The sequence below is a fragment of the Erythrolamprus reginae genome, chromosome 3 (assembly GCF_031021105.1).
Source record: "Erythrolamprus reginae isolate rEryReg1 chromosome 3, rEryReg1.hap1, whole genome shotgun sequence".
Taxonomy (NCBI): Eukaryota; Metazoa; Chordata; class Lepidosauria; order Squamata; family Dipsadidae; genus Erythrolamprus; species Erythrolamprus reginae.
Window position 1 is genome coordinate 208,717,317 of NC_091952.1, and position 72,089 is coordinate 208,789,405.

Genomic DNA, 72,089 nt, shown 5'->3' on the forward strand with positions numbered 1-72,089 from the left:
TACATAATGACTGCAAGTGAACTCCACCCTAGATCCTTCTTCCTTGCATCAGCTGGGTGCTTCCCAACAGATTTCATAGCACTCAAGCAAATCCAAACCCATCTCATCTTCCTGTAAAAACAACTAACAAACTGAAAAACCAAGAGTTAATACAAACTACAATGACAAGAAAATGACAACATGTGAGTTTTGATGTAAGGCAAATGATACAATTATACACTTGCTTCATGGTGTCTGACATAAATAAATATTGCATCTTTTCTATTATTATAAATGCGTCCTCATTTTATCTCTCTTGTCCCCCCTGGATAACAGTAATTTATTTATTTATTTTATTTATTTATTTTGTCCAATACATAATACACATTGAAGAGAATAGATATGTAATAATATAAGAAAAGAAAAGAATAGAAGAAAAGATATAAAAGTATAGGTGAACATATTTGAAAGGAAGAAAAGATAAATGAGATAAGGAGAGACAATTGGACAGGGGACGGAAGGCACACTGGTGCACTTATGCACGCCCCTTACTGATCTCTAAGGAACCTGGAGAGGTCAATCGTGGATAGTCTAAGGGGAAAATGTTGGGGGTTAGGGGTTGACACTACTGAGTCAGGTAATGAGTTCCACGCTTCGACAACTCGGTTGCTAAAGTCATATTTTTTACAGTCAAGTTTGGAGCGGTTAAAATTAAGTTTGAATCTGTTGAGTGCTCTTGTGTTGTTGCGATTGAAGCTGAAGTAGTCATTGACAGGTAGAACGTTGCAGCATATGATCTTGTGGGCAATACTTAGATCGTGTTTTAGGCATCTTAGTTCTAAGCTTTATAGACCTAGGATTGATAGTCTGCTTTCGTAGGGTATTCTGTTTCGAGTGGAGGAGTGAAGGCTCTTCTGGTGAAGTATCTTTGGACATTTTCAAGGGTGTTGATGTCCGAGATGTGGTATGGGTTCCAGACAGATGAACTGTATTCAAGGATGGGTCTGACAAAAGTTTTCTAGGCTCTGGTGAGTAGTGTGAGATTGCCAGAGCAGAAGCTGCATAGGATCAGGTTAACAACTCTAGAAGCCTTTTTGGCTATATTGTTGCAGTGGGCTTTGGCACTTAGATCATTTGATATTAGTATTCCAAGGTCTTTTACTGAGTGGGGGTTGGCTGTGAGATTTTGTTTATTCAGTTTATATATGAGGTTCGGATTCTTTTTGCTGATGTGGAGGGTAGAACATTTGCTGGTTGATATATGAAGTTGCCATGTGTTAGACCAATGTGAGACAAAGTCGAGGTCTTTTTGGAGAGTAGATGTGTTGTCCGTGGTGTTGAAAAGTTTTACAAATTCTTCACCAAATTGGCAAATAAATATCAAAGTGGGCTACTGCAAGAATGAATCCTGTCTCCTCAACTTTTTTAAAAATAATAATAATAATAATAATAATAATAATAATAATAATAATAACAACATGAATAAAAAGATAGAAGGAATGCCTGTTAGATTTTATGCAGTAATTCTTCACCAAATTGCAAATAGATATCAAAGTGGGCTACTGCAAGAATGAATCTTGTCTCCTCAACTTTTAACTTTTTTAAAAAAATTAATAACATGTATGAAAAGCCATTTGGAATGGCTGCCAAATTTTATGCAGGTGACATAAAATTGGGTCAGAGGGTTAATACTATATACATTTGATCAGTCATCAGGAGATTGGCCTTGATGGCCTTTCACTTCCTGAATTTATTATGTTATCCAATTTTTACTTCCTGAAAAAGACACTAAGATATTGTAATTCACATTTTTTTCACATGCCACCACTCTGCATTTGCAGCTCAAAAAAAACCCCTAGGATTTTTTAATGCAAAAATGGGCTGAAATCCTGGAAAAATGGACTGCTGTTTCTTCTTCTTGACTGACTAGAAAGACATCTTCTTAAAATATAATGAATTTGTGGAGAGGGGCATGGCCAAGCACCATGGTGACATAGAGTTTCCTGTGCTCTGCGTGAGAATAGAAATAGATGGTTGGAGAAATTATTGCTGTGGGGGATCTTTGTGGAGATTTGAACAGCTGTTGGCCTTGGATCTTGAAAAAGCAAAACAAAATTGTCATCTTATCTGTTGGAGTTGTGAACTTAGAATGAACTTCTATTTACTTGATAGTAATAATCATAATACATTTTCCCCCAAACATTCATCAATTCTAGGCTGGGGAAGAGTACTATGGCTCAACGGCCCCAGGAGTGTGGCAAAACCATGTTTTTAAGGCCTTTCGGAAGGGCAGTGCGGATCTCCAGGTGAAACTGATTCCAATGAGCCAGAGCCACCAAAGAAAAGGCTCTCCCCTGTGGCCCTGCCAGTCGGCATTGCCTGGCCAATGGGACCTGGAGAAGGCCATCTTTGTGGGTTCTGATTGGCCACTGAGAAGTGTGAGGCAGAAGACAGTCCCATAAATAATCTGGTCCTAGGCCATGTAGGGCTTTATAGGTGATAACCAACACCTTGAATTGCATCTGGAGACCAAGAGGAAGCCGGTGCAGATCACACAGAGATGGAGTTACATAGGTGTACCTCGGTAGACTCACAACTGCTCACGCGGCTGCATTCTGGATCAACTCTAGTCTCCAAACACTCTTCAAGGGTATCCCCATGTAGAGCGAATTGCAGTAGTCGACACATGAGGTGACAAGGGCATGAGTGACTGTGACGAGAGAATCCCTATCTAAATAGGGCAGCAACTGGCACACAAGAAAAATTTGTGTCAAAGTCCCCCTGGCCACAGCTGAGAGATGTTGTTCTCATTTCAGCTCCAGATCTAGGAGGATTCCCAAGTTGCGGACCTACTCTGAAGGGGTTAAAATCCACCCACAGAATTATGGACAGATGAAATAGTCCTTGGGAGGCAAAACCCACAGCCACTCAGTCTTATCAGAGTTGAATTTGAGTCTCTTGACTCCTATCCAGAGCCTAACAGCCTCCAGGCACCAGCAAATCACATCCACTGCTTCACTGAATCGACATGGGATGGAAATGTACAGCTGAGTATCATCAGTGTACTATTGAAAACTCACCCCATGCCATCAGATAATCTCACCCAGTGGTTTCATATAGGGAGAAAGGGAAACAGAAGGGGGGAGAAGACCGACCCCTGAGGCACCCCACAAAGGAGGGGCCCAGGAGTGGACCTCTGTCCCCCTAGCAACACTGACTGCGATTGACTAGAGAGTTAGGGGAACCACTGGAATACAGTTCCTCTCACTCCCAACCCCTCCAGTCGGTGCAGAAGGATACCATGGTCTTAGGGTATTGCACTATTGTTGTTAAGCAACAGCATATGTATATTGATTTCTATTGAAGGTATATGTGATGGATGTTGTCTACGTTTTTGATGTGGAAGAAAAAGATAATAAAAACTTTTACATGTACTGGAAAAAAAATAATGAATTTGCACAGTTCTGAAATTCTGAATACATGACTCTTATTTAGCCAACACACTATGTAGCTGTGTTGAGCTAGCTAGGTTCAAATTGGCCACATAATAAGTAGAAATCTCCTTAACTACAAATAACACCAAATGAGGCTTAAATGTCACTCACTCATCCTGTCTTTCCTCTGAAGCCCATTTGCACTGATAGATGACTGCTTTGGAGATAATGGAACAAGAAATAGATGTCAGCTTGTATACTGATTTTTTTCTGAGGTGTTCATGCAGAGGTGAATCAAACACTCCTGTTTAATCATTTATGTGAGAATTTGCTACCTGACTCAAGGTCACAGAGTATAGGTATGTGCTGTTAGCAAGAGTTCCAGTAAACTGCAAGAACTCAAAGAATAATATAATAAATTAATAATAAAACATTAGAACATATTCCACAAGGGAATTACTATATATAGACCCTGGCTGTTGCAAAGCAATGATGGAAACACACAATCAATTAGGATTGAGGCAAAACATCATGCAGTATATGTGAATGTGATACAAGGCTTTGTTTTGCAACATTAGCAAAACAATTGGCATAATTAACACAACCATTCCCTCCTGCAACAACGTGTACAATCACCTAAGAAATGTCTGAAGCAATGACTATAAAAAACTTTTTAGTGAGCCTTTGATTGCTGTTCTTATTTTAAACTGAGCTAGATAACAGCATTACTGTAATTACCTGACATCAGAGGTGGGCTGCTGCCTGGTTGGGGGGGAGGGAAGAACATGTATTGGGGTTGCAAAAATGGAGCTCCACCCCAGAGCACCCAATTTGCACTGAAAGATGTTGAAACAAAATGCAGGGCGTCCTGCATAAGCCACACCCACAGTGTGGTAGTAAAAATTTTGGTAACCCTTCACTGCCTGATAGTATATCAGATCTCTAGTTCCTACCGTTCTTGATATGGTTTTGAGAGCATCTGCAAAAGTTTAAGCCTTCTGCTTAGAAATGAACAATTCTGTCACATGTTGATCAATGACAGTAAATTAGTTTGAATTTGTTTATGAAATATATACTCAGTCCTTACAGTGTACCTGGAGCTCAATTCCATTAAGATCAGGGTAAATGATTTTCAAGTTAATTTATCACACATTGGATATCACTCTGATCTGAAGCTCTATTTTCAGTGGTAGAAGTGACAGAAGTTTGACTGGAGACATGTATAGACAAAATAATGTATTTGGTAAGACATCTAGTTTTCATATACCTCTGACAAAATATTCTATTTTCTGTGATGACCTTGTGGTGTACTTTAAACTTTATTTTCTGCTCTTTCTAATGGAAGAAATGGTACTGAGACAGGTACAAGCATTGCAAAATGTCAAGTATTTAATCAGATCATTAGAAATTGCCACAGGAATAAAAAAAGGATGCTGTTGACATGAATTTCCACTCTCATCACTTTTCTCTAGAAATGTCCTTACAATTTCACACTTTTATAAGAACAACAAATCAATTATAGGAGCCAATAAAACTCGGAAGAGAATGCATCTCAAATTTAGTAATACCAAGGACTGTTTAATGTTTGAGCACTGAATTTCTCTCAACATCAATATCCAACCAATGAAGCAGAAATAATAATCCATTATGGGGAATAACATCTTGATACCTTGAGCCTAGACTCCTATGCATACTTGCCACAAAATAAATGTCAGTAAAAATAATAAAAATTCTGATAAATATATTCAAGGTTATGTTATAACTGAATGGATATCAGTTTCCCCATACTAAGATACAGCAGTTAGGATTATGCTTTTTACCTAGTTCATAACATACGTTCATTCACCATGAGCTTTTGATAGATTTTTTTAAATTTAGCATGCAATGTTAAGCCAACAAATAATTGTTTGCTGAACAAATCATACTTAAATAACCATGGTTTATTGCAATGTATGAACCCAATATTGGTTCTCCTTGGTGTGGTTTCACTGAAACCATGTTTAGCCATGACCCGCTGATTTTAACTGAACTTTGTTAAGCATGAATAGGTTAGTTACATCCAATCCACTGATGCAATTAAAAAAAAGACAATTGCATTAGTTAGTTCAATAGTTAGTCTATTAGTTGTACTCTGTCCAAAAATGGAACTGCCTTCTCTAATATGGATGGGTGGATGGGGTAGAATTCCTGCGTCCTCCTCTGGTTGGACAGTCAGTTCAGTCAATTGGTATAAATACTTTTTATCCTCTAACTCTAAAGAAAACAATTAGCATTCTTAAATGCTGCTTAATTTCATAATAGGCTAGAACAGACAAACTTCAATTATACACAGGGAGAACAAAAATAATGTTGTTAACGAGAAAACCATATTCTGAGACTACAGTCAAGTCTGTCCTAGATAGCATTGTACTATTCCTAAAACAACAAGTTCATAGAACAACCTTACCTCAGAGATCTGGCAGATCCTGATCCTCTTAGCTATCTGGAAGGCTGTTGAGAGCGGGCTTGCCTCCCATGTGCTGATACAAAAATGGCGGTGTTGCTTCCTTTGGAGGGGAATGGTTTTGACATAAGATTTTGATTTTGTTGTTGTTGATGGGTTTGGGATTTTATCATTGTTGGGAGCCACCAGATGGGCAGCCATGTAAGACTTTTAAACCAGAGTGTTCCATGGCTGCAGTGTGACATATATCATAAGGATAGGTCCTTCTGAAGATGCCCCAATTACCAGAAGTTTAGCTTTCAGGGACACAGGAAATTGCTTTTGCGGCTGTGGCAGGGGCCGGTCAGGTGCTGCCTCTCCCCGGCTGAGGCAGCTTCCCTCCGAGCGCCCTTCACTGAGTGAAGGTGGGAGATTTGGGTGGGGGCTGATGGAGCTGAGCTCTCTCCTGCTAGATGATCAGGGTCAGCTGAGGCAGCTTCTCTCCGAGAGGCGGCTCCTAACCGGCTCCTGCCACAGCTGCTCACCCGAGCCCAGCCCACCACCCAACAACATGGTGCTGGTGCGTACAACAGCTCTGCCCCTTCAGGGTCTGTTCGCCCACCTCCTCATATTCAGCAGTGACGGTTCCTTGAAGGGAAGCTGCCGGAGCTGCCTCAGCAGTTGCCACGGCTGCCGCCACCTCCCGTCCCGCCTCGGCAACATTCGATGTATAAAACACATCCAATTTTTAAAGCATCTTATACACTGAGAAATACAGTAGTTTTGACTTCACACCTATCATTTTTTGCTGTGTTGTCTACATAGTTTGAAAATATATCTTACATTGTTTTTTCTGTTAACTGTATTTTATGTAGAAAAACTCTAGATCATATTCTTTCCTCCTCATTTTGTGCATGGTATTGCTTTCTTCTTTCCTTCTCCTTTTACAATGATTATTGATCGCTGCTAGAAAAGCTGTTATTCCCATTGAAGTGTTTGTAACGGCCTTCTTTTTGCATTTAAACAAAATACTTCTCTTGTGGTTGTGGTTGTTTTTTTAATCTGATTAGCACTGGTCTATATTTTGGCAAGAGATATTCCGGCACTCATTATTTTAAGTTGTATTCCTGCATTTCTCTTACCCTTTTGCCCCCTTTCTCATTAAATTATTAAAGTGTACTTGTTTAAAACCTATAGGTGCTGAACAACCCACTGTTGTTGTTTTTCATCAGACCTTGTTTGAAATGAGACTGTTATTTTACAAGACCTTTAACTTTTTTTAACAAAAAAAAGATAGGAGGTAGGAGTGGCTTGCTGGACATGCAAATAGTTTGACGATCATATGACTTAACCAAGGATTTTCCAAGAACCTCAAAACAATACCCGTATCAATGGGCTCAAAATAAGCAGGTCATCGAATTCACCCACATCCTAGAAGTGAGCAGCTATAGAACAGTTAAATGACAGACACACCTCACTTAGAATTTTGAAAGCACAATTTGAGCATTGTCATAAAGGTGCCTTCATGATTAAAATGGCCACTCACAAAATAATCAATTACTCAATGGCAACAACCTAAAGTGTTCCTTGCTACTTTCACAGCCAAAGTGAATATCCCAAAATGTTCCATTCCACATAACAGCCTTAACCCTCCTTCCTGCTGACTACCAAAAAAAATGAAGGTTTCTGGCAAATCATTAGGTTTCAAGCATTATTCATTTATTTTCTAGACTAGGGTTCCCCAAACTTGGCAACTTTAAGACTTGTGAATTTCAACTCCCAGAATTCTCTAGCCAGCTATGAAGACCTCTTTTCTACAGAATACTATAGCCATTCGGAAAGGAGGAGGGAGGCAGAAACCTAGATTACATAGAATTAATTCCAGATCTTATCTCCATATACTTTTCCTAGACACTTTTGTTTGTAGCAGAATCACCGGCTTTGGAGTTTTTAAATGCTTCCGGGAAGAACATCTTTCAGTGCAAATTGGGTGCTCTGGGGTGGAGCTCCATTTTTGCTACCCCACTGTGTTCTCCCCCATCCGGGCAGCAGCCTACCTCGGATACAGTCTATAGTTCTATATTCTTGATAGGAGAATATAATAAAGAGATGGAAGTGTCTATTGATTTGATATTGAAAACCCAAAACTTTATTTTTTTGTGTAAAACGGTGGTTTAGTTTAATAATGTATTGATCATGCAAAGAATATACATTTAGAATACATCTCGCAGTATAAACAGTTCCTATGATACTTAACATAATCCCTGATTCAACATAAACATAATTTTACCCATAGGGCAAAATAGTGGCTACCATTTTATGTATGTGCAAAATGGCATTTGACCTTTTTCAATAGATAAAAATATCAGCTTGAGCAAAGCTCTTGCAGAACCCACATTTTGTTTGCTTACCTATCTAGATATCACCTATATGACTTTGACCAATCACTAAAATCTAAATGCCCAGTGTGATTTGTCTTGGGAATTATCTAGAAATCCCAGAGCTGTAATATAGACTTTATTTGCATATACGTCTCATTCTAGCCCTTGTGTTGAAAGCAACATTATAGCTCAGGATTATTAAGGAATCAGTTGCATCTGGTTAAGACAAACTGGTTTTTATTCTTCCTTTATGGAGGGAAGAGTACTGTGCCTCAATAACTACAAGGAAGAAGTGTGGTAATACACCATTTAAAGTGCATTGCCCAAACAGTGAATGTTACATCCTTTAAGTGATACCTCTCATTTGTATAACATAACAGCTTTACATTCTCATAAAATCTGATATTTTCAAAACAAACTTCAAACTCTACAATGGGAAGGAGTGAGTGAAAGGAACACAGACTTTGGCAGGCTTTTAAATAGAAGTAGAAAATAAGTGGTTTGTTGATGGTGTGGTGAGTTGTATTTATCTTTCATACAGGAATAGTCTGTCCAGCATGTATTGTTTACCTGCATTGTTTAAGAAGTGTCCATTATATTTATTGGAAGCAAGGCATTGTTTGAGACAGCTGCCTGACTAGCAGTTTTTATTTTCTCCCAGTTTTTGGTTTTCTATATACAAAGGAGTATATAGTAACACGACAGTCATAACAATCTTTGGTTATACTATTTTCTAAGACTTTTTTTTCATTAAAAGCTATATGGAAATATAAAATGAGTACGTTTGGAGAAACAGATGCTATGAATGAAATGGAAATGGAATTCTTAAGGCATGCGCGAGTGTCCAAACAAAAAATGACAAATTCAAAAATGAATGATTCATCTTCGAAAAAGTGGATTGTATGAAAAGTGAGGGCCCATATGAAAGATGTAGATTGAGATAGTTTGGTTATATAAAGAGACTACATTAGCATTAAAAGCAGGGATGGGCTACTAGGTGGAACAGAGGGAACACCCATTCCGTTGACGGAAATGGAGCACATAGGCTCACTCTATTGCTGTCCGGTGAGCACACATGGTGCACACGCACCGGCACGATTCCAGTAAAAACTATCGGGTTTTTTGCTTCTGCACATGTGTGGAAGAAAAGAAACCAGCAATTTTTCCTGCAAGAAAGAGATTTTGGCTATTGCACATGTGCAGCAGCTGAATCTCGCTACCGTGCCTAGAGCAGCAGCTGCGGCTGGCAGCAAAAGCGGCCTGCCCCAGCCATAGTTCCCTCTAAGCTGAGCAGTGAGCAATCGCTCACTTAAAAATAATCAACTCAGAGTTTTCCAAACCTGCCCAGAAGCCGAGAGGGAAAGAGTGAGAGGGAAGGAGAGAGAGAGGAAGAGAGGAAGAGAGGAAGAGAGGAAGAGAGAGAGGAACAGATAGAAAAAAGAGAGGAAGGAAAAGAGAAAGAAAAAGAATGGGAGTAAGGAAGAGAGAAAGAAAATCAAAATCTAGTTTGAAACTAGCTCAACTATTTAAGTGGCATTTTGATATTGATAGAGTTGCCCCATTATGAGCTCACTGTTATAGACACACAGTACAGTATTTTATTTTGAAATTCTCTGAGGCAAAACAGGGTGGGTTTTTTATTTGTTGGTTTGTTGGTTTGTTGGTTTATTTATTTATTTATTTATTTATTTATTTATTTATTATTTCTGTGCCGCCCAGTCCCGAAGGGACTGCCGCTCAGACACTATACTTTTCCGCCCCCCCCCCCAAAAAAAAAATTAGAGGGAACACTGGCCCCAGCTCTGGCCTCCTCTTTTATCTCTCAGACCGCAGTTGAGATGCCTGTGGTGCAGGAGAGCACAGAATAGGCTGCATGGCCAGAATTGAAGCCACCCAGCCTGCTCCCTGTGCCATGGCCTCTGCAGGAGGTGATCTAGGTAAGCAGGGGTGAGGTGCGTGGCGGGTGGAGTGAGGGCAAGCGGCTTGGCGAGGACTGGCATCTCTTACTTTTTTTGCTGGTTGTGAGTGACCGGCAACTCTTGTTTCCAATTTCCGGTGAGTTTTTTGCTTCTGCGCATGCGTGGAAGCAAAATAACCCCAGAAATTGTGCACCGGGCATGGGCATGCACCGGCAACACGTGCAGGGGCGTGCTCCTGGCACATTCCGGTAGGGCTGAGATGGGTAGGGCTTCAGTAGAGCTGCCTGCCCCTAATTAAAAAGATGAAATGAGAACTAAGAGGATGATAAAGACCAAGAAATTTATTTTTGGATGCAAACAAAGTTATCCAAAGAAATGAGATAAGCAATGAATGAACATGGCTGAACCCAGGACAAAAACAAGGCATTTATATTTGTACAAGTAGATTCATAGCTTCATAGAAGGTCTATGCTCACCTCTTTCCCTTGGAGGTATTAAAATAAAAACTCACCATTGTGTTCTTATGCAATACAGTGAACCCTCGAGTTTCGCGTCCTCAAGTATCGCGAAAGGGCTATTTCGCGAGTTTTCAACCCGGAAGTAAACTCCACCATCTGCGCATGCGTGCCCTTCCACGCATGCGTAGATGGTGGAGTTTCCCCGCCGGGCAGAGGCTTCCCTGGGTCTTCCCCCTTCCCCCAGAGGCTTCCCTGGGACACCTCAGCTCCGCTCCCCAGCTGGGAAGCGGCCCCAGCAACAGCGTGGGCGGGCGGGCGGTGCCCGTGTGCTTGGGGACATCCCAGTTCCGCTCCCCAGCTGGGAAGCGGATCTAGGGAGTCCCCACCGAGCGCGCGTTGCTGGGGAAAGCGCGCGCGCTTGGGGACATCCCAGCTCCGCTCCCCAGCTGGGAAGCGGATCTAGGGAGTCCCCACCGCGCGCGCGTTGCTGGGGAAAGCGCGCGCGCTTGGGGACATCCTAGCTCCGCTCCCCAGCTGGGAAGCGGATCTAGGGAGTCCCCACCGCGCGCGCGTTGCTGGGGAAAGCGCGCGCGCTTGGGGACATCCCAGCTCCGCTCCCCAGCTGGGAAGCGGATCTAGGGAGTCCCCACCGCGCGCGCGTTGCTGGGGAAAGCGCGCGCGCTTGGGGACATCCCAGCTCCGCTCCCCAGCTGGGAAGCGGAGCCGGCAACAGCGTGGGCGGGCGGGCAGCGCGCGCGAGCTTCGGGACACCCCAACTCCACTTCCCAGCTGGGAAGCGGAGCCGGCAACAGCGTGGGCGGGCGGGCGGCACGCGCGAGCTTGGGGACACCCTACCTCTGCTTCCCAGCTGGGAAGCGGAGCCGGCAACAGCGTGGGCGGGCGGGCGGCGCGCGCGAGCTTCGGGACACCCCAACTCCGCTTCCCAGCTGGGAAGCGGAGCCGGCAACAGCGTGGGCGGGCGGGCGGCGCGCGCGAGCTTCGGGACACCCCAACTCCGCTTCCCAGCTGGGAAGCGGAGCTAGGGTGTCCCCAAGCGTGCGCGCACCCCAGGCGCGAGCAACGGGGTGGGCGGGCGAAGGGCGGGCGGCAGTGGAAGTAAAAACACCATCTGCGCACGCGCAGATGGTGTTTTTACTTCTGCACCGCTACTTCGCGAAAAATCGATCATCGCTTGGGGTCCTGGAACGGAACCCTCGCGATGATCGAGGGTTCACTGTATATCCAGAAATGATGTTGGAAGTAAAGAAAATAGATAGCTAGAAATATGCTTTGTTTATGAATTGTATAGTTGGTCCTCATATGTATGTGTGCACACACACTTATACATGTGGACACACACACACACACGCAAGCACCCAGGTGTGCATGCACGCGCGAGTACACACACACACACACAAGTTAAAATGAAATGCAAGAAGTTGTTATTCTTTGGAGAATAGGTGACAAAAATTGAATTAAAATAGACAATGTAGAATGGTGATTATAGATTACAGATACCCTGGGTACACTTTAATATCTGCCAAAGATAAAGTCCAATAAACTATGATAATAATACAGAATGCTTGAAAAGTTTTATTTTATTTTAGTTTTATTTCATTTTTTTTTAAAAGTCTGGATGATATACAGTATCTTCAAAAAAAATCCAAAACAAAATCAAGAAAGTCCAGTTGCCTTCCCTAAAAGCACTTTTACAACAATCGTGACCTGGATGATTGGGAATCTCTACAGATTCTACAGTCTTGCTTCTGATATATCAAGATATGTTACCTTTTTAAATCCAGCTTGGAGGATTTTTTAAAAAATCACTTCTCTTAAAAATAAATATATTTCCTAGAAGGAAATGAACCATTGCATGTCAGTTCCCACCATCCTCATTATCGTCTGGAGTTTGCTCAAATACATGTCCATTGCATTTGATGCCACTAACCATCTCATCCTCTGCTGTCCACTTCTTTTCTTTTAATCTTTCCAAACATCAAGGTCTTTTCCAATGAATCCTCCTTTCTCTTCACATTTGGTAGCCAAAGTATTTGAGCTTCATCTTTGTGTCCTTCCAAAGGACATTCAGTGTTGATTTCCTTTAGGATTGACTGATTTGATCTCCATACAGTCCTCTCTTCTCTTCTGCTGGCCAAAGTATTTGAGCTTCACCTTCAACATCTGTCCTTCCAAAGAACACTCCAAGCTGATTTCCTGTAGGACTGACTGATTTGATCTCCTTGTATCCTAGTTTCACCCTAATGCATTTGAGGTTAAATTCTCCAAGGCACACGGCATATTTCAAAATGGATATTCTATTAACATACTTGACCCAGACGATGTATTAGTTTTTTGTATAGAAGAAATATTTGATATTTGCTCACCAATGGACAGATATGAGTTAAAAATATTTTTCCTGAGGTGAGAATTAACCTATTTTGAAGATAACTGATGGAACTGTTATTGCTGCAGGACTGGCTTCAGCTTAAGATAACAATTTTGTTTCATTACTTGTACGCAGCATTTTAAGCTGGAAATAAATTAAGGTACTTCTAAGAGTATGGCAAGTGAACATGGTGGAGATGGTACAAAACTGTGTCTGCCTGTTGTAATCACCAGCTTCGGGAAGGCAACTGAGCAATTCTAGGCATTGTTTATACTGTAATTGTTAGAGAGAAGAGCTTCCAGTACAGTAATACCTCGTCTTACAAACCCCTCGTCATACAAACTTTTCGAGATACAAACCCAGGGTTTAATATTTTTTTGCCTCTTCTTACAAACTATTTTCACCTTACAAACCCACCGCCGCCGCTGGGATGCCCCGCCTCCAGACTTCCGTTGCCAGCGAAGCACCCATTTTTGTGCTGCTGGGATTCTCCTGAGGCTCCCCTCCATGGGGAACCCCGTCTCCGGACTTCCGTGTTTTTGTGATGCTGCAGGAGAATCCCAGCAGTGCAAAAACGGGCGCTTCGCTGGCAACGGAAGTTCAGAGATGGGGTTTCCCAGCAAGGGAAGCCTCAGTGAAATTGCAGCATCGCAAAAACACAGAGGTCCGGAGGTGGGGTTTCCCATGGAAGGGAGCTTCAGGGGAATCCCAGCAGTGCAAAAAAGGGCGCTTCGGCTGGCAAAAGCGGTGAATTTTGGGCTTGCACGCATTAATCGCTTTTCCATTGATTCCTATGGGAAACATTGTTTCATCTTACAAACTTTTCACCTTAAGAACCGCATCCCGGAACCAATTAAGTTTGTAAGACAAGGTATCATTGTATTTGGTAACTGAATCAAGCGGAGACTATGAAGGATAAGATGGTTAATATACTGGGAAGAGAGAAAGAATTTAGTGCAAGAATTAGAAATAATTGGGAACACAAAGAGTACAGGAGATAATAAATACTGTATAAGAAGGTTTTACATTTTCTCTTCCTTGTGAAACAAAGCCGATTAAACAGTAGAACATTCAATAGTAAATATAATAAAAGTCTGAAGAGAAATTACACCTGATGCCTCACTACCAGTAAAATTTATATGGACTTCCATTATTCTTTTATGAGCAAAAGAGAACCCTGTCAAAAAGTTGAATGTTTATGAAAAAAGCAAACTTTTAGGTTTGTAGACCTTTCTATTATGTGCTGCAAGCAGGAGATTTATCTTAGAAACATAGAAACATAGAAGACTGACGGCAGAAAAAGACCTCATGGTCCATCTAGTCTGCCCTTATACTATTTCCTGTATTTTATCTTACAATGGATATATGTTTATCCCAGGCATGTTTAAATTCAGTTATTGTGGATTTACCAACCACGTCTGCTGGAAGTTTGTTCCAAGGATCTACTACTCTTTCAGTGAAATAATATTTTCTCACGTTGCTTTTGATCTTTCCCCCAACTAACTTCAGATTTTGTCCCCTTGTTCTTGTGTTCACTTTCCTATTAAAAACACTTCCCTCCTGAACCTTATTTAACCCTTTAACATATTTAAATGTTTCGATCATGTCCCCCCTTTTCCTTCTGTCCTCCAGACTATACAGATTGAGTTCATTAAGTCTTTCCTGATACATTTTATGCTTAAGACCTTCCACCATTCTTGTAGCTTGCCTTTGGACCCGTTCAATTTGTCAATATCTTTTTGTAGGTGAGGTCTCCAGAACTGAACACAGTATTCCAAATGTGGTCTCACATAAATCTTCCTTCTCAGTAGCCACATCATGGTGCTCGATTCACTGTCATCGATTCTCTGCCCTGTTTTTAATGTCTCTTGCTGCCGAACGACCATCTCAAAGGACAATGGGACACTTTGCAGAGAAGCTGCCCTGTTCTAATTGTCTGCTAGATGGTTGTAATGGTCTGTCGAAAATGACTGACTCATCCATCTTAAGAGTGTTTAGGGACATAAGAAAAAAGTGCATTGCCTGCATTTTTTTTAAAAGCTTCACAGACTTTTTCTTTTGGCTTTTATATTTTTCAGGCTTTAGTAAAGCATCACTGACAGAAAAATAATGAAGTCAACTTTATCCCAACTTGTGTTTATTAAAACAAGTTGCTTTTCATTATCTTACATGGATCACACTCAATAATGTTTGGCTTAATCATTATAATTATAGGGTATCTTGGGAATTAAATTGTGGTTATCCTTGAAATACATTTAATAAAATAGCAGGTTTCAGGAGTTTAAAAAACTCTAAGGAAGACACTGGAATCATTGAAACTATGGGGGAATATTATTTTTTCTTGTTATTTAATGAGAAAGAGTTTCTTGCTTGATTATTACAGAATTATATTTTCATTTCATAGTAATTAAACTTGCTTCAAGGATAAATAAGCTCTCAAGTACATAAGAAGCTACAGTGGGTTAATTAGGATTTCACTCAAATCTCACATTTTCCATTCATGACAAGTAGTAGAAAGTAATCAGCCTTAGGGAAAATTTTGCTATGGTTTCACATTTACACTAAGGTGTATTTTGGTTCTTGCATTAAGGATGGATACAGGATTTTAATTTTGAAATTAAAAAAATATTTAGCCATTCTTCTCTAGTATTTAGATTTCTTTTCTAATGCTTGCTTGTAGCCACAAAGAGTCAATCAGCTTATTAAATAAGCATGTATGACCTTCAGAATATTAAAGTTCATGTACACCTTTATGGTTTTTCATGTTTTATAGCTACCTCTAGGAGACTGTTAATGGTATATGCTTAATGAAAAACATATTCACAAGTGCTCTTACGTTGCCAAAATGAAAAACCTATTCAAAAATGTTCTTGTGCTGTCAAATCTAATTCATGCAGCAGTATAAATTGTTCATGTTTCCTCACATGGAGATAGTCTCATGAATATATGTACAAAATTGTAAATTTCTGTGTCTCGCCAACCATACATAGGACCACCTTATATAGGAGGACATGTCTATTTTCTTTCTATTTTCTTTTTCTTGTATGTTCATTTTACTTCAAGATCTACTGTTTTGCAGCAGAGGCAGAATAATAACGCAGACACAGAGCCGGATTTAAAACTGGGTCATTTTTATTAATTAAATTAAAATTAATTTAATTCAACCTAACATGGACCTGCAGAGGTCAACTGAAATACTTCCGAGGCGGAAATGATGTAATAAAAACTTCCGGGGCAACTTAGGGCATAGCTCCATGCTGATCCAGGTGAAGGGGCCGCGCCCTCACCTGGATCCCAGCCATGCCATGCATGTGGGAGGTCTCACCGTCCAATCCCTGAAAGGGAATTGAAATGGGCGAGACCCAGAGGCAGGTTCTCCCCAATTGATCAGGCCGATTTAAAAGGCACCATGAGCCCTTGGAGAGAATCTGCCAATCATCCCCAAAGATGCCCAACGGAGAACACACAGTTGCTAAACACCTCCTAATTTCCGCCCCTAACCTGCCAACCCAATGACCAGAGGTGAGCCAATTATAACTAATCGGGGAGCGAAGCACCCTCTAACCATCTGTCCCGCACCGCAGTGTGGAATAGGTGACAAAACAGTCGCAGCAAATTCCTATTCGGCCCCCTAAGGGCGACCCCCGTAGCACACTGAAAGATAGGGAGGGCGGGCGGGTGTTCGCCTGCTTGTTGTCTGGGGCGAAAAGGAAGCCCCGAGCTTGCGCAGCCCTTTATATAGGGCTGGCAGGATCCGCCCCGGCAACATCATCGGCAAGAGCCGATGACCAGGCATGGCTGGGATCTTGTGACATCTCGCGAGATACTGTCCATTCAAAATGGCAGCCTGGGCCGAGGGCCGCGTTTCCCTGGCCCTGCCGCAAATCCTGGCTGGTGGTAAGTCGCCGGCTGGGCATTCTCATTCAGAATTTCTCATTAGCTTTTCATTCACAAAATATCTCGGATTTCTATCATAAAGAATGAAGTAGCTCATGCTTTTTAATATTTGTGTTCATTCTTTTTCATATTTATGTTCTTAAACATGTATTTAAAAAAACCAACCAAAAAATTATCAAGCAGATACTCTTTAAACAGTCATAGAAGGGTCTGTCTTCTTGGAGCTCCATGTGGCTCATTTATCCCAGTTTACCATTTTCATCATTCTCTGCTTGTTCCATTTTTATGCCACCCAACTCCCTAGGGACTCTGTATATATGTCTGTATAAATATTATTAAATAATATTATTATTAAAAATATTTTAAAAATAATTAAATATTATTATTATTTATAGCATTATTATGAATTATGGCAGAGATGGTACTGATGAGTTTGGACATATTTTGGCCTGTATATGCAGAGGACAATTGAAATCCATTGTTATCCTCTGTATCTTCACATTATCAAGAACTTACTTGATACCATACCAAGAAGACCAGAAAAAAATGGCCAGAGAAGATAATTTATATGATTGTGAATCTACATTAACAGAATCTTGCAAGTCTGAAGGTACAAGTCTCCTGCTGTCACTACTTGATAACTTAGGGAAGGTCATTTCCAAACCTCTCCCTCCACCCTCCATGCAGCTATAGGCAATATCTTTTTGTCTAGTCTTCCATAGTCATTCTCACATACTGATATACCCTCGTATTTAATCTAGAGACTACCTTAAAGACAACATGTGAGTATACTACATCAACTTGGAAGTATATGCAGCATAGTGATATACACTCAGGAAGCTTTGAATGTATAGCTAAAAGTTGTTGAGTACCAGAATTGTCTACTGAATTGTAGATGAGATGTTGAATTTGTTTTTATAAGTCATTTCAGCTATCTAACACCTCTGCAGGGGCCTGGGAGATTAACGGCCAAACATGCCTAATAATGCAATCCACATGACTTATATATGTGTGCCTGATATCAGGAACAAGTACAAAAAGTTGGAGAATGTGTTATGAGATTTTGATGAATATTCTACCATTTTTATATCATTGTAGGTTGTAAACATTTATGTTCCTTTCACCGATTTTATTTTTCAGTGATTTCAGATTAATTAGACTCAACAACCATTACACTATTTGTAGCTATTTTTTTTAAAAAAAGAATGTAATCATGTACATTATAGCACATTCCAAACATATTATAAATCTTTAATGTAAAACAAAACAACAATGCAGAAATGGATGGATTTGTCAATTCATCTCTTTGCATCTGTTCTGTAAATGGTGGCCTGGCATTCATGAATAGAAGTTAAATCACTTTTCTTTGAAGAACTTAAATGTTGCTTTATAACAGATTGCTACTTCAAGCTGAGCTTTATATCCTCCATTCTTTTGTTGTCTTTTTTTCCCCTGAAAAGGAACTTGCAGGGGGAATAAAGCACAGGTTTTTGTTTACAGTGGCTGCCATTAATCAATCAAGCTACTTATGAAAAGAGCTTAGTTCCTGCTGTTTGCTCTCTCCCCCTTCAAAAAAGCATCACCTCTGGAAGGTAATTACATTCTCCAGACACATATAATATTAGAAACAAAAGCTGCAGTTTATAACACAGTTCAATTGCAGCCAATGCTTCCACTGAGCTGCAAAGCAAGACTAGGGAATTGAAAATTATTGTTGCCTATTCAAAACAGGTTTTATTAGAATACAGCCTCTCTTCTTTGTTCTTAACTTTCCCTTATTTGGACTTTTAGAGGACATTTTCCAATTCCCAGAGAGATTTTTGATTTTAAAAATGTTATATTAAAGCTTATGAGATAGATATTGGTATTGGTTTTCCAATGTGGCATTTTAAGTATCAAAATACTTAATACAAAATAGCAAAAACTAGCAAGGAAAATTAAGTGATATTAGTGCTAGGGTGTCTGATTTTTTTAAACCTGTTTAAATTGTCGAATTGAAACACATCTGAAACTGTTATAGTTTTTTGCTTTGATACAGAAAGACCTTTAATTTATTTTACTATCTAATTTTGTCCAATGTTTCTCATTTTTCTTGGAGCTGGAAAACAATGAAATGCAGGAATGTAATTATATCTTCCGAATTGGATCACTGAATATTTTAATGTTCAATATACAGTGGTACCTCTACTTAAGAACGCCTCTACTTAAGAACACTTCTAGATAAGAACAGGTGTTCAAGATTTTTTTTGCCTCTACTTAAGAACCATTTTCTACTTAAGAACCCGAGCCCAGAAAAATTTCCCAGGAAATTTGAAAGTGGCATGAAGGCCAGGCCAGTTTCCTGCCATTCCTCCTTTAATCCTGGCCAACTCAGGCTTTTCTGGGCTGCCAGATGAGCCTTTTGATGGTGCTTAAGGAGGCTTTGGCAGCCCAGAGCCAACGGAGGGAGGTGTGTGCTTCTCCTCGCCTCCTCAGTGCCCCTCTTTTTTTTAAGCCTTAAAGTTTTGAATTTGTTTGATTCCCCTCACCTCACTATTCCTTCTGCAGTGACTCTCCTCCTCCTCCTCCTCTTCTTCCTCCTCCTCCTGCCAACCAAATTCAGAGCTTTTATTTCTTTCCTAATGGGTTTGCACACATTATTTGCTTTTACATTGATTCCTATAGAAAAATTTTTTTCTACTTAAGAACCTGGTCACAGAACGAATTAAGTTCTTAAGTAGAGGCACCACTGTACTGTGCAACTATTTGATTGTAGTGTTAGTTTGTCTTCTATAAAACTCACATTCATCTGCATAACATTTCAAGCTAGGAATTATTCATTCATTCATCTAATTCATAGGCAATCATGATCAGGAGCAATTCTCATTGTTTTACAATATAATTAAAATTTGAATGCCAATAAAGATTCAAACAATACTGTTATCAATAAAATCTGACACAATAAAACTATGGCTCAACAGGAACTCCAAACCACAGGTAGAAAGAAAATTTGAGGGAAAGAAAATAGTGAAGGGAGCACTTTTCCCAAGAAGGTTATAAAAATGAAGAATGTACAGTGAATAATAAATGAAAACAGGAGAAGAGGAACAGATAAATCCATGAAAGAAGATTGAACTGAAAGGAAGCAAAATAACAAATTATCAATCTGAATTAAGAGGAAATCTACAAGAAAAAAGAGAGAATAAGGAAAAGAAAAATAACAGGACAGAATACAAATAGAAAGGGGAAGTGAGAGCAGTAAACTTTGCTCAATTTTAATATTAAGACTATAATGTTATGTTATTTAGCAAAATATCAGAAGCTTTATTATATAATAAATGCTTTGATGCAAGTAACAATGAATTCTTCCTTTCCAATGGTCTATTTAACTTTGAATGAAAAAGTCAGATTTATGAGAGTCGGGTTGGTGTAACAGTTAAAGCCTCAGGCTGGAAACAATGAAATCATGAATTCTACCATTAGTACCATCTTATGCACAAGCTTTGAATGACAAAGTCAGATATTTTAATGCTTATAACATTGATACCCTAAATTGTAACTAATAGTGATAGAATATCTTCTTTTTAATTTTATTTCTACTACTCTACTATGTTATCAAAATAACAGAATGTCAACAATTTGTAATGACATAACATAAAAGTAAAAATTATATCATATAGATATCAATGTACTGAAATTACATAATGGTCAGGATTTATGAGAGTCAGTATGGTCTAGTAGTTAAAACCTCAGGCTAGAAACTATGAAATCATGAATTCAATCATTAGTACTATCTTATATATAATGCAAGCTGAGTAACCATGAGCTAGTGACTTTCCTTTTGTTCTAGGAAGGAAGAATGGTCAAAAACATTTGCCAAAAATCTGCAGGGGCTTGTCCAAGCAGTCTATGAGAATTTAATATGACCAAATGGTGAAAAAATTACCATCACCATTATCATCATCATCACCACCACCATCATCATCATCATGATTGACAGCCATCCTTTGCATTTGGAAATGTGGGTAGAATTGCTGAAGAAGATTTGAGTTTTGAGTAGACCTTTTGCAGATGACTTTCAATATTTATTCATTTCTCTCTGGGTACCTTCCTTGTCCAGCCCTTTCAGAAATAAAGCATAAAGCAAAGCAACTGACTGTCCTTCCATTCAATGCCACATCAATGCCACATATTGTGCAGTGCACAACAGGCATACTGTGTTTCAACAGTCCTGCCTGGACTGAATTTGTCTCTTGATTCCCCAAACATTTTTCCATATAATGGGGAAAAATTATACAATGGCATGAATATAAAAACCTGTGGTCAACTCATTTAAAGTTCACCACAGGTTTTTATCATTCTGTCAGAAATATATTAGAAAGGTGAGTTCAGCTAGGAAGTAATTCAAAAATGTTATGGTTTAACTAATGATATCAGAGCTGGTGGATTACAGAAAACTCGAATATTCTTTTTCAAATCAACCTCTTCTATGCAGTGAACTCTGAATACAGTGTTCCCTCGATTTTCGCGGGTTCAAACTTCGCGGATAGCCTATACCACGGTTTTTCAAAAAATATTACTTAAAAAATATTTCACAGTTTTTTTCCTATACCACATTTTTTTCCACCCAATGACGTCATATGTCATCGCCAAACTAATAATTTTTGCAAATAAATAACAAAAAAAAAATTATTGTTAATAAATAATTATGTTTATAAATATCAGGATCACTAAGTGTCTTATTCAATGGTGAGTACCAGTAATAATGGTGAGTAAATGGTTGTTAAGGGAATGGGAAATGGTAATTTAGGAGTTCAAAGTGTTAAGGGAAGGCTTGTGATACGGTCCATAGCCAAAAATGGTGTATTTACTTCCGCATCTCTACTTCGCGGAAATTCGACTTTCGCGGGCGGTCTCGGAACGCATCCCCAGCAGAAATTGAGGGAACACTGTATATTCTGAAATCTATTACCTTATTCAAACTGATAATATGTACCTAGGTTTGTTTGTTTGTTTATGTCAAGTATGTATTGGTAGTATACAAAGGTATAACAATGTTTATATACATGAAACTAGTGAGAGAGAAACATTAGGACAGGGTATGGAAGATACGCTGGTGCACATATGCACGTCCATTACTGACCTCTTAGGAATCAGGTGAGGTCAACAGTTGATAGTCTAAGGGTAAAGTTTTAGGGGTTAGGTGATAGTACTATACAGTCAGGTAGTGAGTTCCATGCATTAACTACTTGGTTACTAGTCATATTTCCTAGAGTTGAGTTTGGAGCGGTGTACTTTAAGTTTGTATCTGTTGTGTCCTTGTGTATTGTTATAATAATAATAATAATAATAATAATAATTATTATTATTATTATTATTAATTAGATTTGTATGCCGCCCCTCTCCAAAGACTGTTATGGTTTTTATATATAATGTAAGGTAATTATATTGAACTTTGTTAATTGGGAACTCTGTGTAATTGTTGCCATAGCTCGTTTTCTCTGATGTTAATTTTTCTACTTGGATATTTGGCTTTATTATTATTTTTTTAATTCATTTAAACTCATTCAGAAAGCCATTGAACATCTGATTATTCTCCTAGGTCTTGGAGACAGATGATTCTGTGGCTGCTCTTGTTTTTGTTTTGTTTTGTCTTATTGATTGGGTAAAAGCCAATTATAATTGTCGTTTCCTAGGAATTTTTGGAAGAATGAGTCCAATGGTGAGGTTTAAATTATTCCTTACTCTACCTCTTACTTCTGTACTCATTGTAGTGGCAGTCTTGCTTAGTATAGTTACCCTGATTATGAATGCTAAATTTTCTTGGGCCTTTATGCCAGAATATCTGGAATTAAAACAAGAAGAACCACATATTACTTCCAATGAACCTACAAATGAATTATGGTGAAATGCTGGAAATAAATATTACGACTTCTAAACTGGATTTCTTAGGCTAAAACTTCTAACTGGGATAATCCAGAATTGTCGCATTTGCAAGTACCTAGCAATGGAATCTCATGATCAATAGGAGCTTAACTTGATCCATAGTTTGATCTGCAACCCCATTTGGAAACAGCCTTTGCACTATTAGCCATCATTCCTTATGAATTTTATCTTATTTTTCAGTACCAAAATAATAGTTCCTTTCTAGCCTAGTCAACTGTGTTTCCCTGAATCCAAATCAGAAAGAGAATTAGTACTTAAAACAATTCTTTTCACTCTTGTTCTGATTTATAACATACAAGAATCGTTGCAAGAAATATTGGATGTCTTTCTTCCCTTCCCTTTATTCTGTTTGAGAACAATAAATGACAGCAGAATATAAAGGTATGCTATTTGGATTTTCTGATTAAATAGAAAAGAATAGAAGGAACCATAGAAAAAATTATGTTTGATAATAGGTGACATCATCATTGTCATATCAACAAAATGCTACTACTAGCCTTCCTATTAAAAATTGTTCATTTGATTTTATGTTGTTTACAGTTCCTGTAAAGAAGGAGTGTGACAAAGCTGGCAGGGGTGGTAGCTATGCATTTAATTTCATCTCTAAAATGTACCAAAAATGAGTAAGTTGTAGGACATCCTATGAAAGCCTAAACGGAGATACAATATACAGTAAGTCTTCCATTTCCACCAGAAATCTTTCATTCTTTACAAAGTATAAGTCCCTTTTGCACTTGTTTCAAGCAACATACAATGCTATTAGAATTAAAATAGCTCTTTTTTGCTGTTTTATTAAATTAAAAATAGTTTTGAATGATACAATGAATAAAACAAATGCCTATTTAACAGTATATTCTGCAAAATGAATATAAGTAACACTAAAGAGACAGGGGCTGGCAGTGGATAATTGAGTTACATTGTGTTAGAAAAGGAAAATATTTGCTTGGAAATCTGCAAACAATTTCAAATGATATGATATCCAGAGAGTGCAATACTTGAAGATAAAAATTCAGAAAGAGATTAATCTTCAGATGTAAAATACATAACATGGCTCAGAATTGAGCCTATCAATGGTTTTACATAAAACCCACTTAATTATTTTTTTCTGCAACATTCAGAATTCGTTTAAGTCACTGAAAACTTTGATTAGTAATAGACGCATTAAAATTGAATCATCTCCATTTTAGTTAATTCAGAGCCTTCTATTCTTGGTATCTCAGACTATGAATTATGCTTGCCTATTTTTTTTAAATAAAATTCAGCCATTATCAATGAATTTTTATAATCTTCACTCTGCTTTTTAATCAGAAGGTACTTGGAGTAGTGAGACTAGTGGTCTCAAACACAACCAAAGAAAAAGTTGAGCCATCATTTCTTGGGCTTTCTGGGCATCTATAATTCTTCTTTATGGTAGTAGATAGTATAGACCATAAGAATTTTTATTAATGTAAATAACTCATAAAGGTATTTTTTTAAAAAAGAATTATTAAAACTCATTGTAAAGGTGCTGAAGATGTCTAGATTCTTGAAATCCACTACAATGTTGAATCTGATCTGTAATATGATGCAGATAAATTTGATTACTGTAATAACTTTTCTAATTGCCATTGCTACAAAAAGTCAGAATTAATAGGAAATAACACCCAAAATTACTAGCTCTCTGGTACATTTGAACTTGGAGCTCCACCTGATTATTCAAAATAATGAGTTAATGTTTGCATGTCATACTCTAAATTGCATATTGGAATACACTGATTTATCTTTCAAATTAAATGGTTTAAACAGTTCATCTGAAATAAGAGCTTGATAATCACTTTCACAAAATAAAATTTTGTCCTTTGATACAAGTAACATATAAAGAAGGCAGTAGAATTTTAGTTTACCCAGTGAGTCATTTTGGGAATGTTATAAATTACTAATTTATTTTCATAGCTCTTTCAATAAACTAAAAACTGAATACCTACAGCTAAACTATGAATCTTGACAATTAATTAAAACTAATCCTCATAGGAAATAAAAACCACCTGGAGGCCAGTGACACTTAACCTCAATTAAACAAACATACTATTAAATCAAAGAAGCAAAATACATATAAAGATTGCAAATATACCAGATAAGATTCTCGTATTGAATCTGTCACTATCTTTCTGGGCAGAAAGAAAATCATTTGTGTGATGAACAGAAGTAAAACAATTTTATTCAAGGAAACTTACTGCTTACTACTGAAATCTTCAGGATTTTTGTGAAGGATGTGGCCTATTGTATAAACTCTTAATGCTCATTCCAAGTTTATTGATGCAGCATTGGGTACTTTCCATAGTTCTCATCCTGAGAATAAATTCCTATGTTAACTTCATTAAGATTATAAACTATTTATGCTAAGTGTTCACTTGATTAAGCAATGAAATATGAGAAATGCATATTCATACTTCATACTATACTTGCCACATGAATCTATTTTCTATTGTTAACGACTTTAGGATATATTTGCCTGACAGTACAGTCATAAAGTTAGGAATCTGGCTCTTTGTGGATACCTATTTTACAGGTGTTATTGAACTATAATATACAACATCACTTAACTATTGGCACTGAATTATCATTCAGCAACATCTTGAAAAGGAAAAGTTTAATTAGATTTGCCATTGTACCGTGCATATTATATGTTGTTAGCCACCCCAAGTCCTCGGTGAAGGGCAGCATACAAATCTAATAGATAGATAGATAGATAGATAGATAGATAGATAGATAGATAGATAGATAGATAGATAGATAGATAGATAGATAAGTAGGCAGGCAGGCAGGCAGGCAAGCAGGCAGGCAGGCAGGCAGGCAGACAGACAGACAGACAGACAGACAGACAGACAGACAGACAGACAGACAGACAGACAGACAGACAAAAAACAACAACAACAAACAACTTATTTCTTTCCATGTACCATAAGTGGGAAATTTCTGATGGGCTAGTTTCAGAGAAGGCAGCACAGTAAGAAGACGAAATAGCTGGAAAATTGGGTTTTGTGGAAGAGGGATAGAAAGGTTAATACACATGAGTGATGTAAGAAGTCCCCCTGTGATTCCTCCTCAAATTTCTCAAATAGCGTCAAAATTATATATACCATAAACCAGATATTGTGATACAAACTCCAGAATTGGGATCTAAGTTTGTCAAAAGCCACAACTGAGATTCTTGAAAATTCTGGGGATGAGAAAATCCAGCGGTCTTTTAAAAAATATTATTGTTTGCCTTTCATCTTCCTTCATTTAAAATGTTTGCATCTTCCAAACATTCTTAGTAATGCTATATCCAATTGCCAATTCACCTGAAGGAGTAGCTTAATGATGATAATACTCATCACCATTAAAGGAACTTTATGGTTGCAGTTTTATCTCTGCTGAGCTTGATACGGGTTGTATCTTGGTAATGTGCTTAGGTCTATATTGTTTTCAACCTTCTAACTTCAAATTTCCTCATTAAGTTCTATTCATAGGTATTAGAAAGCAAAATTGGCTAACTATTATAAATATAAATGTGTGCTGTCTGATTTTAATACAAACTGAGAGGTTAATCTCTACCAATTCTCCTGCATTTAAAATCTTCTCCTTTTTACTATGCCTTTAGCATATGTAATACATTTTAGAGTGAGGCAAGAGATGTTAATCCTTTGCAAAAGGTTTCACTTCTCCTCAGAGACTTTTCAAAAGGTGTGAGATACTTATATATGGATCTTAAAAAAGGAAATCATGAAGATGGTAAGATGGAAGAAACTGGATTCATTGTAAAATGTACATCTCTGGGTCCTTGGAGAAGGATGGCATACAAGTGTAATAAATAATAATAAAATAATAAATGTTTTCCATTAAGTCCAAATTTAAATGCATGTAAAATGTGCAAGTAACAAAATAATTGATATTTTATTCTTTTCAAACAAGCCTCTGAATGATTTTGCACTCATTTGGGCTGTCCTGTTGTGGCCCTAATGGAAATTTGCATGGGAATATCTGCTTCCAGTATCTGGTCCTTGAATCTTAGCTTAATCAAAAATGCATTTCATGTAAAACAAGAAAACCTGCAGCTAAAGATTGCTTCCCTTTCCTCCACCTCCAGTTCAAACATTATGATAGATGAAATGTATTAGCTGCATTTTAACTTAACAACATTAATTTTGACAAATCAACAGTTTCACGGTACCACAGACCAGGTGTGTCATGTCAGGGAAACGACATTTGTTCTACTTAGCTCAGTTTCTTATTTTTAATCCTCTGAAAACAATGGATTTTAATGGATGTGCATAATGTTGTTTAGAAACAGAGTCATTAATATTCCCCCTGTCGTGCATGACAATGTGATTTTACACAGCAGCACTGTTAATTTATTGTTGACAATTCCATCTCATTATATTTTAATAATTCATCTATGATGCGCATAATAGGTGTTTAAATTTAAGGTTATTCAGGTATGTATTTACAGGAAAAAAAATATTCATGCCTTTAGTGATGTACATAATTAGTTGCAACATGATCGTATGCTTTTACACTGAAGTAAAGCACAGAACGACCTTGAGTTATCAAGGACACGCACAGAGGAACACATGGGATTCCAGCAAATATCCAGGGGATAGGGGTAATTATTCAGTCATACAATGTATAAAATGTATAAAATAGTGTTTACTTTTAAAAAAAGCACAGTCAAGTTAAACAGTCAATATCAGTCCAGTCAACAAAGCAGTGGAAGCGATGTGCCGGTGCCTGGAGGCTGTTGGGGCCTGGATGGGTGTCAACAAGCTCAAACTCAACCCAGACAAGATGGAGTGGCTGTGGCTCCATTCTCTCTGGGCAGCCCAGAACGAATGGAGTGTTTTACTTTCTCTGGGCGCTGCCTCAGAGTCCCTCTTTTTTTTTTTAAAGCCTTAAAGTTTTGGATTTTTTTTTATTGCCCTCACCCCACCTTCTTCCTTCAGCAGTGACTCTTCTCCTCCCCTTCTTCCTCCTCCCACCCAAATTCCGAGCTTTTATTTCTTTCCTAATGGGTTTGCATGCATTATTTGCTTTTACATTGATTCCTATTGGAAAAATTGCTTCTACTTAAGAACGTTTCTACTTAAGAACCTGGTCACAGAACAAATTAAGTTCTTAAGTAGAGATACCACTGTACTGAGAAGTATATTTAATCCTTTCTATACAAATTTTGTCTTCTTCTGTTTCATTTCCTCTGCTGAAATTTCTTGGTCCATAACGAAAAGAGAATTAAAATCAAGATTATAGTTCTATACTTGTCTGACAATCAGCCCCATTGAAAAATGACAATCTCAGCCAAGGATATGAAATGTCAAAGGAGAAAAAAAATGCCCAAATAAGCAGACAGGTATATATTTCTGTTTATCTGTCAGCAGATATATTGCTGCTTATCTGTCAGTAGAAGCAGGGCTAAGTAATATGTGGGTGGGAGAGTATAGAATTTGCTCAGATTAAATTTGCCTTTTCTGACTCTATCTGACTCCATTGTGAGGCACATTCTACTAACCGTGTGGCAAAATTGCCATTTCTCAAAAGTTTTCTTCTGTGAAAGAAGCTTCTGGGTTTTTTTTAACCTTTCATACAGAATATTATATTCAGTTTTGATCTCCACTATGCAAGAACGATGTTGAGGAATTGGAAAAAGTGTGTAGAAAAAAAGCAACAAAGACAGTGATGGGCTTGAAAGGTAAATCCTATGAAGAGTCTTCGGAGAGGGGCGGCATACAAATCTAATTAATAATAATAATAAATAAGAAGAAGAAGAATGACTAAAAGATGGTGCATTTCATTAAAAAAGAGAAGACTTTTGGTCACCACAATGCAAAAAAGATGTGGAAACTCTAGAAAGAGTGCAGAGAAGAACAACAAAGATGATTGGGGGACTGAAAGTTAAAACGTATGAAGAATAGTTTCAGGAATTGGGTCTGTCTAGTTTAATTAAAAGAAGGACCAGGGTGACATAATAGCAGTGTTCCAATATCTCAGGGGTTGCCACAAAGAGAGGGAATCAACATATTCTCCAATGCACCTGAAAGTAGAACAAGAAGCAATGGGTGGAAACTAATCAAAGAGAGAAACAACCTAGAACTAAGGAGAAATTTCCTGACAGCTAGAACAATTAATCAGTGAAACAACTTGCCATTAGAAGTTGTAAATGTTCAAACATGGAAGTTTTGAAGAAGACAATGAATAACCATTTGTCTGAAGTGGTGTAGTTTCCTGGCTAAGCAGACGGTTAGACTGGAAGATGTCCAAGATCCCTTCCAACTCTGTTATTCGGGTATTTTCTGAGCTAATGGATGATATGATAGCAGTATTCCAAAGTTTTGAAGAGATGTTACAGAAAAGAGGGTTATTCTTTGAAACAGCCAAGATAAGAAAAAAAAATTAAAGGATGAAAGTGTCCTGTCCTAGGCCATATCCATCCAAATACATAAGAGAGGTGATTGCAAAGATTATTGGTAATTCTACAATAAAAGTGCTTGAGTATCAAAGCAGAACACAAGCACAAACCTACCTGTCCACTTACACACCAAGAAATACGTCCCCAAAGTCAAGCACAAAACTGTGGCGAGGGGGGCATTTGCCCAGGTTCACCTGGTGCACCAGTTGCGGCCCTATCTGGACCGGGACTCACTGCTCACGGTCACTCATGTCCTCATCACCTCGAGGCTCGACTACTGTAACGCTCTTTACATGGGGCTACCTCTGAAAAGTGTTCGGAAACTTCAGGTCGTGCAGAATGCAGCTGCGAGAGCTATCATGGGCTTTCCCAAGTATGCCCATGTTTCACCAACACTTAGCAGTCTGCATTGGTTGCCGATCAGTTTCCGGTCACAGTTCAAAGTGTTGGTTATGACCTATAAAGCCCTTCATGGCATCGGATCAGAATATCTCCGGGACTGCCTTCCGCCGCACGAATCCCAGCAACCGGTTAGGTCCCACAGAGTTGGCCTTCTCCGGGTCCCGTCGACTAAACAATGTCATTTGGCGGGACCCAGGGTGGTGGCCCCAGCCCTCTGGATCCAACTCCCCCCCAGAGATCAGAATTGCCCCCACCTTCCTTGCCTTTCGTAAACTTCTCCAAACCCACTTCTGCCGTCAGGCATGGGGGAATTGAAATATCTTCCCCAGGCCTATATAATTTATGTATGGTGTGTTGTGTGCATGTTTTTTAAATTATGGGTTTTTAACTTCGTATTATTAGATTTGTATTGTACATTGTTTCTATCACTGCTGTGAGCCGCCCCGAGTCTACGGAGAGGGGCGGCATACAAATTTAATAAATAAATAAAATAAATAAATAAATAAAACAAAAAAGTCAAGCATTACAGAAGAGTCATTGCTCAAATGTCAAAGCCATGTAATTTCAAACTCAGGCATACAGAGTGTGGGTTAGCCAATTGTTTCCAATTAAGAGGCAACTAGAGCCTGTGCTAGTGAAGCTTCTCAGGGAGGGTGTTGCCCAGGGGTGAAATCCTCCCAGCTCGGATGCTGCCATTTGGGTAAAAAACGGTTGCATTGTCCAGAAAAAGAGAATCTATTGATTCAGGAAATATATGGCAGTTTTAAGCCTACTACAGTATATTAAATATCAGTGGCTAAATGCTTATGTTTTTATTATTAGTTAGGTAATGAAACAAGGTTTAAATCAATGAAGAATCAAAGACCAAAATTTTCCTTTATTCCTGGGCAAACCAAAGTAAATTCTATTTGGCAAAAACACAGTCCAATAAACAAAGCAATCTTCTAATAGAACTCTTGGCTTTATTCTGGGGCACACAAAGCACGTCAATAATAATAAAGTGCCTAGATATAACAGGAGTCAGTAAAAACATTAGAAGCTTTGTGGAAAGATCAATAGCATAATGGAAGACACAGTAGCTGGACAATGGTGATAGACTGGGAGAGGTTAATATCAAGAGAGGAATCTTTCAATGAAACTATCAACACTACTGTCATCTGTAATGCACTGATTCCTCTGTCAATAACACTGAACAATCCAGGACATGACTATCAAACATCAAAAATAACTGCCAGGCTAGTCCACCTCTTTTACAAGGACGATCTGAATCTATACGGAAAAACACCATCTGAAACAGAATAAATGCTCAATACTCTCCATATACAGTCAAGATATTGCAGTGATGTTTGGGTAGGATAAATGTACCACCATTACCATTAACAGGAGAAAATAGTGAATACCGAAGGAATCAAAATGCTTATGGGAATATTATCAAAAGACTGGGCGAATATGATCACTATAAATATATGTTCATCATTTATTGCCTAATTTACCTGTACTTTGCTAATGTTTATGTTTATACCAATACCTACTATCTTGTACATGTAGATAGATAGATAGATAGATAGATAGATAGATAGATAGATAGATAGATAGATAGATAGATAGAAACATAGAAACATAGAAACATAGAAACATAGAAACATAGAAACATAGAAGTCTGACGGCAGAAAAAGACCTCATGGTCCATCTAGTCTGCCCTTATACTATTTTCTGTATTTTATCTTAGGATGGATATATGTTTATCCCAGGCATGTTTAAATTCAGTTACTGTGGATTTATCTACCACATCTGCTGGAAGTTTGTTCCAAGGATCTACTACTCTTTCAGTAAAATAATATTTTCTCATGTTGCTTTTGATCTTTCCCCCAACTAACTTCAGATTGTGCCCCCTTGTTCTTGTGTTCACTTTCCTATTAAAAACACTTCCCTCCTGGACCTTATTTAACCCTTTAATATATTTAAATGTTTCGATCATGTCCCCCCTTTTCCTTCTGTCCTCCAGACTATACAGATTGAGTTCATTAAGTCTTTCCTGATACGTTTTATGCTTAAGACCTTCCACCATTCTTGTAGCCCGTCTTTGGACCCGTTCAATTTTGTCAATATCTTTTTGTAGGTGAGGTCTCCAGAACTGAACACAGTATTCCAAATGTGGTCTCACCATCATTCTATATAGTGGGATCATAATCTCCCTCTTCCTGCTTGTTATACCTCTAGCTATGCAGCCAAGCATCCTACTTGCTTTCCCTACCGCCTGACTGCACTGTTCACCCATTTTGAGACTGTTAGAAATCACTACCCCTAAATCCTTTTCTTTTGAAGTATTTGCCAACACTGAACTGCCAATACAATACTCAGATTGAGGATTCCTTTTCCCCAAGTGCATTATTTTACATTTGGAAACATTAAACTGCAGTTTCCATTGCTTAGACCATTTATCTAGTAAAGCTAAATCATTTACCATATTACAGACGCCTCCAGGAATATCAACCCTATTGCACACTTTAGAGTCATCGGCAAATAGGCAAACCTTCCCTACCAAACCTTCCCCTATGTCACTCACAAATATATTAAAAAGAATAGGACCCAGAACAGATCCTTGTGGCACACCGCTTGTAACCTGACTCTGCTCAGAATACTCGCCATTAACAATAACTCTCTGATGTCTACGCTTCAGCCAGCTGCAAATCCATTGAACTATCCAGGGATTAAGTCCAATCTTCACTAATTTATCTATCAGCTCTTTATGTGGAACCGTATCAAAGGCTTTGCTGAAGTCCAGGTAGGCAATATCCACGGCACCACCTTCATCCAACACCTTTGTGACATAGTCAAAGAACTCAATGAGATTAGTCTGACATGATTTGCCTTCAGTAAAGCCATGCTGATTTGGGTCTAATAAGTTATTGTTTTTTAGGTGCTGATTTATCCTCTTTTTGAGTAGAGTCTCCATCATTTTAACTACAACTGATGTCAAGCTAACTGGCCTGTAGTTACCAGCTTCTTCTCTACTGCCCTTCTTGTGAATAGGCACAACACTGGCCATTCTCCAATCCTCAGGAACTTCTCCTGTTAACAAGGATTGGTTAAACAAATCAGTCAGGGGGGTAGCAATGACAGATCTGAGTTCTTTAAGAACTCTGGGGTGGATGCCATCTGGACCCATTGCCTTATTTATCTTTAATCGTTCAAGTTCTTCTAAGACATCGGCTTCTAAGATCACTGGAGCTGAATCCGTACAGCTGGAAGCAATGCTATATCCCTCTATAGTATTATTTTGTAAGGTGTCTTTTGAGAAAACTGAACAGAAGTAGCTATTGAAATGGTCAGCGATCTCCTTATTCCCATTAATGCATGTATTATTCCCGGTACTAAGCTTCGTGATGCCGCAGTTTTTCTTCTTCTTATCATTAATATATCTGAAGAAGGTTTTATCCCCCTTCTTTACAGATTTGGCAATTTCTTCCTCTTTTGAGGCTTTAGCAGCATATATTATCTGTTTCGCCTCCTTCTGTCTCATTTTATATACCTCCCTATCAGCTATACTTCCAGACTCTTTATACCTCCTATAGGCAGCCTTTTTTTCATTGACTATAGCCCTTACATCATTGCTAAACCATAGCGGTTTCTTCTTCCTTTTACCTTTAGTTATTTGTCTTACATACAGTCCAGTGGCTTTTAAGATGGCCTTTTTTAATACAGTCCACTGGATGCTCGCTCCTGCCATTTTATCCCTCCCCTTTAATTCATTATCTAAATATTCTCCCATTGCATTAAAATTTGTTTTTCTGAAATCCAATACTTTGGTTGCATTATAGGATTGCTCACAATGAGTTTTTACATCAAACCACAAACATAGATGGTCACTGCAACCTAAATTTTCTCCCACCTTGACATCTGAAACCCAATTCCCATTCGTAAAAACTAAATCTAGAATATTCTCCCCTCTAGTTGGTGTCTTAACCAGCTGTGCCAGAGCTGCTCCTGTAAAGGCCTCTACTATATTCTTACTTTTGCATGTAAGGGCACTGGGGATATTCCAGTCAACATCAGGCATGTTGAAATCACCCATAACCACAATATCTCCCTTTACTGCCATTTGGGTAATTTCATCCACCATCTTGTTGTCATATTCCTCGGATTGCCCTGGAGGCCTATAGATCACCCCAATTCTAATGACAGAACCTTCTTTATTTTGCATGCAAATCCAGAGAGTCTCTAGATCTTGACACGTATTTTGAATTAGTGTTGTTTTTACACTTTCTTTAATATAAATGGCTACTCCACCTCCCCTTCTCTCTATTCTATCCTTCCTATACAGTGTATATCCTGGTATGGATATTTCCCATTCATTAGAATCCTTAAACCATGTCTCAGTTATGGCAACCAGGTCCAAATTATCTCTAGATATTATGGCCATTAATTCACAGAGCTTGTTGCTCAAGCTTCGAGCATTTGTGCACATTACCCGAAGAACATTATTTTCGTTATTAGTTTGCCCCTTATCATCAACAACTACATCTATATTATTTGCAGCTCCCTTTTCATAAGCTTCCAAAAACTGCTTTATCCTCATTGGTCGGGGACAGAAATCACCCACATCAGTTACATCTCTGTCCCCTTTACCTAGTTTAAATGCCTGTCCAAAAAAGTTCTGAATTCCTCACCGAGCACCTGGGTACCTCTGTATGATGGATGCAAACCATCCCTCTTAAACAACTCCCTATTAGACCACCTACTGACATCATGACTTACATAGCCAAAACCTTCAGCTTTACACCACTGCCTTAACCACACATTAAACTCTCTGATACACGTTGTTTTATCCTCTTGGCCACAAACCGGTAACACCTCTGAGAAAGTCACTGAATCAGTTATTTTACCCAGCTCCACACTTAGACATTGAAAATCTCTTTTTACTACATTAACATTTCTCTGGGACAAATCATTTGTGCCAAGATGCACCACCACATCAACGTTATTACCTTTACTCACAGCCTCAACAATGTTCGTAATCCGCCTCCTGTCCCTGCTGGCAGTGGCCCCTGGGAGACACCTCAGCACCTTAACCACATCCTTGCTCTGTCCCAAATCAACACCTCTAACGGTCGAATCACCCACAAGAAAATGTGTCCTCTTTTTATTTCTACTAACTGTACTTGATGGTTTGGTGACATTAACGACAACTTCCCCTTTGAACATCCCCTCATTCTCTGCCTGAGGGACCTTGCTAATATCTCCAACATCCTTACTATTTAAATCCGCAAGAACACTATAGGAATTCGATACAGAGAGACCAAAATTGCTATGTTTTTGCTCAACTGCACGCAATCTTCCTGAACCGACAGTTGTCCACACAGCCCTCCTCCTCGGGGGGCGCTGTGGAAGTGGAGGCTGGACACATGGCTGCATTACAGCACGTGGCTGGGACAATCTTTCCACTTCTGACTGCAAGCTACAAACTAAGGACTGCAATCTAGAGATCTCGCCATCTAACCTAGATGTCCTTATGCAAAGAGGGCAGTACCCCAAGTTCCACAAGGTACTACGGAAGACAACAGCCAAACAAATGTTACACTGCACCAAGCCAGTAGATAGATAGATAGATTAGATGGATAGATAGATAGATAGATGGATGGATGGATGGATGGATAGAAGATAGACAGACAGACAGACAGACAGATAGATAATCTATGCTAAAGTCAAGATGTAGGTTAGAGTGAATACATTGTGAGAGTGAAGAAGATGTTAAAGGCCAACTCACTAGAGGAAATGAAGGGGCAGAAATATTAGAAATTAATCACAGTAAAACAAAGTTAGTTTTATTTATAAAACTAATGGTCTAATGTGCTAATGGTTTCCACAAATGGAAATTTAAATAGCAATCATATTGAGCATTAAAAACCATTCAATACTTAAGAATTGTCTTTCCATTTCTAGTGCTTGGAAAAATCAAACAAAAGCTATTTCACTTATGCAGAATGCATTTCTAATGCTATCATTAGATTTGCCAACAATTGTGGAATTAATTGCATCTCCACTGCTCAGATTTGATTTATGGCAAAAGCGCTGAGTCTTACCTTACATGTGGAAATCTGTAGCTGTAAAGAAATAAAACACTTGGAGATAATTCTTTAAAACGATGCTCAGATCATATCAAACACAACATTGAGACCAGAGGTCAGATGTTTATCAACACATGAAGAACTATCCATCGAAAATTATTGTTGTTAGCAAATAATTCTTTATAAATCTCTTTAAATTATTGTTCAGTCATGATGGCTATAAAAACACATTGGATTTAAATGGGATGAGATCAATTTATTTCATCTTACAAGCATATTAGCTATATTTTTATAATTTTAATATTGTAATTTTACTTGTATGTTCTGTTGTAATTGGTATGGCATAAAATTAGCCATAGAAATGGAGATGAGCGCCACCCTAGATATTATATTTTATTTCCATAATGGTTACAGAAATTAACAGTAAAGCTCTGGACATGGAAATTGTGTTTTTGGATGTATATCAGGTGGTCAGAAGTTCAGTGGTTTGAATCCCTAGCCATAACAGAGTGAGCTCCTATTACTTGTCCCAGCTTCTGCCAACCTAGCAGACCACATAAAAATGCAAGTAGAAAAATTGGGACCACCTTTGGTATGAAGGTAACAGCATTGGCATTTAGGCATTTAGACATGCTGGCCACATGACCATGTCTTTGGACAGCACTGGCTCTTCAGCTCAGAAATGGAGATGAGCACCACCCCTAGAGCTGGAAATGATGTGCAGAGGAACCTTTACCTTTTAGAATAGAATGGGCTTTAGCCTTACCTGATATGCCCCTTCTTGTAGGGTGGAATTACCTTCCAAGGATGGGAAGACACTGCCCTTTAGCCAATCAGGACTGAGTCTGAAGTATAAAAGTATCCCTCTACTGCCAGTTGGGTGTCGGCAGCTCAGGAGGGCTCTCCTTGACAACAAAGGCCAGGCTCAGTGACAGGTGGGTGCAGTAGCCAATAGAAGTTGCTGATGACGTCAAGCAGTAGGACATATGATCAATGGCTTTTTCCCGCCAAGCCAGCCTGTTCACAATAGTCTCTTTCTCGCTACCAATTAGTAGTCAAAGGTGCTGATCCAGCTATCGGAGCGCATGCACCAGCCGGAAGGGGGGAACATTGGCCACTTAAGCACATAACCTCTTGTCGCAGTTTGTGAGTGATTAAAGTCCGTTAGAACCTTAACTCCGCGGAGTCGATGGATAAAAGCCTTTAGTCATTTGTTCAAACAAAATATATTTATTGTAGAAAGATAGAAATAAAACATGTCTCGAGGGACAACTCAAATATACGTCTTTACATAATGGAGGATAGAAGAGAAGAGAGAGAGGAATTGAAGAAGGAAGTGAGCTGGCAGAATATTACATCATAATAGGAGGTTCTTAATGAAGCACACGCAGTTAACTCTTTCATTACTGAATGTCTCTGAGAGGCTGTCAATATTCAGCGTGACACGTCTAAGGTATATGATTCAGTCTGCAGTTAATAATCAGGACCCTCTCCCTCTTATGTGTTAGCAATGGCCAGCCCAACAACTCAATTCTGGTGCCAATAATGAGGCCTGATCATGCTATCTCAACAGCTGGTTTTTGAACTTAAGGACAAGAGGCAGGCCTTTGGCTGGAGGCATTCTGGGTGAATGGGCTAGAGCCCATCGCACCCCTCTACCCACACTATGACAGATGTCACTTAGGGAGACAACTCACATGAAAACAGTTAGGAGCTGGATACATGACAGATGTGGGATTCCTCCAAGGATGGGAGAGCACTAGTCCTTTATGGCTAGGACCGAGTCAAAAGTGGGAGTGTGACAGTAGAAGGACGCTTTTATACTTCAGACTCTCTCCTGATTGGCTAAAGGGCAGGGTCTTCCCATCCTTGGAGACTAATTCCATCCACTGTGGAAAATAACAGAGCTGGAAGTGACATTAGAGGTCCTCTAGTCCAACCCCCTGCTTAGGCAGGAAACACTATAGCATTTCAGACAAATCCAATCTCTTCTTAAAAACAATTTACAATTTAAGGAGACACATATATAATGTGACTCTTTGCATAAAAGGGAGGGAGGGAGGGAAGAGAAGAGAGAGAGAGAATATTACAAGTGAATAGCTAACTAACCTCAACTTAGTGTTCTCGGGATTTATTAACTTTACTTTTTATATTTCCCAGCTAATGAAACAGTGCTGCTGAACATGATACACTCCAAAAGGAGCAATGTGTAATTTAATACTTTAGATGCTCAATTTTAGTGCACAATCCATAGACATATCCAGGAAATTGATAGCAATTTCAAAATGAGCATCTCAGGGGACTGCAAAGAACTATACATGTTAAATAATGTTATATTAGTTTCCAACACACTTTTAAGAAAAAAAAATCTCATCCAACTGAAATGTGATTGTATGTTGAGATTCTGTTTCATAATTACACTTTCCTACAGTCGCTATATTCACTTCAGGATTCTGCACTATCTATGATGAAAAATTATTTAATAACTGCTGACGTTACAGCAGCAAAATTAATTTGCTGTAACTGAAGTTCGAGACAACAAATAAATTACTTGAATACTTCTTACTTGAATTCCACACTATTTAACATAGAGTAACAACCAATTTCTACTGGAAAAATTCCCCCCAGGGATGACTTGGAGAAGGGAAAGGGGTGGAGGTTGACATTATCTAAATAGTAGGCACTGATGAGGAAAACCTCACCCTTTTATTAGATACATGTCAAATATTTAAGATTTGGTCATGCCTGCCACTAGAGTCCGGTGCAGACATGCCTTTGAATGTTTTCATACAGAAGAATTTAATATATTAATGAAAACAAAGACAACGTATTAAAGAAACAGAAGCAATCATCCAAAGAAGACAAAATTGTACAAAGGAGCATGTAGAAACAATTGCTGAAGGGGAAAAAAACAGGTTAAATGTTGCAAAAATCTCTACAAAAGAAATGGGAAGGTACTGAATCCAAAACATGAAACTCATCTTCTTCACATTAAACTATCTTGACTGATTTAATGTGAAGAAAATTCACCATCTTTTGGCATATATGTCTCTCAAAGCATCTAGAAGGATAGTCAAGCTTAGTGGACTTGTTGCATAATTATAGCTCTGGGAGGGCAAACTCAGGTAGTTTTCCAATCATCTTTGAATCATCATCTATATGTGCCAATTTCTTTCATGACATGTATTGCCAAATCTGTAAAGAAGGGGGATAAAACCTTCTTCAGATATATTAGTGATAGGAAGAAGAAAAACTGCAGCATCACAAAGCTTAGTACCGGGAATAATACATGCATTGATGGGAATAAGGAGATCGCTGACCATTTCAATAGCTACTTCTGTTCAGTTTTCTCAAAAGACACCTTACAAAATAATACTATAGAGGGATATAGCATTGCTTCCAGCTGTACGGATTCAGCTCCAGTGATCTTAGAAGCCGATGTCTTAGAAGAACTTGAACGATAAAAGATGGGTCCAGATGGCATCCACCCCAGAGTTCTTAAAGAACTCAAATCTGTCATTGCTACCCCCCTGACTGATTTGTTTAACCAATCCCTGTTAACAGGAGATGTTCCTGAGGATTGGAGAATGGCCAGTGTTGTGCCTATCCACAAGAATGGCAGTAGAGAAGAAGCTGGTAACTACAGGCCAGTTAGCTTGACATCAGTTATAGTTAAAATGATGGAGACTCTACTCAAAAAGAGGATAAATCAGCACCTAAAAAACAATAACTTATTGGACCCAAGTCAGCATGGCTTTACTGAAGGCAAATCATGTCAGACTAATCTCATTGATTTCTTTGACTATGTCACAAAGGTGTTGGATCAAGGTGGTGCCGTGGATATTGCCTATCTGGACTTCAGCAAAGCCTTTGATATGGTTCCATATAAAGAGCTGATAGATAAATTAGTGAAGATTGGACTTAATCCCTGGATAGTTCAGTGGATTTCAAGCTAGCTGAAGCATAGACATCAGAGAGTTATTGTTAATGGTGAGTATTCTGAGCAGAGACAGGTTACAAGCGGTGTGCCACAAGGGTCTGTTCTGGATCCTATTCTTTTTAATATGTTTGTGAGTGACATAGGGGAAGGTTTGGTAGGGAAGGTTTGCCTATTTGCCGATGACTCTAAAGTGTGCAATAGGGTTGATATTCCTGGAGGGGTCTGTAATATGGTAAATGATTTAGCTTTACTAGATAAATGGTCAAAGCAATGGAAACTGCAGTTTAATGTTTCCAAATGTAAAATAATGCACTTGGGGAAAAGGAATCCTCAATCTGAGTATTGCATTGGCAGTTCTGTATTAGCAAAAACTTCAGAAGAGAAGGATTTAGGGGTAGTGATTTCTGACAGTCTCAAAATGGGTGAGCAGTGTGGTCGGGCAGTAGGAAAAACAAGTAGGATGCTTGGCTGCATAGCTAGAGGTATAACAAGCAGGAAGAGGGAGATTGTGATCCCCTTATATAGAGCGCTGGTGAGACCACATTTGGAATACTGTGTTCAGTTCTGGAGACAAAAAGATATTGACAAAATTGAACGGGTCCAAAGACGGGCTACAAGAATGGTGGAAGGTCTTAAGCATAAAACGTATCAGGAAAGACTTAATGAACTCAATCTGTATAGTCTGGAGGACAGAAGGAAAAGGGGGGACATGATCGAAACATTTAAATATGTTAAAGGGTTAAATAAGGTTCAGGAGGGAAGTGTTTTTAATAGAAAAGTGAACACAAGAACAAGGGGACACAATCTGAAGTTAGTTGGGGGAAAGATCAAAAGCAACGTGAGGAAATATTATTTCACTGAAAGAGTAGTAGATCCTTGGAACAAACTTCCAGCAGACGTGGTTGGTAAATCCACAGTAACTGAATTTAAACATGCCTGGGATAAACATATATCCATCCTAAGATAAAACACAGGAAATAGTAGAAGGGCAGACTAGATGGACCCTGAGGTCTTTTTCTGCCGTCAGTCTTCTATGTTTCTATGTTTCTATGTATAAGATTATCAAGTTTTCACAGCAACTTGGAAACTATTAAATAATTACCTTGCCTTTCCACTTTTCCTCGGAAAGGGGCGGCATACAAATCTAATAAATTATTATTATTATTATTATTATTATTATTATTATTATTATTATTATCATCATCATTATCAAACCCCCCTTTTTTAGCGATATTTTGTCTGTTTTGTCTGGTCTTTTATCTTAAATAAAGCTAAACACTATCTCACCCAGAATTCACTTTGGGGATCATGGCGTGATAGAAAAGTTTTGATTCAAGTCAAAGTTTGAGTTTGGGTTTGGGTTTCAACCAAATCTGCAATATTACAACATTACAGCACTGATAATCGGAATTATTTTAAGAAAACAAGCAGTGTTATAGCTAGAATATTTGAACGTTGATAATATAGAATAAAGCAGTTTGACTGAGGATTTCACCCTACAAGAAATGATTATTTTAATTAGCTATTGCAAGTCATTAAATATTTACAGAAAATTCTCTTTTCCATTTTCCATTTTACTTTCATTTAGCATAAGCAATAAACTGAAGAGTTAATTGAGTTGTATGGCTTGTGGTGAGACTTTCCTCCAATTTTTCATTAAAAAATAATGGATAATTAAGTAAAATATAAATATATATATTGAGCTATCATAACCATGTGTTTATTAATGCATGGGTTTTGTTTCTTAAAATACTGTAGCTGTTCACTTTTATATAACTGAGCATATTATTTTCTTAAGACTCCAACTGCTAAAATAAAAACTAAGAGTGTTGTCTTTTTTCCCCCCAGAATCAATACAAATAATATCTGTAAAAAATTTGTGAGTGTAAATGTATTGTGACGAGTTCAGTGAAGGTGCAAGGGAGAGTTCAAAAAATCAAGATGGTGGCTTCAATCACATGATCAAGGGGCAACTAAATAGAGACAGGCTTCAGATATTTGTGTCAGGGGGTTTAACAAAATATAAACCAAAAATTATTTCCAATGCACTAATCATATGTCTAGCTAATATGTTAAATCTCTGATACTGACCTACTTTTTTGAACAAACAAAACAAAACAAACCATGTAATGAGGATGAGTAAAAAGATCAAATTGCACAAGTTCAGACCAAAGCTTAAACCAAGTATTCAGACACTATTAATTATGCATTTTCTTATGCATATCTAAATTGTATTCACAGCAAGAACTTTAGGTTTACTTTATTGTACTCAATACATCAATGCACAAATAACTCAAATATTTACCAGGATTAAATAGAAATTATATTTAACAAATAGAACTACACACACAGTTCTTGTATCTTTTAAGGAGGTATATACTAGTACATATGCTGGACTTTAACTGCTCTGACACGTTTGTTGTTAACGATTTTTTGCTGACAAGCTCTTCCTCAGAAGATGGAAGAAAGCACAAGAGAATCAGTCGTCCTTGACTTGATTGAAAATATAAAAGTATGCGTAATTGAGAAAAGTAGATGTAGCAGATGGATGAGAAGAAGTAGCATTTTTAGTTTCAAGAGAAAATAAACTTGAGCAAATTTGAATTAGTATTTAGGGATTCACAAGAGCGGCTTTTAGTAAATGTCTGAGCAATTGTGGAATACATTAATGGGAAAATAAATTGGAGGGGGATAGGAGTTGCAGGGGAGGCTAGAGAGAAGTTCTCTCAAGTAGGCTCCAGCACAATGCCAATAGCCAAGAAGACAGATCCAGATTGGATCCTGCAACATTACCTTGGGACACATACGGTATATTTGCCTTCATTCTTGGGGAAAGCAATTTTTACGGCGGGCCCCAGGGGAAGAGCCTTCTCTGTGGCGGCCCCAGCCCTCTGGAATCAACTCCCCCCGGAGATTAGAACTGCTCCCACCCTCGTCTTCCGTAAACTACTTAAGACCCATCTATACCGCCTGGCATGGGGGATTTGAGACACCTTTCCCCCAGGCTTATTATAATTTATGTTTGGTATGTATGTGTTGTTTGGTTTTTTAAATTGATAGGGTTTTTAGTTTTTTCTTAATATTAGATTTGTGCCTGTACAATATTGTTTTATCGCTTGTTGTGAGCCGCCCCGAGTCTTCGGAGAGGGGCGGCATACAAATCTAATAAATTATTATTATTATTATTACCAATAAGATATGAAAAACACAATTATAAACAATTCCAATGAGAGGAAAAAATCTAGGACAGCAGAAAACTTGGTTAAAACCTGAGAACAAGTAAAAGTTTTTTAAAGGAATACAATACCAAGGAAAAATGCGAACAATTAGCTTGGAACTCTAGAGTTGACATCACGAAAATTAAAGTTCAGCAAGAGATCAAATTGGCAAAGAATGTTAAAAATATCAGAAAGATGTTCAAAATAAAATATGTGTTCAAAATAAAAAGTAAAGGAAAAAACCAGGAACACACCTGGCTCAACAAAGTCAACAAAATACACAGTGACAGCAAATTAAGAAGTACCCAAACTGCTATTATGGCTCAATCCTCTTGAATAATATGATATGTATTCCACTCTCCATTATAGTGAAAGGGTGGAGGAACAAATAGACAGGAAATAATTATTTACTTTGAACATATTTGAATTCTATGCATGGTTCTTGAATGAGAAGTAGATTAAAATGATTTTGCTTATTTTCTACTTTCTCATAATCCCACAGTTCTATCCTTCATCACCTTTCTTGTTGTGGGGAATTATCCTAGCCCAGTGCATAGGATAGCAGCAGAAACAAGTGAAACATATAATTAATGAGTTCAATATCAGACAAATCCTCAATGCAGTGTCTTGAAATGTTTACTCCTGGCCATTAAAACAGTTTGTTAGCATAAATCTATATTGCACATATTTTGAACCTACCACATTATTTGTTTTCATAACCAATTTACATAGAATCATGAACACTATATTTCCAATAGCTTCTGCAAAAAGGGAATATATTTCATGAGGTAGTTTATGTCAGAAAATATCATAGTATCTCATTTTATGTGAGGAATTTCATCATGTTGATAAATCTAAGGATTGTCAATTTTAAGGAACCCATATTTATCGTAGAAAAATAATGCTAACTCTTTCAATCACTTTGTAACAACATAGGACCTAAGAAGGAAAGAAAAATGAAGGAAGTAAGGGAGGTTGAATCAGATTTCTCTCTCTCCCTGCTATAAAGTTTTTGATGACTTAATATTGTATAACCTACAAGGAAATCAATGATTTCTCCTATGAAACTTGGCCACAAAGCTATTTTCTATATCTATCATATCAATCACTTCTCTGTGTCTTTTTATGCTTTCGCCATTGATTGTTAACTGATTATAAGACAAGATGAGAATTTTCTATCATTTCATTACTATAGGATATTGCTCCTCTATGAAGGTCAGCATATCTCCTCTTAGATATTTTATTATGTAGAAGAGTAGGGAGTAACTTATTATTCCTCTCCTTTTTTAATCATCATGGTATACTGTTTGATTCCCACTTTTCTTGACTAAACATATAGATATTCAGCACCTTATTTCTGAAACATGCAGCCCAAACTTTTTGGGGGGAGGGAAGAGTCAAATGAATTTATTGTAGGTCTAACTCTGTTTTGTTCAAACCAAAGGGAATAATCTCTCCTTAATTCTGGATTAAATATTGAGTTTTTTGGTTTACAAACTCAAAAAAGGAAATCCATATTCTTTTTACCTTTTAAAATGCCAGTGGTAGACCAAAATGACTTTTGAAATTCTTCCACCAAATGTATAGAATACACTAGAATAGAATAGAATAGAATTTTATTGGCCGTGTGATTGGAAAAAAAGGAATTTGTCTTGGTGCATATGCTCTCAGCGTACATAAAAGAAAAGTTTATAGTAGTGGACAAATGGGGTCAGAGAAGATCACATGGCCACGCGGCAGACCTACTTGATTGATGCCCGTGCAGTCCAAGCTGCAGAGCTGTACTGTGTCAAGTGGGCCGTCACCCCAAGGGGACATGGCAGAGATAGGAGGTCATAGGACAAAGAAATCACTGCACAAATCCAATGACCCACCATGGGGGAAGCGGCTTTCCTACCCATGGAGGCAGGCTGGAACAAAAAGGCACATGTCCTAGACCAGTGATGGCGAACCTATGGCATGGGTGCCACAGGTGGCACACAGAGCCATATCTACTGGCACGTGAGCTGTTGCCTTAGTTCAGCTCCAATATGCATGAGTGTGCTGGCCAGCTGATTTTGGGCTTGCACAGAGGCTCTGGGAGGGTGTTTTTGGCTTCCAGAGATCCTCTGGGGGGATAGGGAGGGCATTTTTATCCTCCCCCAGCTCCAGAGATGCCTGGGGATGGCGAAACACAAGCCTACTGGGCCCACCAGAAGTTGGGAAATAGGCCATTTTCTGCCTCCAGAGGTGGGGGAAGTTGTTTTCGCCCTCCCCAGGAATTGAATTATGGGTGTGGGCACTCACGCATGTGCGATAGCGCAGGTCCATGCTCTTTCGCCACCGAAGGAAAAAAAGATTCGCCACCATTGTCCTAGACGAAGGACTGAGTCGAAAGAGGGGGAACCTAAGATAGAGGGTGATATTTATACCTTTTCAGACTCAGTCCTGTTTGGCTAGAGGGCAAGTTCATCCCATCCTTGGAGGCTAGCTCCACCCACTATGAAGAAATGCCAAGTTCTGGTCTTTATGGTTCTTTTGGAATGTTGATCCTGGGAATTGGAGATGCTTAGAAATAATGGATATTTTTAGTGCACTGTTATCCATGGGTTTGTGCAGTGATGTGCATATCTTCAAGGGGTAATTTATCTCAAAAAATAATCCATTGAAGTAATCCTTTAAAGTCAATTTACAAAGCAACATAGCCTCCTCGTGTCTCATTGCTTTGCTTTGCTTTGCTTTGCTACTGTCTTTCATAGACTTCTATACCCGTGATGGCGAACTTATAGCACATGTGTCACAGTTGCAGGGGTGGGCTACTGCCCAGATTGGGGGGCAATGTAGTGGGGTAGCAAAAATGGAGCTCCACCCCAGAGCATTCAATTTGCACTGAAAGATGTTGAAAGAAAATGCAGGGCATCCTGCACAAACCATGCCCACCATGTGATGTGGTAGTAAACAATTTGGTAGGTCTTCACTGCACAGATGGCACGTGTAGCCATATCTGCCAGCACAGGATTCATTACCATAAATCAGCTGCAGCACGCATGCACGCTTTGGCCCGCTGATTTTCAGGATCCAGGACCACCCCTGCTAGGAGTCTCCATGTCGCCCATTTTTAGGAAGTAAAGGGTTCACATAGAGGCTCTGGGAAGGCGTTTCTAGTCTCCGAAGGCCACGGAGGGGGGGGGGCCTTTAAGCCTGCCTGGTCTCCAGGATTTTCAATGGCCTCTTGTCACTCAAAAAAATTGAAAGACGGTTGAATTAAGGTTTATATGATAGGCAACCACCTATGGTGGTCCAAGTCTGTGTCACTGTAAGTTAAGGAGACGAATTTATACATGGTATGCTTGTATGTATGAGTGGTTCTTTAAATTGGGGGTTTTAGATTATTTTTAATATTAGATTTGTTTTCATTGTCTTTTCATTGTTGTTAGCTGCCCCGAGTCTTCGGAGAGGGGCGGCATACAAATCTAATAAATAAAATAAAATAAACTAAATAAATAAATAAATTAGTGGTTGTTTTTTCTTACAGACAAATGACATCAGCAAAAGGTAAAATAAAAGAAGTCATCCAGCAGTCACTTCCCTTAACTTTTTTGCATCTAAACTTCAAAAACAGCATACTTGCTGGCCTCATTACTAGGGCAGATTAGCTGAGGCATCAAGTGCAATTTATGTCAGCATATTTTCTGCTGACTCAAGGACTGGAGATATGCATGTTAACGTGGCCATGAAGAATAGCCCCCAAGGGTGTTTGGCTCATGGGCTGGAAAGGAATGAAGGTAATTGCAAAGCAATGTGAAGTGTCTCTCTGAGGTAAATCATATTGCCACTTTGTCCTGACAAGGTGAATTGTGTTGCCTCTTTGACTCAACAGTTTGGCTGCTTTTGTGGTGCAGATCTCATCCATGCAAATCAAAATCAATTCACACAGACTTATGGAATAATAGCTTTCTTGGAATTTATTGTGTGGCTATAAGCTGGCATGATAATATTTTTTTTTATTGGGTGGAGAAAATAAAATAGTGAATGTCATGCACCTAAAAAAACACTTAAATATTTTACGCCACACTGTGCTGGGAGCGTATTTGTGAGCATAGTCCATCAATCACAGCTTCTGTTTGTGTTGAATGAAATTTCTGGAAGGCATCATTATATGAATTCACAAGCAACAGGCCTTCGTGTGCCCTGACATTATTTTTCCTTGTCCACTTGACTGCTCTTTGCTCCTTTAGAAACTCAGTGGAACATTTTGCCATTTAGTTTTATAATCTCTAGACAAGAGTAACACAATTTTCAGTTAATTAATTGAGGGCTTAGCAAGAACACTTGGCACTGTTCCTCACTGCAAACTGAGCTGTGGACTGATTGCTCTGCCCTCATCGTGGGGTTCATATGTGTACAAATCACTGCCTCTGCTGTTAATGCCAAGAAGAATCCAGAGTTTTCTACAGTCCCAATTATCCAGAATCTAGTGCTAATGATGGCTGTCTTGAACCAACTCATGAACTGTGCTTGAAGTTGTCTGAAGGTGCGGAAAAGAAAATGTATTACCTGAATATCAAAAGCTTACTTTACACACTTCAGGCTTAACATCAAAGATAGCTTAATGAGAGAGTCAACCAAAAAGGGTTAATATATTTTGTATGCTTCAAGCTGACCCTCTCTTTAAAGGGGAGAGGGAAAGTTCAGCAAACATTGCTTGTTTCCTTCTGCTGGTAGAAACGGTGAAATTCCATGTATTGAATCATTGTCTTGGGTAATATATGAACTCATATATGAATTGGTTATTGTCAAGATTGCATTCACACTCTCAGTCACTGGACTATTATTATTATTATTATTATTATTATTATTATTATTTATTAGATTTGTATGCCGCCCCTCTTCACAGACTCGGGGCGGCTCACAGCAGTGATAAAACAATATACCATAACAAATCTAATATTAAAAGTCTAAAATAACAATTTAACATTAAAAGTCTAAAAGCCCCATTATTTAAAAAGCATACACACAAACGTACCATACATAAAACTATATAGACAAGGGGAGATGTCTCAGTTCCCCCATACCTGACGACAGAGGTGGGTTTTAAGAAGTTTATGAAAGACAAGGAGGGTGGGGGCAATCCTAATCTCTGGGGGGAGCTGGTTCCAGAGGATCAGGGCCGCCACAGAGAAGGCTCTTCCCCTGGGTCCCACCAGCCGACATTGTTTAGTCGATGGGACCCGGAGAAGGTCAACTCTGTGGGACCTAACTGGCTGCTGGGATTATGTTGTTCTTTCAATATGTATGTATGTATGTATGTATGTATGTATGTATGTATGTATGTATGTATGCATTTATTTATTTCTCCTTAGACTCAGAGCGGCTTACAACATTTCATCAAAATTTTTCTTAATTATTTAACACAATGTATAACTCAAGAATCAGGCTTCAAGACTGTTGATCTTAAAACCTTGGGTAAAAACCTGTTATGCAAAGTGGGTGGAGCTAGCCTCCAAGGATGGGAAGACACTGCCCTTTAGCCAGTCAGGACAGAGACTGAAGTATAAAAGCACCCCTCTACTTCAGTTTCTGCTCTTTTGACTTGGTCCTAGTCATAAACGACAAATGTTCTCCCATCCTTGAAGGAATTCCACCATCTTTGCCTATCCAGTACTGTTACCATAGTTACCATACCAGCTGTCACAGTATTGGGTGGAAGGGTGCGACGGGCCTTTGCCTGATCACCAATCGTGCCTTCAACCAAAGGCCTATTTTATATCTGAAGTGCCATTTGGCGGATGTATACAAATCAAATATATTTTCTCCTGGCCAACTATAGGCTATGTTAAAATACAGCATCTGATACTTCAAATTCAAAGTGTTGGTGATGACCTATAAATCCCTACATGGCATCAGACCAGATTACTTACAGGACTGCCTTCTGCCGCATGAATCCCAGTGACCAGTTAGGTCCCACAGAGTTGGCCTTATCTGGGTCCCGTCAGCCAGACAATGTCATCTGGCGTGGCCCAGGGGAAGAGCCTTCTCTACGGCTGCCCCAGCCCTCTGGAATCAGCTCCCTCCAGATATTCGCACTTTTGCAAGAATCTCAAGTCTCAAGACTCATTTATGCCACCAGGCATGGGGCAATTAGATCAAGCCCCCCTCTCCTGTCTATGAGATGTAATGTGTGGTTGTGAATGAGTTGGCTGATTAATATATATGGGATTTTCAGTAGTAATTTTAATTAATTGGATTTGTTGTTGTGCTGTTTTTGGTATTCTGTGAGCTGCCCCGAGTCTTCGGAGGAGGGCGGAATACAAATCTAATTAATAATATTAACAACAACAACAACAATACTATTCCACCTAAGGGCCAAAGGAGATTCTGCGCTTCTAGTGTAAACAATGTACCAGGACTGTCTGCTGCATAGATCTAAACAATTAAGAATTCAGCTCCAGCTGTATATTGAAGCCCCACCCTTTTCAATACACATTGGAAACATGCCTTGTATAAAAAAGGAATTTTTTTAAAATTACATATTCCCCATCTTGATTTTTAGATAGACTGCAGAATACACTGAGAGTAAACTGAGAGAATGATGATACACATGATATGATGAAGTAATTTAATCATTTTTATTGAATATTGCAGATAGACTGCATGCTAGAAACATATCTTTGCAACCAACAAATATTCCCATTGGTTAGCATAAACTCCCAAAATAAAACCCCCAAATAATTTTTAATATAATTCTCAGTGCTTTGGGGGAATTGATAGACTTTGAAGCCATTTGAATATAATACATTGATCAGAGGCTTAAAGCTTACTGTCTGTCTTTATAGGCTGCAGCCTTCTCCAAAAGAACACTTATACATAAATCAAAGGTACATTAGATTTCGACTCTATTCTGGCTTCTATTTTCTTTTTTCCTTCTAGGACCGCTTATTTGTGCTACATTAGCTTTGCTTTCATTTTAACTTGTGCTAAAAGCACAAGTCGCTACAGTTCTGTGCTACAGAACCCCCCCTTTCCATTTATAGACATTAGCAACTGATTTGCTTCCAGATTCAAGCTGCTGTTGTCACCTTTAAAACCCTATGTGATTTGGGACCAGATTATTTAAAGGACTGTCTCTTCCCAGTTACATTCACCAAAGCTGGGAGGCAGGGAATGTTGCAGATCCCCTCTCCTAAGGAGGTTCATCTGGAGTGGTACATCTTCTCTATGGTTGCTCCCTCCTTTGGAATATCTTTCCTACAGGAAAACTATTGATGTCTCACTTATTGAGTCTTATAAACATTAGAAATGTCTTAAGTAAACTAATCAATTTTTAAGAAAAATTACATTACTGAGGGGGTAGCCACTGCCTGCCATGCCGAGAAACCCAGCCAGCTCCACTATGACCCACACCATTAGAATGGGAGATACCCAAAATCCCATGGTCCAGATCCAGATAGACTTTGCTGGACAAACATTCTTGATTGTTGTAGATGCCTGCTCCAAATGGCTGTAGTAGTGATCATGCACACCTTGACCATAGAAGCTACCATCCAAGCCTTGAGAAGAATTTTCATCATACATGATCTGCCAGGCGTCCTTGTGTCACAGCTGGCACGTCAAGAACATGGAGTCATTCCTGGCCGAGCTAGGAATAAGGCATGTGCTCGTCTCATCATTCAGTCCAGCTAGCAATAGCCAGGTGAAAAGAATGGTGAGGATGACAAAAGAAACTCTAACCAGAATGGGTCCAGATAACAGGCAAGAATGGATTGACCAATTCCTACTGGTCGAACACATTACTCCATATGCAGCCACCAATCAGAGCCCTGCCAAGATGCTGATGGTACAGAATTAAGGTCCCAGCTGGACAGACTGAACACCAACTACCATCCTGAGAACCTCTGGAATCACAACATACGCTAGCACTAGATGAGGTAGTATTTGCACAGAACTATTCAGGGGATCCCAAGTGTGAGTGAAACCCACAGTTATAGCAGTCACGGAGCCAAAATCCTACCAAGTTAAACTGGACAATGGCTGAGTGTGGAGAAGACATAGCAACCAATTTAGGAGTAGACTAGGAGAGTTGTGGCTTTGCCACCCAGAGGCTACACAGCCACAAGAAAACAGGACATAAATGCAAGAGCTTTGCGAGCCTCTGTCCTGAAGACCATACAGAGCAAGCAACTCAGACGACAACACCAAGAGCCAGGCCCTATCAACTAGAAACCAGGAGAACTTATTCTTAAGCCAGGAGGAGGAGCACAAACCCCTACCTGCAGTTACCGGAGGCCAGCTATGTCTCCTGAGACTGGAGGATGAAGATGCAGAGACTTCAGCCACCAAGCTTGGAGGCCTGTTCCAGATTATTCCATAAGCAGGCTCCAGAACAGCAACAAGCATGCCCACTTCAGTCGAGACCCCACAAGAGACTGAATCGTGCAAGCCCAGTAGGACTGTACGACAACCTGCTTATTTGCATGACTACGTGAGCCACGCTGATCACTGATTGGACTATCCATAAACCAAGGTGGAAGGGGTGTTAGGTACAGCTGTATGTAGCATGGATTTGCATGGCCATCGCTGATTGGCTGATCTAGCGGCAGGAGAAATAAACTGCTATCAGTGGACGGCTAGATTACAGGGAAGCCCATAAAAGCACCTTCCCTGCAGCCTGCCAGTAGTTCATATTGCCATTCAGCTAGAAGAATAAAAAGGTGCTGAATTGTTCCTATGTCTCTCTCCTTATTTCCCATGCTAATCTAACAATTGTTTTGCTCAATAACCTGTGGTAAGAACCATGGTGGCACAGTGGTTATAAGGAGTACTGCAGGCCACTTCTGGTGGCTGCTGGCTGCGAGTCTTACCAGCTCAAGGCTGAATCAGCCTTCCATCTTTCTGAGGTCAGTAAAATAAGGACTCAAATTGTTGGGAGTAATATATTGATTCTTTAAACTGCTTGGAGAGGGCTGTAAAGCACTGTGAAGTGGAATATACGTCTAAGTGCTATTGGTATTGTTATGCTGAGGACGTTGTACAAATTTTCAAGCCTTAGTAACAACAGACAAAGACCACAGTGAAGATATGAGATATGAAGACTGAATATAAAGAAAACTAAAGAGGCATAGCAACAAGTGATAAAGAGATAATGAAGATATGATGATGGATAGATGACCAACCATAAAGAAACCAGCAGTCGATAAATATGTGACAAACAAAAATTGATAGGATGGCAATAAAGATCTTGGAAAAGGTATTTGTATGGTGTGATATACCTGTACTTACAAAGAATCAGAATTGTGAAGAGAACAGAACTTGAAAACTAAAGATAGAAATAATTCATGCTACTGATGCTTTGTTGGTGAAGACTCCTATGAATACCCTTAATACCGAGACAACAAATGAATCAAGGAGCAAATCCATTATTATTTATAGTTTATTTCAATTATTATTTCTTTTTCAAGATTTCCCTTCCCAATGTTTGTATATCCTATTCTGTTCTTGTAGAATTACCTTGCTGGCGGACAAATAGAATAGAATAGAATAGAATTTGTTATTGGCCAAGTGTGATTGGACACACAAGGAATTTGTCTTTGGTGCATAAGCTCTCAGTGTATACATGTATACAGATGGACAGAATACCAAATCCCGTTACCTAATAGATTTCTAACCTTCCATTGGATTCAAAATGATAAAAAGTGACAGGTACTTTTTATAACAGCTACACTATGACTTTACTTCATCTTTATTTTCCTGAGGCAAATAGAAAGGAAAGGATTTACATTCTAACAAAATCTGATAGAGAGTTACATCAATACCCAAAGGACAATGTCTGTATGAGCTTCAGGTATTAGTCTGGAATCATTTTTAGGCTGGGAAATATCCCCTGGTTAAGCGTAATATTCTTGGTAGATCTTAAGTGTGCAGAAATAAAAATTGGATCATAATAAGGGCTGTACCAAACAGAAGCAAATGTTTTTACCAGTAAATTATCTGCGTTAAATAACTATAAATAAGAACATACGGTAGATTGAGGAGAATTCCTCTAGGCATCCTTTCAGCAAATGTTTTCATTATCTTCATCTTCCTATTCAGCAATCTGGAATATATCTACACAAAGGGTACTTAATAAGGTATACATTTCACATAGATATATACCTGTGTCCTTATAGAATAATAAACACAGCTGGAAAAATTGCATTAGAAGATATTATGCCTGAGGAAAATGAAGTGCAATGCAACAGCTATTCAGGTGTGTCTCCAGACAGATTAATATAATTAAGTAATACATTTTAAACTTCAGCTCTGTAGTCAAATTTCCCAATTTTCTTTTCACTAAAGAGAAAGAAATATACTTAACAGAGAATTAACTAAAGTGACACCATCTTATTGTGCTGTATTTAGTGGACAGCTAGACAGAGTGGTAATTGCCAGCCAGGTTTTCTTTCGACTAAATCTGGCCTGACAGAATGCTAGTGATTTTCAGCATGTTATCCAAATATTGCATATAATGATCTGATCACAAATGGGATGACCAACAATATGACACACACACACCAATTCCTTCTGCCAGTATCCTATCAGCCTGAAGATCACATTTTCCAGAACAATATTCCAGTTGCTCCACAAAGCAGAAACAAGGATAGCGAATGAGGAAGCCCTAACTATCACGCCGGCAGCCAAGACAGTATGGTACATCCAGTGAAGGGCTACTAAAATTTTTACAACCACACTGTGGGCGTGGCTTATGCAGGACGCCCTGCATTTTCTTTCAACATCTTTCAGTGCAAATTGGGTGCTCTGGGGTGGAGCTACATTTGCGCTACCCCACTGCATCCCCCCCCATCCGGGCAGTAGCCCACCTTTGGGTACATCTGAACATCAGGAGAGAATTCAATTAAATTCAATTTATTAGATTTGTATGCTGCCCCTCTCCGAAGACTCAGGGCGGCTCACAACAATAATAAAAACAATATTCCAGCGAAAACAAATCTAATATTAAAAAGCACATAAAACCCTATCATATTTTAAAAAGCAAACAACATATACATACCCAAACATAAATATAAAAAAGCCTGGGGGAAAGGTGTCTCACCTCCCCCATGCCTGGCGGTATAGATGAGTCTTGAGTAATTTACGAAAGACAAGGAGTGTGGGGGCAGTTCTAATCTCCGGGGGGAGTTGATTCCAGAGGGCCGGGGCTATCACAGAGAAGGCTCTTCCCCTGGGGCCCGCCAAACAACATTGTTTGGTCGATGGGACCTGGAGAAGGCCAACTCTGTGGGACCTTATCGGTCGCTGGGATTCGTGCGGTAGCAGGCGGTTCCGGAGGTACTCTGGTACAATGCCATGCAGGGCAGGAATAGCCCCAAGAATCCTTTGTATAGCAAGCATACTCATGTGTGAAAGGTAGCTGTGATTTTCCAGTATTAGAGTAGTAATTAAGAATTACTGGACCGGAGTAAATGTTTCAGTTTCAATTAGCTTCCAGAAAAAGATTTCAAATCCAGCAAATGCCCAAAAGGAGCTCTTATTAAAAATTTGCAACATTTGGCAAGAGAGCCAACTGGCATTACATTTGCTTTATATGGGTGTTTTTTTTAAATGACTGAGAGGCCTTGTCCAACTTTATGCTTAAAAGTAGCATCTGTGGAGGTGGGGAGGCAGTAGCTTGTCAAAAGGAGCAAGCGGTAGAGGCGGCTTTGGGTGCAATTCAACTCCCACTCCTTTTGTACATTTGTATTTTGCCTGTTTTCATCTCTACCCCATTTCTACTGCCCCTGCTGAAACATTTAGATTAGATTAGATTAGATTTATTGGATTTATATGCCACCCCTCTCCGAAAACTTGGAGTGGCTCACAACAAGATAAAAACAATACATAATAACAAATCCAATACTCACCAATCCAATTACAATTTTAAGCTAAAAATTCATAAAAACAACCCCAGAATATTAAAACACACATACAATCAATCTAACACCAAAACAACATGGGCAAGGGGGAGATGTTTCAGTTCCCCCATGCCTGACGGCAGAGGTGGGTTTTAAGGAGTTTGCGAAAGGCAAGGAGGGTGGGGGCAATCCTAATCTCAAGGGGGAGCTGGTTCCAAAGGGTTGGAGACGCCACAGAGAAGGCTCTTCCCCTGGGTCCCGCCAGACGACATTGTTTAGTTGACGGGACCCGGAGAAGGCCAACTCTGTGGCACCGACCCGGTCGCTGGGATTCGTGCGGCAGAAGGCGGTCCCGGAGATATTCTGGTCCGGTGCCATGAAGGGCTTTATAGGTCATAACCAACACCGAAGCATCTGAAGCAGCAGGTTTTCAAAGAGAGTAGAAATTGTTGTTCTGGTGCTTCCTGCACTACCACTTGATTTCAAAATACTGAAAGTTTATATGGCTGTTTAAGGAAATGTTTTTTGGGGAAAACTCACCCTTGAAAGTGATGCTCTGTGCTAAGAGCACAAATCTTTTGAACAGATGTAAAGAGTTAAAAGAGCTCATTCAGCCACTGCATACATGTTTGTTGTGGTTAGCTCTGGCCCAGCTCCTGCCCCAAGGAATGTGCAGGTGGATGTGGGGGAGACATCCACATGCCACAGGCCTGGTTTGCTCCCGATGGAATCTGATGACGAAGCCTCCTCTGACCAAGGAAGCGTGAGTGACAGGGAAGAGGGGGGAGTTTGGCAGACAGCCGAGGAGGAGATCAGTCATCTCTATCATCCCTGGATTCTGAACAAGAATTAATGACACATCCACGTAAGAGTAGAGTGATGCATAGGAGACAACAACTGAAAGATTATTACAAGAGAAAATGAGGCCACCTGTGGTTGGGTGGGGCTGCTGTAATTAGTGCTACAGATAAAAGTGCAGCCTGATGTTTTAGCCTCATGGCAGTTTATCTGATTCATTGTTTCGTCAAGATCGTGGTTTTTGTGCTGTTCAAGATTGTGTGTGGACTCTCTGGACTTCAGAATTGGACTCAATTTCCCAGTTATTGGGTGAACAATTGGATTGCATTTAACCTGTGCCTTGTGTGTACCAGAAAATCCCTTTGACATTTAAAAAGGGAGCTGTTTCTGTTTTCCTGTTTATAAAAACTTTTAGGTTTTCCTTTTATCGTGTGGTGTGTGTCTTCCTGGACTAATTACCCTGTAATTACAGGCGGCTGAAACACGCCGGCAGAACACATGTTAAAGTCTAACATTCCCTGTACACTTAGCAGTGGTTTTTTCTTCTTATTTTCCCTGGAATAATGAGATCCATCTACCCTGCTTAGAAATGACAGAAAAGCAAATATTTAAATTCCTTCCTCCTATACTTAAAACAAAATTCATTTTAAGCGATCTTTAGCTGACATCTTGCAACTCTGAAAGAACAAATCTCTGGCCATCTCCTTTACTGTCTCAGAAGTTAGGGAAGGGTCACATAAGATTCTGTTATGAATCTGACCATTCCTTAGTATCTATTCATCTCCTTTTTCCAATGGTATCTTTCTCGTGTACCATTACATCATGAAATCTAAGTTCCATTTATCAAAAAACTACTTTCACTGCAGTTTAATACTTTTAAGTAATTACTTCAATTTCAAGACCATCCAATTCTGTAACAACTCTGTGAGAATTACAATTAAAATGAATAAAAAAGAAAATTACAAATGTGAAAAGGGAATTTAAGAACCAACCCCACAACACAAAAGACTAGACTGCCCAACTGCCCTAAATCCCAGCTGCCCTAAATCCCAAAACATTTGTTTATCCTAAATCAAGTTCTGATTTTTGTGAAAAATCAGCAAGGGGAAGTGTTTGTTTGTTCCTTCCTTCCTTCCTTCCTTCCTTCCTTCCTCCCTCCCTTCCTTCCTTCATTGTATTTATATGCCGCTCACTCCAAACAGACTCTGAGCGGCTAACAATAGGAATAAATACAACAACAATAAAAACAGTTAAAATCTAATAATAAAAGTCAATAATAACAGTAATAACATAAAAAACATACATACTTGCAATCAGCCTAATTCCAGGCTTGCCAGAAAAGCCAGCTCTTAATGGCTTTCTGGAAGACTGATAGGGTGGAGATAGTGTGAATCTCTGGAGTCAGTTGGTACCAAAGGGTTGGAGCCACCACAGAGAAGGCTTTTCCACGAGGTCCCACCAACCGACATTGTTTGGCGGATGGGACCTGGGGAAGGTCAACGTTATGGGCCCTTACTGGCCGCAGCGAGATATGAGAGAGGAGGCGGTCCTGTAAATTATTACATCTCTTCATAGCAGGAGCTATAACCGACAAGGTGTGTTTCTAGGGTCCTTAAATATGACATTGTTTAATCAATGGGACCTGGAAGGTGTCCATCCTAAACATTCTCATCAGACAGCAAAAACATACATAGTCACAGCCAACGCCATGAAGGATTTTATAGGTGATAGCCAGAATGGCATCTGGAAGTCAACTGACAACTAGTGTGTCTCACAAGGCAGTGGAGACATACAGTATATGCTTACCAAACTAATCCATCAATGCCTTAGCACTGTATTGCATGGACAAGCTTTTTCAGGTAGCTTGAAATATCTTCCAAGAGGTTTTCTTTCTTGAGACTAGAACTTACTGCTCCTGATTTCTAGATTAAAGTCTTAACCACTGCACCAACAAAGCTTCTATATATGCTTTTAGGAAGGTTTAAAATTACTTATTGTAGATAAGATAAGATTGAAGATAAGGAAGATATCCTTGACAAAGATATGCAGGAACCTAAGCAAAAAGGCCAGGGCTTTTCTTTAAGTGGAAAACAATGATATAATATTTGGAAGTGATTCAGGGAGAAGACTAGACTAGACTAGACTAGACTAGACTAGACTAGACTAGACTAGACTAGACTAGACTAGAATTCTTCATTGGCCAAGTGTGATTGAACACACAAGGAATTTGTCTTTGGTGCATATGGTCTCAGTGCACATAAAAGAAAATGATTGTCATAGGGGAATAATAATAATAATAATAATAATAATAATAATAATAATAATAATAATACTTTATTAGATTTGTATGCTGCCCTTCTCCGAGGACTCGGAGCAGCTCACAACAAGTAAAACATCATGTACAAATCCAATATTAAAACAGTTTAAAAAAAAACAATCGTACAACCCAAACACACCATGCATAAAGTCAAGACAGCTAAGGATATATCAATTCTTCCATGCCTGGCGACATAGATGGGTTTTCAAAGGTTTACGAAAGGCAAGGAGGGTGGGGGCAGTCCTAATCTCTGGGGGGAGTTAATTCCAGAGGGCCGGGCCACCACAGAGAGGCTTTTCCCCTGGGTCCCGCCAGACGGCATTGGTTTGTTGACAGGACCTGGAGAAGACCAACTCTGTGGGACCTAATTGGTCACTGGGATTTGTGCGGCAGCAGGCAGTCCCGGAGGTATTCTGGTCCGATGCCATGTAGGGCTCATAACCAGTACTTTGAATTGTGACTGGAAACTGATTGGCAGCCAATGCAGGCTGCGGAGTGTTTACGAAACATGGGCATATCTGGGAAAGCCCATGATAGCTCTCACAGCCGCATTCTGCACGATCTGAAGTTTCCGAACACTTTTCAAAGGTAGCCCCATGTAGAGAGCATTGCAGTAGTCGAACCTCGAGGTGATGAGGGTATGAGTGACTGTGAGCAATGACTACCTGTCCAAATAGGGCCGCAACTGGTGCACCAGGCGAACCTGGACAAACGCCCTCCTTGCCACAGCTGAAAGGTAGTACTCTAATATAAGGTGTGGATCGAGGAGGACGGCCAAGTTGCGGACCCTCTCTGAGGGGGTCAGTAATTCCCCGCTGGGTGATGGATGGACAGATGGAATTGTCCTTGGGAGGCAAAACCCACAGCCACTCTGTCTTGTCAGGGTTGAGTTTGAGCCTGTTGACACCCATCCAGACCCTAACAGCCTCCAGGCACCGGCACATCACTTCCACTGCTTCACTGACTGGACATGGGTCAGCAATGAGAAAACAATCAATAATAATAAAAATCTTAAGGATATAAGCAACAAGTTATTATCAGAAGAGGGAGTTGATACAAGGCAATCAGACTTGTAAGATTTAGTTGTTATAACTGTTGTATCCTGTAATGGCTACCTTGTAACTCTGTAAATAGTTTGTTCCTCTTTCAGCGCTGTCTGAGCCCAAGCAGGAAGTCGCTCCTGATTGGCTCAGACGCGGCCGGCTCTGGCTTTGGCGGGAACCGCAAATATATAAAAGGAGCGGTTTCTCCAGCCAGAGTCAGTCGGTACTCGCTGAATTGTCACTTTACCTTGCTGAGCTGTCACTTATTCTCTGAGCTGAATAAAAGTACCGATTGCTCCAAACCCTGTCTCTGGGTCTACTTCACTGGCGACGAACGGACGGAAGAAACTTCGCGTGCAACATGGACAAAATCCAGATCGGCCAGGCTCCGGAACTCTTCGATCCCGAGAAATCGACATGGGACGAGTACATGGCCACCTTCGAGATCTTCCTCGAGGCGGCGGGAATGCAGGACGCCGAAGCCGATCGCAGACGGGCTATTTTCCTTAACTACTGCGGCGCAGAAATCCGCAGACTAGCCCAAACTCTCACCGAACCAGAACAAGCAAGAGCCACAGCGTGGGACGTCCTACAACAAAAACTGGCGAGCCACTTCAAGCCGACCAAACCAGCCATGGTTTTTCGGCATCAATTCCACATGATGGTTCAGAGGGAAACCGAGTCGATCAGCCAGTTTACAACGCGGCTGCGAACGGTACTTGCTCAATGCAAGTTTAAAGACCCGGAAGCTCGCCTCACCGACGCCCTGGTTTTCGGCATGAAAAGCAACACGGTGAGAAATAAACTCCTCATCGAAGAAGAGCCGACTCTACAAACCGTAATTAAACTGGCGCAAACCGCAGAAGCAGCCGACGCGGCGGCGAGAGAATTGAAAGAGCACGGAAGGCGAGAAATCATTGCAAAAATCGACTCCGCGTCTCCCAGCGCCGTGGAAACAGACAACCCCAGCCAACAAAGTTCCAGCGGAGACAACTGCCTCCTGGTGCAAGACCAGCCGAGACACCTGAGAGCTACTCACCCAGCCCCCTGCGCGGGCTGCCGGGGAAATCACCAGCGCCATCGATGCCCCTTCCGAGACGCTACATGCCGCCGTTGCAACCGGAGAGGCCACATCGCCATCGCATGCAGAGCAACAGCGCCAGAGGACACATTTGCCACACCGCAATACCAGCGACCTCAAAACCAGACCCCCCAAGCGCGAGAAAGGAGACCATTCCGCAACGCGGGTCAAAGGAACTACTCAACCGCTAACCGCGACTACTATAGAGGTAACTCTCAATTTTCCGTGAATAACACGGCAACCAAAAAGGGGGCTAAAATTGTTATATCACTGTTACTCAATAACCAACCTTGCTCAATGGAGCTGGATACGGGCTCTAGATATACCATCATGCCCTGGGAAAAATTTAAACTGTATATGCCTAATGTATCTAAGGCTGACCTAAATCAAACCTCTTTGGTGATTAGAGACTTTCAGGGGGGAGTAATCTCGGTCTTGGGAACAGCAAATGTACCTATCGCATTCAAGAATGTTAAATGTACCCTTCCCATGCTTATTGTAACAGGGGCCAAGCACTCTCTTCTGGGTTTAGCATGGATGGAACCACTGGGGATCGAGATTTCGGGTGTGTGTAATGTAAACTGTTATGATATGCCTAACTTTGTGAAAGAGTTCCCTGAAGTGTTCAGCCCCACACTGGGATTGTATAAGGGGCCCCCTATATCTTTCTCTATTGACCCCAAGGTCCCACCGATCAGACTAAAACCTCGCAGGGTCCCCCTGCCGCTCCTCCCCAAACTAGACATACAGCTGGACAAACTCATTAGCCAAGGTATTTTGGTCCCTGTGGAGCAGGGGCCATGGGAAACTCCCATAGTTACCCCTCTGAAGCCAGATGGCTCGTTAAGAGTTTGCGCTGATTACAAATCGACCCTAAACAAGGCACTCCAACACCACCCCTACCCCATCCCGGTTGTGCAACAACTGCTACACTCCCTGGGGGAGGGGAAAAGGTTCGCAAAGATCGACCTGGCGCAGGCTTACCAGCAACTTCCGGTCGATGAACAAACAGCAAACGCTCAAACAATTGTAACGCACAGGGGGGCTTTCAAATGCACGAGGTTACAGTTTGGGGTAAGCATAGCCCCAGGAATATTCCAGAGCATTATGGAACGCCTATTGTCAGGGGTAAATGGGGCCATTCCATACTTTGATGACATCTTAATTGCAGGGGAAAACCAGGAACAAGTAAACAAAAGAATAAGGGAAGTACTTAAGAGGTTACAGGACAAAGGTTTAAGAATCAAGCCTGATAAATGTGTCTGGGGAACCAACAGTATAGAATTCCTAGGATATAAAATAGATAAGGAAGGTATCCACCCCACAACAGAGAAGCTGAGAGCAATTAGAGAAGCCCCAGAGCCACGAGATAAGAATGAGTTGCAGGCATTTTTGGGCCTCCTTAATTTTTATTCCGTTTTTTTAAAGCAGAAGGCAACAGTAGCAGAGCCTCTCCATCGTTTACTCCAGAAGGAAGCCCGCTGGACATGGGGGAAAACTGAACGTGAAGCTTTTTCTCAAATAAAAAATTTATTAACCTCTAAAAGTGTAGTAGTCCAATATAGTGCTTCACTACCCATTAGGCTCACGTGCGACGCTTCGCCGTACGGCATAGGAGGAGTCCTAGCTCACGTTCTACCTAATAAGACAGAGGCCCCAATAGCATTTTTTTCTAGAACCATGACCAGCACAGAAAGGAATTATAGCCAGTTAGACAAGGAGGCTCTAGCATTAGTGGCAGGGGTAAAGAAGTTTCACAATTACATTTTTGGAAGAAGCTTTGAGCTAGTCACTGACCACAAACCCTTACTAGGCCTGCTAGCCCCCAACAAGCCCACTCCACCTTTCATGTCTCCAAGACTAATCAGATGGGCTCTTTTCCTCTCAGGGTATCAGTATGAGCTCACCCACAAGGGGGGGAAGGAAATCAATCATGCAGACGGCCTAAGCAGATGCCCCATAGCAGACTTAGTGGAAGACCCTGTTCCTTCCACAGATGTGTTAATGATAGAACTCGAGGAAAACCCACTAACCACAGCAAAAGAGGTAGCTGCACACACGCAGCAAGATCAAATCCTTAAACAAGTGGTGAACTGTGTTCTAAAGGGATGGCAAAATGATGTTGTGAAACCTGAATTGTGTGATTTTAAAAACAAAAGACTTGAATTATCGTATGTAAAAGGTTGTTTACTGTGGGGGGATAGAGTGATCATTCCCAAAAGCCTAAGGGGAAAGGTACTCAAAATGTTACATGTGGGTCATCCTGGGATTGTCAGGATGAAGAGCCTGGCAAGGGGGCATTTATGGTGGCCAGGGCTGGATGCTGATATTGAAAATTGGGTTTCAAAGTGTGATCCGTGCCAAGAGTCACGACCCAGTCCCCCCAAAACAACTCCGGCTGAGTGGGAACAGCCTGCTGGTCCTTGGTCTAGAATCCACATTGATTTTGCTGGCCCAGTGGGGTCTCAGTATTTTTTAATAGTGGTTGATGCTTTCTCCAAATGGTTGGAAATAATAGCAATGAACAACATAACCACAAGTGCCACTATCAAGGTATTGAGCAGACTGTTTGCATCCCATGGTTGCCCAGATCTCTTAGTGTCTGACAATGGGCCACAGCTAACAGCCAGGCAATTCGAATTGTTCCTAGATGGCCTTGGGGTCAGGCATGCCCTCATCTCGCCTTATTCGCCCTGGGCTAACGGATTGGCAGAACGTTACGTACGGGTGGCAAAGGAGGCATTGCGCAGATCAGGCCCTGGGGATGTGCAACAGAACTTGGACCAATTCTTACTCACCCAACACATTACCCCTAACTCGCACACACATGTAAGCCCGGCAGAGTTATTGATGGGAAGGAAGTTGAGGTCACCACTAGACAGGTTAAACCCAAGGTTCTGTGTTAATAATAACCAAATGTGTACAAAACCTGAAAGAGAAATGTATTTGGGACAAAATGTATATGTAAAAAGTTTTGATGGAAATGTAAACTGGATGAAGGGAATTATTGTTAAGCAAAATGCACCTAAGACCTATGTTGTTAAACTAGAGGATGGTCGTTTGTGGAAACGACACATAGACCACATTCGGAAGCGAACAGAAAATCAATTGCCACAAACCGCTGACATGGACTCTCCCCCTTCAACAGACTTTAGTACATTGCCCGAAATAAGAGACACGCAAAGAGACTTATCGGGCCAGGGGGAACCATCCAGCGACGCCGAACCATCCTCGTCCTCCGAAGCCTTCGTTGGGCCCGCCAGGCCAAGTCCGCAACACCGGGAGAACAGCGGCGAGCCATCCTCCACAGTCGGTGGCGAAGGAGAAATTGAACTGCGCAGGTCAGCGCGAGCTCCTCAGAGGCCCCACCGATTGGACGACTTTGTCACATGGCTTTCTTGATGGATGTGTCCAACTATGAGGGGAGGGGTGTTGTATCCTGTAATGGCTACCTTGTAACTCTGTAAATAGTTTGTTCCTCTTTCAGCGCTGTCTGAGCCCAAGCAGGAAGTCGCTCCTGATTGGCTCAGACGCGGCCGGCTCTGGCTTTGGCGGGAACCGCAAATATATAAAAGGAGCGGTTTCTCCAGCCAGAGTCAGTCGGTACTCGCTGAATTGTCACTTTACCTTGCTGAGCTGTCACTTATTCTCTGAGCTGAATAAAAGTACCGATTGCTCCAAACCCTGTCTCTGGGTCTACTTCAATAACCAATCTCAATGAAAGCAACTCTAGCTTTCCAATAGAGTTGATTACCTGTATAATCTGCCCTGTTGCAGCTGACCTATATTAAGAAAATACATTAAGAAAATACAGATTGGGGGCTAGCTCAGACATCCACAAATCTATCCAAAGGATTCAGAATATACTATTATAGATCTATTATGCTACTCAATGTATTCATGGGAATGGGAATGAGGAGGATATGGCATGGTGAAGTTTCCCTGTTGCAAGGAAGAACCAGTAGGGCTGTGATTTTCAAAGCTAACCTTACTCAGCTGCATGCCACATGGTTTGGTTGGTTGGTTGATTTATTGTAAACTGAGATTTAAGAAAAACTCTGTGACACATCTTGCAAGTCTCACTGTATATAATATATGAATTGGTGTGTGTGTGTGTGTGAGAGAGAGAGTGGGGGGGGGAGAGAGAATACTATAGCCTCTGATCTGACATAAATATATCAAGTGACCTTTAACAAGTCAGGATAAGCATAATTTGTTTGGGTGGGAGTGTGGGTGCGCACGCACATGCACACTATGGTGGGTTCTAACTTACCTCGCTGCCAATTCATTTCCTCCCGGGCTGCAGGCTGCACCTCTTGGGATGTATGCACTTTGCACGCCCGCGCAGGCACAATGCCTAAACAGCCAGAAATAAGATGGCGACACTCATGCAGTGTCAGAAACATGGCTTCTGCACATACTCAGAAAGAAAAAAAAAAATTTAAAATCCCCACCCCCAATTTAAAAAAAAAAAAAAATTAAAAACAGAGATTGCGGTGCCCATGGACCGGCACCAACCAAACTGGTTCTGTGATGTCATCAAGTGGGTCATTATTGCTTCAGATGAACTGGTCTGAAACCACCTCTGGTGCATGTACATGTGCTTGTGCCTTTGTGTGAGTGTTCCAGTACTAGTGATATTGGAAGTCTCTGCAGTTTAGATGGCAAGATTTCAGAAGTGGTTTGTCACTGGCTCCTTCCTACACTGAAAGAGTAACTGATCCAAGCCTCCAACTGGCTTTGTGTCTAAGATGGGGCTAGGATTCACTCTGTTGAAGTTTGTGATCTCCTACCTTAAACAAGGTCTCTAGGGTATTTTATCTATAATATAGTAATGTTCTTTGAAATCAAAGAAAGCACCTAATTATATTAAGCATAGTTTAGTATATTTAATATCTATATATTATTTTAAAATTCTATGTCTGAGACACAATATTGTTGCAAAATACAGTACTTGTCTTCATAATCATTTAGCCAGTAATTGTTTTCATTAATCTTCCAAACTGGTGTTTTCCAGTTTTTTTGGATTTTAAATATTCATAGTATTCAACTTAAAAGAATATCAGACTGGCACAGGTTAGCTTACAACATCTAAAAATATATCTCTTTTTTTCCTTTATGTGAAATCCAAACCTTTGCATTTATTAACTTTACCTGTCATTTGCATAGCCTGAAACAAGCTCAGAAGAAAGGGACTCTTTGAAGTATGATTGAAAGCAATCCCCCACATTGATTTGTTCCAGCTAGTAGATGGTCTTTGTTGGGCAAGCTACCAGCATTATGACAGATTTTGCTAATTTAGTGTGTTACACAGTACAGCTGTATCCATGCAGAGCTTAGGCTTAGTGCCTAAATGAAGCACTAAGCTATCATCTTGGAATACTGAGCTGTTACGGGTCTGAAGAATTAAGTTTATGCCAGTCAGTATGCCCTTGCTACTGTTGTCTGTAATTACATTATCTTGCTAGAATGCATAAAATTCCTTCACTGCAATGTTTCAGCTCAGGATGAGGTATTTTGAATCTTATTACGCTTACTTTTCTCTGTATTGCAATCCCTGGTTACAATAGATTTGCTCCATATTAAAATGGAGAAGCAGATTAGCAACAGCAATAGCATTTAGACTTATATACCACTTCATAGTGCTTTTACAACCTGATCTAAGCGGTTTACAGAAGCAGCATATTGTCCCCGACAATCTGGGTCCTCATTTTACCCACCTCGGGAGGATGGAAGGCTGAGTCAACCTTGAGCCAGTGGTGAGATTTGAACTGCTGAACTACAACTAGCAGTTAGCTGAAGTAGCCTGCAGTGCTGCACTCTAACCACTGTGCCACTCCGGTTGGTTAAAAATGAGTTATTTGGATATAATTATATATTGGAAATACAGAAGCTATGGAGAATCAAACACATGGGATATAAAAGGTAGATAGAAAAAAATTATTTTCGCTATCACATAATACTAGGCTCCCTAAAGCTCATAGGTAAGAAAGTGAGGACAAAAAAGGGAAATATTTCTTCACCTAGAGGGTCATTTGTTTATGGAATTCACTTCCAGAAGAGGTCGTGACAGCTGTTCAGCCTGGATAGTTTCAAGGCAGGATTAGATCATGAATGCCAAGTGTATTGGTGGCTATTGAAATGGATGTCCAAGTACAGTACTGCCTCTATGTTGGTTGAGGCAGGCAAGATTCCCTTGGATACCATTTGTTGGGGGTCAAGGGAAAGGGAGGGTTTTGCCTTCTCTTTCTGCTCAAGATCCCCATGTAAAATTGGTGGGCCACTGAGTGACACAGAGTGCTGGACTTGATGAGCTTTGGGCCGATTCAGCATGGCTCTTCTTATGTTCTTCCATCCTACACTTCCTTCTGATTAACATTGGTTTGCTTCATATATTAAACATGTTTATTTAATCACAGTTTAATTTGAATAATCATTGGCATAGTTTACATAACCCAATATGTCATCAGTTATGAAATATAGATCACAGTTCATAATCTGAAATCTCACATTAAACCATAGCATGCCTAATTTTGGTTTAGTTTTACATAATATGATCTATTCTAGCATGTTATATAAATCCAGTTTATGTGTAGCAAATTAGTTACAAAATTCACATTTATTGCTCTGCGTAGCTACTTCATGAAGTTTTTCGAAGAAGATCCACCTGTAAAATAAAGTTTCTGGCAATCTGACAATGATGCTCTATATTATACTCTTTCATTAAGCAGGAATTCTGTTTGATAATATAACTGTTCCACATTTCAGGATCCTATGATTAGGTTAATCATTGTATTATAAACGTACCATACTTATACAATTCACATGGTCTTTATAATATGCAAAGTTTTTTAAAGTTTATTTCTTCTTCTTTTCTAAAGTTTAACTGGGCAATGTGTCCAACAAAATCCACTCACTTTCTAACCAAAAGGTGATGCATTTTGTTATCCTTACCATTAATAAATGGCAGCAGCATGATATTAATTTCAGATGTTTCAAGCTCATTAAATTACTTTTGAAATATTTTTGAAACTAAATAATTTATTTAGCTACTTTTGTGCCCTGGAGCTACTGCTAAATCCTAAATCTATATAATTCAAATTATTATTGAAAAAAAATAATTATAGAATGAGAGTAGTTTTGGATATTTTTATAGAATGTATTAATTTATGTTTTATCAATGGCCCTATATTATGTTTCGCTTTTGCTAAACCTCTACGAATTACTTCTTTGGTTTAATCTTAAAGTTGTTTTATATTCTACTTCTATAAGCATTTGATAATATGATCATGCTACAATGATTGGATAGAAATATAAATAAGTTCCTTTATAAATTAGTTCTGGTTTGCACAAATCTTGATACCTACTAAATGGGAGGAAAATGATGCAAAACTTCGAAGTATTTTTTCCATCTAGTAATTGCCCAGATTTTTGCAACCCAGATCCATTAGCTAACTATAAATGGATCTGTAATATTTATTTGATGATGTATGTTGCATAAATAAACATCCTCAGGGATATAATTGTCAACTCTTTTTCTCAAGTAAGAGGAAAAATTCATTAATGAAAATGAAGGACCCAAATGATGGAAACTAAGCCTTGTACAACAATCTTTGATTATTTTTACAAATAAAAATGAAAAAGAATAATTTTACTTTTGTCACTAGGATATTTACCTACATTCCCCTTAGTTACTGTGAACATTGGTAAGTTGGGCTAGTCAGACTGATAAGAACATCTGGCTGGTTTGCAGGATGAAAAAGTTAGGAATTTTTTGGGGAGAAAAGAACAAAGCACAGAGCTACAATGTTCGTTGCCCCAGGCATAATGCTACGAGCAAAGTTACATTTGCTTCTAGCATTATACTGCTGGCTGATGATTATGGAAGCTGAAGCTTAATCCAGCTATGTTGTTTTCTTCTATCATGCATTAGACTGGCTTTTCTGGTCCCATAAAAATGTTCTCCATTTGTTCCCATAAAAAATCCCCACATTAAAAGATCCTTGCATTTTACCTTACTAAATTGATTTAAAAGGAAAACAGCAGAACCAGTTCATTTTAGTATTTAATCAGAATACAATGGTATTTTTTTAGTGTTCTGGGGAACAGCCAAAACATTTTATTAATTAAAATTTCAGATAAACCCAAATAAATTTAAAGTTTACACAAGAAACGCTACTGAAAAACATCTGGCTTTGTGCTTTGAAACCCTGCTCTTCATTTTTACATCTTTTCTACCTTGATGTGTTCCTGATCAAAACACTGGCTCAATCCTCAGTATTTTTCAAGATAGTATATGTGTCTGGGATTACTACTAAGCTGTTGTACCCAAGCAAGCTCTTTCTCCTACTTTCCCAACTCCTCTTCTGTTGCCTGCCAGTCTGCTGCCATCTTTCCAAGCAAGCCTTCTTGATATCTTTGCAAGTCTTGCTACATACCTTTCACTATAAATCATTATATTCCTTTCACAGTATGTGTATGTTCAGACCCAGCACTTCTGCAAGTCTTATCCCCAAGCACCTGCATAATGCTCATACTGCCTGCCAATTGGACATTATCTGCTTATGCTGAAGCCAGAACATGGTACCTTACTGGGGCTATGCATTATTCTGAGATTTGAAAAGTATCCTAGGAAAAAGGAATAGCAAACATTTCTTATTATTGCCAAGTAAACTCCATGGCTGACTCCATGAAGTCATCAAGGGAGATATATAAAACACAAGCTGTAAATCAATCAATCAATCAATCAATCAATCAATCAATCAAACATTTGTATTTTGTGGTTCCACTCAAGCATTAAACAATTTTATGTACTATCTACTTTTGGAAGCATTATTGATTTAATTATAGATTTAAATCATCACAATTTATAGTGGCATCAAATGCAAGAGTGAATATCTGTGCATATATTATAGCAGCATTGACAAATTCCAATCTACTCTAAAACATTCCTATTTGATAGAAGAGTGCCCCAATGTCAAAATTTGTATGATGTAGCAATCGCTTGTGGTTATGATTGACTTTTGGCTTAACCTAACTGGAAATGGCAAACTTATCAGCAGGCAGGTATTATTATAAAACATCTGATGGCAGTGTTGGTACCTTCTGTTTTAATGGCTGAAAATTAATCTCAGATTTTGCAGATCCTTTCATTGCTATGTTGATGTTCCAAATGTCGTATTTTTATTTGAGTGAACATATTCCAAAGAGAAAACTTTGCATTGTTAATTTAAAAGTCTCACCGACAATGTAGGGAAAAGCTTCTGCCCAAGATCAGGGGAAAAGACTGACACTCAGATATCACAGATGAGCTCCATTCTCATTTGGGAAAAAATGTGAATGAATTGAATACCTGCATTTTCAATTAAATTGCATTTACGGTAGTTGGAAAGTTCAGAAAAGGATTCAGGCAAGAAGGTCACCATAAACCTATCCTGGAATCTGATGAGACTGTAAATCAGGATTAGGAAATCCAAAAACTGGGAAAAAAATAGGATGTAAAAATAATTAATTTACTATGTGTTCCTAATATGTCCATGACTGTGTTCTTTATATGTCTATGACTTCCAAAAGTGATAGAAAATGATGTTCAAAATCATAGAAAATGATGCATGAATGACAGATTTGGACCAGAATACTCAGACTAAGTTACTTTAAGAATATATGTACTGATAAAAATAACATTTTAATACTTGGGCAATATCGTAGTGTTAACTCAGTCTCCTTGACCATGACATGCAAGAAATATTAAATGCATAATTAGATTAGAAAAGGGAATTTATGCAGAAGGTATTTGGATTATCCAAAAAGGGGGGGAAATCATTTTTTCTGTTATTTTTGTAACTCTTGATGGCTTAGTCATCCACAGGAGTTGTCAAGAAAGGACAAATGACAAAGCTTGCATCATGACATTTATGGTTCAAAGCTCATAACTTATGTACCTGAATCCAATAATATGAAATCATTTCCTTTGTGACTCACTGACTGCATGCCAATTTTTAATCTCTATGGTTAATTATGGGCATATATACTTAATAGGTGAGTGGTATGATTGTATGAATATTGTGCTATACAGTACCAATGTATGTTTGTAATCTTTTCTACTATTTCTACTATTTAACTTATTAATCCTATTAATACTCTGAAAGAGAGAAAGGCATTCTGCAATAGTGTGATTTAAAAATAATATTCTGTAACTAAGTCTTCTAGTATGTCAGAGAAGTGTGACATTACTTCAAAACATCCAAATGTATCTTATAATTGGTAAGACAATGGATTAACTAAAATAGAGACACAATAGAAGCGTCTTGATTTTGACACTGCAATTATCAGAAATATGAGTCAGTTGCCAAGCATCCAAATTTTATCATATAACTAGGGGGATGCTGCAACAGTATTAAGTATGAAAAATAATCATAGGTTACTGAGGTAGAGCTCACACCTCACAATCAGGAGGTTGTGAGTTTGATCCTAGATAGAGGCAGATGTGGAGTCTCCTGCTTGGGCAGGGGGTTGGTCTAGATCAGTGTTTCCCAACCTTTTTTGAGCCGCGGCACATTATTCATGTTTTCAAAATTCTGGGGAACACTGAAGGGGGGGGCGGGGGGGCTAAAGAAAAGTTTGGACAAAAAAAATATCTCTTCCTCCATTTCACTCTATTTTTCCCTCCCTCTTTCTCTCCCTTCCTTCCTTTCTTTCTCTCCATCCCTCTTTCTTTCTTTCTTCCTCTCTTTTTTGCTCTCTTTCTCTCTCCCTCCTTCCCTCCCTCTATGTCTTTCCCTCTCCCTCCTTCCCCCTTTCTTTCTCTCTCTCTCTTGCTTTCTTTCCCTCTCTTTCTCTTGCTTTCTTTCTCTCATTCTCTCTCCCCTCCTTTTTCTCTCTCTCTCTTTCTCTCTCGTTCACCACGCCAGCAACAGAGAGAAAAAGAAAGAGCGAGAGAGAGCTGGAGAGAGAGTGGAGTGCGCAGCAGCCATCAGCCTCCTCTCCCTCCCAGACGTCCCCAGCGCCCGGCCTTGCGCCGCCTCCCGTTAGCCCGTCCGAAAGCCACACAGTCCCGGACTCCCGGATTGCTCGCTTCTCTGGCCAGCACGGCGCTTTCCTGGGCATATGGCTTTGCTGACCGGAGAAACTAGCGATCCGGGAGTCCGGGACTGTGTGGCTTTGCGCCATGAAGAGAAAACAGCAGCAGGGAAAAGTCGGCCGTTTTCTCTTCATGGCGCAAAGCCACACAGTCCCGGACTCCCGGATTCCTCGCCCCAAGGCAGGAGGCGGTGGCGGAGAAGAGTGGGCGGATCGGGCGGGCAATGGGGCAGGACGGAGAAGCCAGGGGCGCGTTTGTCCGGAGGCACCGTGGGGAGGCAGGGAGGTGCGGCAGTAGGAGTAAAGGGAGCCGCGGCTGCCCCTGCCTCCCCACGGTGCCTCCGGCCAAACGCGCCCCTGGCTTCTCCGTCCTGCCCCATTGCCCGCCCGATCCGCCCACTCTTCTCCGCCACCGCCTCCTGCCTTGGGGCGAGGAATCCGGGAGTCTGGGACTGTGTGGCTTTGCGCCATGAAGAGAAAACGGCAGCAGGGAAAAGTCGGCCGTTTTCTCTTCATGGCGCAAAGCCACACAGTCCCGGACTCTCGGATTCCTCGCCCCAAGGCAGGAGGCGGTGGCGGAGAAGAGTGGGCGGATCGGGCGGGCAATGGGGCAGGACGGAGAAGCCAGGGGCGCGTTTGGCCGGAGGCACCGTGGGGAGCAGGGGCAGGGTGGTGCGGCAGTAGGAGTAAAGGGAGCCGCGGCTGCCCCTGCCTCCCCACGGTGCCTCCGGCCAAACGCGCCCCTGGCTTCTCCGCCCTGCCCCATTGCCCGCCCGATCCGCCCACTCTCCTCCGCCGCCTCTCGCCGCGGCACACCTGACAGTGTCTCGCGGCACACCACTGTGCCGCGGCACACCGGTTGGGAAACGCTGGTCTAGATGACCTGAAAAGTCCTTTCCAACTCAACATAATAAATCTGTTAAATCTTCAGTGCCGTTGTAACTTTGAACTGTCACTAAACAAATTGTTTGCTTTGATTACCATGTACTTTGTTTCACTTTCTTGAGGAAAGTTATTTTCTCTCCCAATAATGTGTGACCACATGCTGTTCTAT